The 72,089-nt window shown below is 39.1% G+C and overlaps 1 protein-coding gene and 2 non-coding genes across 6 annotated transcripts; 1 reads left to right on the forward strand and 2 right to left on the reverse strand.

Annotated features, from left to right (window-relative positions):
* Positions 1 to 15,955: 15,955 nt before the first annotated feature.
* Positions 15,956 to 16,063, forward strand: LOC112767481 (small nucleolar RNA R71). The gene has a single exon (XR_003184926.1). It is a non-coding gene; the product is annotated as a small nucleolar RNA R71 (small nucleolar RNA).
* Positions 16,064 to 41,087: 25,024 nt separating this feature from the next.
* On the reverse strand, positions 41,088 to 41,195 carry LOC112767538 (small nucleolar RNA R71). The gene has a single exon (XR_003184981.1). It is a non-coding gene; the product is annotated as a small nucleolar RNA R71 (small nucleolar RNA).
* Positions 41,196 to 67,794: 26,599 nt separating this feature from the next.
* LOC112764784 (josephin-like protein) lies at positions 67,795 to 71,090 on the reverse strand. 4 transcript variants are annotated; one of them, XM_025810556.3, is made up of 3 exons: positions 70,610 to 71,090; positions 68,843 to 68,964; positions 67,795 to 68,534 (listed from the first exon to the last, which is right to left on the reverse strand). In XM_025810556.3, exons 2-3 carry the CDS (start codon positions 68,924 to 68,926, stop codon positions 68,061 to 68,063), a joined length of 558 nt encoding a protein of 185 aa, XP_025666341.1. In that variant the 5' UTR covers positions 68,927 to 68,964; positions 70,610 to 71,090; the 3' UTR covers positions 67,795 to 68,060. The 4 variants fall into 4 exon arrangements, with proteins under 4 accessions (XP_025666341.1, XP_025666343.1, XP_025666344.1 ...); XM_025810558.3 differs by having other exon boundaries at positions 68,843 to 68,979; positions 70,610 to 71,078; XM_025810559.3 differs by having other exon boundaries at positions 68,843 to 68,960; positions 70,610 to 71,070.
* Positions 71,091 to 72,089: the final 999 nt, after the last annotated feature.

Below are 72,089 nucleotides of genomic sequence, written 5' to 3' on the forward strand. Positions count from 1 at the left end.
AATTTATCCATCAAACTTACAAATATTAAAGATAAATTAATCACTTTTAAATCCTAATGAGTGGTTTTAACAGTTTTGATTGGCGACAAGGTTTGAGATCCATTCTCAAAATAAAATAAGATTTGTAGGATCTTTTCTATAAATTAAAAGAAAGAAAAGAATGTTATCTAGCATCCTAAAAAGCTTGATGCTTTGAAGTTTCTATAGAATTTTCTATGCACTGAGATGAAGGTGAGTCCATGTAATCATATATGTCTTGGCAAAAGGGTAATGGTCAGCTTCGTGTGAAAACTATGAATCCACGATAGAGTTTCCTCATCATTTATCAAAACACATGATTAGCAAATATTCTCTAGTGAGGACCACATGTATAAAGAAATAAGTCACATCCATGGCTTTGAATCTTTGGTCATCATTACTGAGATGTTGAATTACTTAAGTATGGAATGGAGGGAGGAAACACATGGTTCAGCAACAATCAGAGAAGTATATCTATCTTGAAGATTTCCAACATAAAAATTAAGAGACTTGTTACACATACAAGTCTTTTTTGGCATACAAGTTTATACAAGTTAATTCTAACTTAATAAAATTCACTTTTATAATGCAAGAAAGAAGAAGAAGAATTTTGAATTATACAAAATTTATCAATACACATACACCAAAAATTTTTAAATAATATAATATAAATGACTTGTATAAACTTGTATCTGTAAATAACTTGTATGTGAAGAATAATTCAAAAATTAAATAAACAGTTCAACTAACGGATAATTGACAAGTAGCGAACATTTCTTCCTTTTATGCCAAGTCTGAGTTAAAATTCTAGGATTTAAATGGATTTAGTCAGCAGACTTTATGATAGAGTTTAAATGGATTGATTGATTTTATAAAATTTTTAATAGATCAAACGATTTTACGATTTAAATTTTATTATAATTTTATATTTTATATTTTATATATGTGATTTACTTTTTTAATTTTACGTAAATCTCGATTTTATTTTACTGATTTCGGGTCTAAATACATTGATAAAAGAATAAATCTCATTTCGTCAAAATATCGAGAATAAAATCGTATTTTATTTATAAATATCACATTCATTCTAGTCAAAATAAAATAAAATAATCTTTTTGTATAAACTTTATATGTATATGACATGAAAGGAGTCCACATTTTTTAAATGATTAGTATTTCCAGACGTATCTGAAATGGATTTTTTGTGATTTGGGTTTGGAGAAAATGTCATAGATGGAACAAAAATACTTTAGAGTACCTGCGTATCAATTTTGAAATAGTGGTAGAAAGTATCTGTAATGAACTCTGATGTTTAAGTCAATAAGATTCATATGCAAAGTTTATAAAAATTGAGATGAAAAATATTTAAATTTAACCGAATATTTATAAAAAAAAAGTGATTTTCAGAATCTTATGAAAATTTATTTTATGTTAAGGTAGTTATTAATTTATAGGTGACATTAGTAGTGGGAGAGCATTGACTTGCTCTTCAAATTGAGTTGAGCACAAATTATAATGTTCGTGTTCCATTTAAGTCAGATAAGACGACCCGAATTTACCTTAAACGCTTCTTATTATTAGATATTTGAATCCATTATCTAAATCTATATAGATCCATAAGGGAAAGATCTATTTATTTTAAACTATCGTTTTATTCTCTTAAATCATGGTATAAACAATTAAAAATAAAATTATTTAATAAATAGGTACGATTATTTCAGTACTAACACACTAGATTTTATCAAAATTTCGCAGTTAAGTATATTTGGTCAAAAATAATATTGAAATAAGTGACCTACTGAAAAATCTTTGCGTTACACCTCTTTTAAAATCTTACCAAAAAAATATTTGATAAAATAACGATGAGAGAATTTGTTCGATAGAAAAATTATTTTCAAATTATTTTGTTCCAGTGTTTTTAACGAGATACACAAACTTTTTTTTTTTTTTTACTCTGAAAAAACATCAGCTCAGAGTAATCTTCTTAGATGTATGGATGGATTTATTTGCTTTCAATATTTGTTAAAATAAAAATTAAAAGAGCATTGGTAACAGACAGAATACAGAAGCCAGGTTGTATCACTCCACCCAATGAATTCTCTTATATCAATTATAACCGAACAATAGAAATGCAACAATTTAAAACCACCGTCTGGCAGATTCAGGAAATGAAGTTTCCCAACGTGTGGAGACAAATTTAAAATTGTTGGGAATAAGACACAATTCCCCCTTGAGAAAACACCTTTGACAGAGAAATAAAATAGACACAATCACAACACAAGAATTTAACGTGGAAACTCCAATTACCGGAGAAAAAACCACGGCCGTTGTCAAATGACAACCAGAGAATATCACTATGTGAAAATTGTTACAACACATAGACTTCTTTCTCTCACCGGCACCCCAGTACACCCACACTCTTTCAAAGCAAATATCTAACTACACCTCACAACACTCTCTAATCAAAGAGTACAGAGGAAAAGAAAAATCAGATACAAGCTTAAAGTGTTTCTGACTGGTGCAAAAACAAATGGAGAACTTAGCCTCATATTTATAGCCTAGGCCACCCACTCCATTTGCTATCCTAAGCAATGTGGGACTAATTCAACCAAATCCTAACAATCTCCACCTTGATTGAAATAGTCACACATCTTCAGCTTCCATTGTCAACACCGACAATTCTTTGCTGCCATTGTCTATACCGACAATCATAGTTCAGAGAACTATCATACTCCACCATGAAAGTATACTCACTTGGAATTAGACCACTCCAAGAATTTCGCCTTGGTACAGATCGAAACCTTGCTGAAAATTCATGGTGCAACTTCCAAATTGGCTTTTCCTGGAAGTTCTTCAGCCATCGACCTAACTCCGCCACACACCTTGCATCTCAACGCCAACCAATGCCCGTGTGCAATTGTGGACCTGATTGCCACAACTCATCCTTATCCATGGCAGTGCGGTAATACCATGAGGATACTTCTTGTCTTCTAGAGAACATCATCTTCTCTCATAGAGAGAGCAACCAGAGATCTTCTCCTTCAACGCCTTGTGCAAACCTGATTGTATCAACACATCCTTGACTTGTACTTGCCACAAGCCAAAATTGATTCTTCCATCAAATTTCTCTATTTCAAGCTTCACAGCACTTGAATATCCTGACATTGTTGCAACCGTATACTGGAATATTATAACTCAACTGTAGACCGTGCACTAGGAAGGGTCCCCAGGAAAGAGAGGTGGGTCACAATGGACACACTTAAATACCAAGTCTTTCCTTAGCCAGAACCTTTTCCAAACTGCACTCTCACAGAGTCACACTGCCTTCCAGCAACAACAACAGCAACCAAAGAGATTAGACTAGGCTGCAACCACAGAGCATACTAAGAATAAATCCCACCGAACCGAAGCTCTGATACCACTTGTTGGGAATAAGACACAATTCCCCCTTGAGAAAACACCTTTGACAGAGAAATAAAATAGACACAATCACAACACAAGAATTTAACGTGGAAACTCCAATTACCGGAGAAAAAACCACGGCCGTTGTCAAATGACAACCAGAGAATATCACTATGTGAAAATTGTTACAACACATAGACTTCTTTCTCTCACCGGCACCCCAGTACACCCACACTCTTTCAAAGCAAATATCTAACTACACCTCACAACACTCTCTAATCAAAGAGTACAGAGGAAAAGAAAAATCAGATACAAGCTTAAAGTGTTTCTGACTGGTGCAAAAACAAATGGAGAACTTAGCCTCATATTTATAGCCTAGGCCACCCACTCCATTTGCTATCCTAAGCAATGTGGGACTAATTCAACCAAATCCTAACAAAAATATAGTCCTCATCTTTAGCGATAATGAATTTTCTGTTCTGCCCATTTCATGCATAACCTAAAATGGCTTTTTTGCTAAACATGGCTATTACATTACTCGTGCTATTTAATGAGCACAACTGCGCAAGAAGAGATAGAACTTCCATTAAGTTATCAATATAAGTGGCAGATTCACTATAAACATATAAGCATAAAATCATCTAATAATCAATATTTATCAATAATACCACTATTTAATGGAATTATACACATCCAATCTAATGGTAAATGAATAATACGTCGACATAGAGTATGATAATAAGTTAAAATCCATGTTCAAATAGCACTACTTTATGTAAATATATAAATTCAAGATTCTTGTATGCATTCCACATCGACTATTCAAATGAATGAATTTTATCTGATCATTTTCTTATTACTTCTAAGCTTTCAAAAACCAAATGGTTCATCTTTCTAACTATTGATTTATTGGCGTAGATATTCAACCGATTCAATCGTAATTTAATTGAAATAATTGAATTATAATAAAATAATATATAAAATTATAAATAAAAACATAAAAATATAAATATATTCTAATGTAAATTTTAAAAATATACAAATTTAAAATACAATACCAACTAAAATATTAAGAGGTTAGAAGGTGTTAAAAAATTAAGCATGATAAAAAATTTTAGAAAAAATATAAATTGAATATACTAAATTTGATAGAGACAAAATATAAAAAAAAATAGTGACAAAATTTGATGTGATATAAAAATGGGGAAGTAATACGGTAGGTTAGGAATTTGTGGAGTCGAAAAGTATTTTTAATAGTTTGTTATTAATGTGGGATGAGACGGTTTTTTATAAAGGAGTGAGATAGCTGTACATTGAGAGAAAGTTGTTAAAAAATAGTTATAGATGTGTTTTTTGTCTAGTATATCGTACGCATGCAAAGGAAGACAAGCATGTTGTATGGAAAGAATTGAGCTTTTTGTCAGGATTATGCCAGATATCGTTCTGCTATATGGGTGATTTTAATGAGATTGTACATATAGATGAGAGAAAAGGAGCTACCACGTGGCCTGCATCAGCGGAAGAGTTTAGAACCTTGATTCAGGATGGAGCTGGTGGATCTATTGTTAAACGATCATATATTTACATGGTTTAGGAGCCAGTCATGTAGTCGCATTGATCGAGTTCTAGTCAGCATGGAGTGGGTTGGTGCGGAATTTAAAGTCCACAATCTAACCGGCAAGTGCACCGGGTAGTACCAAGTAATACCTCAGGTGAGTGAGGGTCGGTCCCACGAGAATTGATGGATCAAGCAACAATGATTGAGTGATTTACTTAGTTAGACAAGCAGAAAATTGTGTTTGAGATTTTAATTGCATTAAACAGTAAATTTAGAGAATTAGAAAAGTAAACAGTAAACGGGTTGTGAAGAATATGTGAGAAAACAGTTAAGGTTTGAGAGTTGTTTATCTTCCGGATTAACTTTTCTTACCAACTATTTTAATCACGCAAGATTCAATTCATGGCAAACTATATGTGACTAAACCCTAATTCCTTAGTAATTTAGTCTCCTCTAACCTAGTTAACCGCTAATTCATTGGTCACTTAATTTTAATTAGAGGTTTAAATCCAACTCTAGTTTATTAGCCACAAAACCCTAATTATCCAAATATGAGAGGATTATATGTCACGTATCCTGTTAAGTCCAGATAATTAAAAATTTAGGAGGAGAAATTATTTTCAAGCTGTTGTTTAGGTAAATTGCTTTTTCAAGGTTTACAGGAACTCAAATAGAATAAGAGTTATTCTTTTGATCTACCCAAATCCTTAAGATGAAGAACGAAAACAAATTCTTGAAATTGAAATCGAAATATTAATTAAAACAGAAGAGTAATAGTATCAATCCATACAATAAACAGAGCTCCTAACCTTAACAGTGGAGGTTTAGTTGCTCATGACTCAGAGAGAAAACTAGGATTCAGAAAAACTGTAAAGTGCCGAATGAAGTGCGTAAGAGAGAAGAGATCCCGAAAGGTTGAATCTTTTTCCTTTTATGTCTAATCCTAATTAATGTAAAATATATTTTCTAAAACTAAATAATATCTTTTTCTATTGTAAAATAAAATAAAGTTTAATAAAAAATAATAAAATCATCTCGTGCTGCTCCTCCTGGGACAAATGGGGACCACTTTGTTTTCTAAGGTTGGCGCCAAACTTGGAGAATCCCATGTTTGGCGCCATTTGATGCAGTAAGTTCATGGAAGCGAGTGAATGTGGCGCCAAACTTGGAATTTAATTCCAAGTTTGGTGCCACTAAGGCCGAATGCAATGAAGGCTTTTAGTGCTCCTGGCGCTAAACTTGGAGAATCCAAGTTTGGCACCACTTCCTGCGTTAGTCGTGACTTCGTTTCTTCATCTAAACTCTGTCGAATCCGTCCAAACGCTACCTGAAATAAACCAAATTGCACCGAGCTCAAAGTAGCATCCATAGTGGCTTAAAGTACTTAAATCTTGATTAAACTTAACAAATTCAAATGCAAATTCACTAGAAAAAGATAGGAAAGATGCTCATGCATCATGGATAGAGGAGTTTCCGGAGACGCAACTCAAAGGTGGGCCGAGAGGGTTATCAAATCATTGCCCGTTAGTTGTGGAATGTAACACCCTACCATACGGAGTCTTATGCTTAAGTCATAATTTAGAGATGGCAAGGTATTACGGCTTCTAAAAATTAAAATTTAGTATATATAGTAGTGTGAATTAGGATTATAACTAGGAGCCTTTGAAGAAAAATGGGGTAAAACAAAATCGCAACTCAAAAACGCAACACTCCGATCGAAAATGTGACTAACAAGGATAAACCAACGCGAGATATATATATATATATACAAGGAGTGTCAAAAACATGAATATCAAAACTCATAATCCGGTTGCGAAGATAACCGGTCCGAGCATAGTAATATATACAAGTAAATAAATAGGAAACCCCAAAGGAAACCCAAAGGGACATAAATACAAAAAAAAAACCTATTCTCCAAAATCCCCTCTAAGAGGAGTCATCACAGTTTGTATTATTCAGTAGAGATAAAAATATTCTAAGAAAAATATATAAACCAAAATAGAGACCCAAGAACAAAGGATCTTCGCTAATCCAGAAGTCTCCAGCACGTCTCAGCGAGAAGCCTCACGTCCTGCATCTGAAAACCACAAAATCCGCATGGGTGAGAACCGGAGCATGGTAACAGTTCTCACATATTTAAGATGTAATATCAAATGAAAGTCGAAGGCAATCCTAGAACTTCCACCAGACTAATTCAAAGCTTATAAACAAGCTAAACCATAATTGGCAACTGACTAAAGATTCTTCAGTCTAACTAATACTTCCCTTTCCAAATCCTTCAAACCTCCCAACCGCCAGCAGGAGTATAATATGGTAAACATAGTTATATCAGACAAGAGATATAAAAATTGGAACAGATAAGACATTTAGACAATTAGCAAGTAATATGCAGTCAATTAGACAATCTCAAACAAATTACGTAGTATGCAATATGATGAATGTCTGTCTCTAATGGCTGATGATATCATCTGTCAGTTATATAGCCAACCCGACAAGTCCTGGTAGTTAACCATTGGACTGTCCCTCTGTCGCGCATCCCCAACTCGAGTTATACTCAACATAATCGTGATCATAATCATGATCCATATCCAACACCCTCATTGATGTATATTCACGAGGGCGAGCTCATCCGGAACTTTCACAGTGTCCGACCACACTTACGACATAGGATCAACAGAGTCTCGAGTCTCCACCTGGAGCACGTGGTGGCTAGTGGTGCATGAAATTGTGATCCCCGGCAATGGCGCCAAAAACTCTGTACGCACGTCTTAATAAATCGTTTTTCATTCACAACTTCGATACAACTAACCAGCAAGTGCACTGGGTCGTCCAAGTAATAAACCTTACGTGAGTAAGGGTCGATCCCACGGAGATTGTTGGTATGAAGCAAGCTATGGTCACCTTGTAAATCTCAGTCAGGCGGATATCAAAAGGTTATGGAGTTTTCGAAATTAAATAATAAGTAAACATAAAATAAGGATAGAAACACTTATGTAATTCATTGGTGAGAATTTCAGATAAGCGTATAGAGATGCTTTCGTTCCTCTGAATCTCTGCTTTCCCGCTGTCTTCCTCCAATCAGTCTTACTTCTTTCCATGGCTGGCTTTATGTAAGGACATTACCGTTGTCAATGGCTACTTTTAATCCTCTCTGGAAAATGGTCTGATGCGCTGTCACTGCATGGCTAATCGTCTGGAGGCATTGGTGCACGAATTGTGAATCACACTTTTCACAACGCGTACCACTAACCAGCAAGTGCACTGGGTCGTCCAAGTAATACCTTACGTGAGTAAGGGTCGAATCCCACGGAGATTGTTGGTTTGAAGCAATCTATGGTTATCTTGTAAATCTTAGTCAGGAAGTCAATTATGTTTATCAGTTGAATTGTGAATAACCAAGAGAGCATAAATTAAAGGTTACTTGTTGTGCAGTAATGGAGAATATGTTGGAGTTTTGGAGATGCTTTGTCTTCTGAATCTCTGCTTTCCTCTGTCTTCTGATTCACGCACGCACGTCCTCCTATGGCAAGCTGTGTGTTGGTGGATCACCGTTGTCAATGGCTACCTTCCATCCTTCCAGTGAAAACTACGCTCACGCGCTCTGTCACAGCACGGCTAATCACTGGTTGGTTCTCGATCCGGTTGGAATAGGATTTAATATCCTTTTGCATCTGTCACTAACGCCCAGCCTTCAGGAGTTTGAAGCTCGTCACAGTCATTCAATCCTTGAATCCTACTTGGAATACCACAGACAAGGTTTAGACTTTCCGGATTCTCATGAATGCCGCCATCAGTTCTAGCTTATACCACGGAGATTCTGATTAAGAGATCTCAGAGATACTCATTCAATCGGATATAGAATGGAGGTGGTTGTCAGGCACACGTTCATGGTTTGAGGAAGGTGATGAATGTCACTGATCATCACCTTCATCACAGTTAAGTGCGAATGAACATCTTAGATAGGAACAAGCGTGTTTGAATAGAAAACAGAAATACTTGCATTAATTCATCGAGACACAGCAGAGCTCCTCACCCCCAACAATGGGGTTTAGAGACTCATGCCGTCAGAGAATACAAAGTTTAGATCTGAAATGTCATGAGATACAAAATAAGTCTCTAAAAGTTGTTTAAATATTAAACTAGTAGCCTAGGTTTACAAAAATTGGATAAACTATGATGGATGATGCAGAGATCCACTTCTGGGGCCTACTTGGCGTGTGCTGGGGACCACTTGGTGTGTGCTGGGGCCCACTTGGTGTGTGCTGGGGCTGAGACTTAAGCAATTCACGTGCAGAGGCCATTTGTGGAGTTGAACGCCAGTTTTTATGCCAGTTTGGGCGTTCAACTCCAGCTTTTGATCCTTTTCTGGCGCTGGACGCCAGAATTGGGCAGAGGACTGGCGTTGAACGCCAGTTTACGTCATCTATCCTTGTGCAAAGTATGGACTATTATATATTGCTGGAAAGCCCTGGATGTCTACTTTCCAACGCAATTGGAAGCACGCCATTTTGAGTTCTGTAGCTCCAGAAAATCCACTTTGAGTGCAGGAAGGTCAGAATCCAACAGCATCAGCAGTCCTTTTTCAGCCTGAATCAGATTTTTGCTCAGCTCCTTTAATTTCAGCCAGAAAAATACCTGAAATTACAGAAAAACACAAAACTCATAGTAAAGTCCAGAAATATGAATTTTTCCTAAAAACTAATGGAAATAAACTAAAAACTAACTAACACATACTCAAAACTACATGAAATTAACCCCCAAAAGCGTATAAAATATCCGCTCATCAGGCATCACCCTTGTCAATGGCTGCATCCTATCCTCTTGTGAAAATGGTCCAAATGCTCTGTCACAGCACGGCTAATCATCTGAGGTTCTCGATCATACTGGAATAGGATTCACCCTCCTTTTACGTCTGTCACTACGCCCAGCACTCGCGAGTTTGAAGTTCGTCACAGTCATTCAATCCCAGAGTCCTACTCGGAATACCACAGACAAGGTTTAGACTTTCCGGACTCTCATGAATGCCGCCATCAATCTAGCTTACACCACGAAGATTCTGATTAAGAGATCCAAGAGATACCATTAAATCTAAGGTGGAATGGAAGTGGTTGTCAGGCACGCGTTCGTGGGGGAATGATGATGATTGTCACGTTCATCACATTCAGGTTGAAGTGCGAATGAATATCTTAAAAGTGGAATAAGTTGAATTGAATAGAAAAACAGTAGTACTTTGCATAAATCTTTGAGGAACAGCAGAGCTCCACACCTTAATCTATAGAGTGTAAAAACTCTACCGTTAAAAATACATAAGTGAAAGGTTCAGGCATGGCCGAATGGCCAGCCCCCATGATCTAAGAACCACACATCCCAAGATGATCTAAAGATCTAATACAATAGTAAAAAGTCCTATTTATACTAAACTAGTTACTAGGGTTTACAGAAGTAAGTAATTGATGCATAAATCCGCTTCCGGTGCCCACTTGGTGTGTGCTTGGGCTGAGCTTGAATGTTACACGTGTAGAGGTCAATCTTGGAGTTGAACGCCAATTTGTAACGTATTTTTGGCGTTTAACTCTGGCTTGTGACGTGTTTCTGGCGTTTAACTCCAGACAGCAGCGTAGAACTGGCGTTCAACGCCCTTTTACGTCGTCTAAAATCGGCCAAAGTATGGACTATTATATATTGCTGGAAAGCCCTATATGTCTAATTTCCAACGCAATTGGAAGTGCGCCATTTTGAGTTCTGTAGCTCCAGAAAATCCACTTTGAGTGCAGGAAGGTCAGAATCCAACAGCATCAGCAGTCCTTCTTCAACCTCTGAATCTGATTTTTGCTCAAGTCCCTCAATTTCAGCCAGAAAATACCTGAAATCATAGAAAAATACACAAACTCATAGTAAAGTCCAGAAATGTGAGTTTAACATAAAAACTAATGAAAACATCCCTAAAAGTAACTAGATTCTACTAAAAACATACTAAAAATAATGCCAAAAAGCGTATAAATTATCCGCTCATCACAACACCAAACTTAAATTGTTGCTTGTCCCCAAGCAACCGAAAATCAAATAGGATAAAAAGAAGAGAATATACTATAAATTCCAAACTATCAATGAAACATAGCTCCAATTAAATGAGCGGGACTTGTAGCTTTTTGCCTCTTGAATAGTTTTGGCATCTCACTTTATCCATTGAAGTTCAGAATGATTGGCATCTATAGGAACTCAGAGTTCAGATAGTGTTATTGATTCTCCTAGTTCAGTTTGATGATTCTTGAACACAGCTATTTTATGAGTCTTGGCCGTGGCCCTAAGCACTTTGTTTTCCAGTATTACCACCGGATATATAAATGCCACAGACACATAATTGGGTGAACCTTTTCAGATTGTGACTCAGCTTTGCTAAAGTCCCCAATTAGAGGTGTCCAGGGTTCTTAAGCACACTCTTCTTTTGCTTTGGACCTTGACTTTAACCGCTCAGTCTCAAGTTTTCACTTGACACCTTCACGCCACAAGCACATGATTAGGGACAGCTTGGTTTAGCCGCTTAGGCCAGGATTTTATTCCTTTAGGCCCTCCTATCCACTGATGCTCAAAGCCTTGGGATCCTTTTTATTTACCCTTGCCTTTTGGTTTTAAGGGTTATTGGCTTTTTGCTCTTGCCTCTTGGTTTTAAGAGCTTTTGGCTTTTTCTGCTTGCTTTTTATTTTTATTTTTTTGCCTATATTTTTTTTCTTTTTTTTTTCTGCAAGCTTTGTTCTTTGCTGCTTTTTCTTGCTTCAAGAATCATTTTTATGATTTTTCAGATTATCAAATAACATGTCTCCTTATCATCATTCTTTCAAGAGCCAACATATTTAACATTCTTAAACAACAACTTCAAAAGACATATGCACTGTTCAAGCATTCATTCAGAAAACAAGAAGCATTGTCACCACATCAATATAATTAAACTAAGTTCAAGGATAAATTCGAAACTCATGTACTTCTTGTTCTTTTGAATTAAAACAGTTTTCATTTGAGAGAGGTGATGGATTCATAGGACATTCATAACTTTAGGACAAAGTTACTAAATACTAATGATCATGTAATGAAGACACAAACATGGATAAGCACTTAACATAGAGAAAACGAAAAACAGAGAATGTAAGAACAAGGAATGAGTCCACCTTAGTGATGGTGGCGTTTCCTTCTTGAGGAACCAATGATGTCCTTGAGCTCTTCTATGTCTCTTCCTTGTCTTTGTTGCTCCTCCCTCATTGCTTTTTGATCTTCTCTTATTTCATGAAGGATGATGGAGTGCTCTTGATGTTCCACCCTTAATTGTCCCATGTTGGAACTTAATTCTCCTAGGGAGGTGTTGATTTTCTCCCAATAGTTTTGTGGAGGAAAATGCATTTGAGGCATCTCCGGGATCTCATGGTGATGAGCTTCATGCGTCTCTTGAGATTCATGAATGTGCTCTCTTGCTTGCTCCATCCTTTTCTTAGTGATGGGCTTCTCTTCCTCAATGGGAATGTCTCCTTCTATGAAAGCTCCAGCTGAGTAACATAGATGGCCAATAAGATGAGGAAAAGCTAGCCTTGCCCCAGGAGAGGGCTTTTCGGCTATTTTGTAGAATTCAAGGGAGATGACTTTATGAACTTCTACTTCCTCTTCAATCATGATGCTATGAATCATGATGGCCCGATCCACAGTAACTTCAGATCGGTTGCTAGTGGGGATGATGGAGCGTTGGATGAACTCCAACCATCCTCTAGCCACAGGCTTGAGGTCCAGTCTTCTTAATTGAACCGGCTTGCCTTTGGAGTCAATCTTCCATTGAGCTCCTTCCACACATATGTCCCTGAGGACTTGGTCCAACCTTTGATTAAAGTTAACCCTTCTAGTGTAGGGGCGTGCATCTCCTTGCATCATAGGCAAGTTAAACACCAACCTCACATTTTCCGGACTAAAATCTAAGTATTTCCCCCGAACCATTGTAATATAATTCTTTGGGTTTGGGTTCTTACTTTGATCATGGTTCCTAGTGATCCATGCATTGGTATAGAACTCTTGAACCATTAGGATGCCGACTTGTTGGATGGGGTTTGTTAGAACTTCCCAACCTCTTCTTTGGATTTCATGTCGGATCTCCGGATACTCATTCTTCTTGAGCTTGAAAGGGACCTCGGGGATCACCTTCTTCTTGACCACAACATCATAGAAGTGGTCTTGATGAGCTTTAGATATGAATCTTTCCATCTTCCATGACTCGGAGGTGGAAGCTTTTGTCTTCCCTTTCCCTTTTCTAGAGGATTCTCCGGTCTTGGGTGCCATCAATGGTAATGGAAAAACAAAAAGCTTATGCTTTTACCACACTAAACTTAGAATATTGCTCGCCCTCGAGCAAGAGAAGAAAGAATAGAGGAAGAAGAAGAAGAAAATATGGAGGAGAGGGGGGATGGTGTATTCGGCCAAGAAGGGGAAGAGAGGGTTGTGTTGTGTGAAAATGAAGAAGAATGGAGGGCTTTATATAGGGAAGGGATGGGGGGTAAGGTTCGGCCATAAGGGTGGGTTTTGGGTGGGAAATTGATTTTGAATTTTGAAGGTAGGTGGGGTTTATGAAGTAGGTTTATGGGGAAGAGTGGATGGATGTGAGTGGTGAAGTGGTGATAGGGAAGAGAGATTGAGGTGATTGGTGAAGAGTTTTGGGAAAGAGTGTTTATGGGATTGTGTGAAAGAGGGGTGAGAAGAAGTGAATGGAGGTAGGTGGGGATCCTGTGGGGTCCACAGATCCTGAGGTGTTCAAGGATTTACAACCTTGCACCAAATTAGGCTTGCAAAATGCCCTTGCACACAACTCTGGGCATTCAGCGCCAGATTGGTGCTTGTTCTGGGCGTTGAACGCCCATTTGTTGCCCATTTCTGGCGTTGAACGCCAGAACCATGCTTGTTCTGGGCATTCAGCGCCAGCTTTTCTCCAGGGTGCAATTCTGGCATTCAAACGCCCAGATGCTGCCCATTTTGGGCGTTCAGCGCCAGAACCATGCTCTGTTCTGGCGTTGAATGCCAGCCAGATGCTTCTTACTGGCGTTTAAACGCCAGTAAGGTCTTCCTCCAGGGTGTGATTTTTCTTTTGCTGTTTTTGATTCCATTTTCAGTTTTTATATTTATTTTGTGACTCCACATGATCATGAACCTAATAAAACATGAAAGAACAAGAAAAATAAAATTAGATAAATAAAAATTGGGTTGCCTCCCAACAAGCGCTTCTTTAATGTCAATAGCTTGACAGTGGGCTCTCATGGAGCCTCACAGATGTTCAGAGCATTGTTGAGACTTCCCAACACCAAACTTAGAGTTTGGATATGGGAGTTCAACACCAAACTTAGAGTTTGGTTGTGGCCTCCCAACACCAAACTTAGAGTTTGACTGTGGGGGCTCTGGTTGACTCTGTTTTGAGAGAAGCTTACTGTGCCTCTTTTCCATGTTTACAGAAGGATGTCCTTGAGTTTTAAACTCAAGGGAGTCCTCATTCAATTGAAGAACTAGTTCACCTCTGTTAACATCAATCACAGCTCTTGCTGTGGCTAGGAAGGGTCTTCCAAGGATGATGGATTCATCCTCATCCTTCCCAGTATCTAGGATTATGAAATCAGCAGGGATGTAAAGGCCTACAACCTTTACTAATATGTCCTCTACTTGTCCATAAGCCTGTTTTCTGGAATTGTCTGCCATCTCTAATGAGATTTTAGCAGCTTGTACCTCAAAGATTCCCAATTTCTCCATTACAGAGAGTGGCATGAGGTTTATTTCTGACCCCAGGTCACATAGAGCCTTCTCAAAGGTCATGGTGCCTATGGTACAAGGTATCAGGAACTTTCTAGGATCCTGTTTCTTCTGAGGCAATGTCAGTTGATCCAGATCACTTAGTTCATTGGTGAACAAGGGAGGTTCATCTTCCCAAGTCTCAATACCAAATAATTTGGCATTCAGCTTCATGATTGCACCAAGGTACTTGGTAACTTGCTCCTTAGTAACATCCTCATTCTCTTCAGAAGAGGAATACTCATCAAAGCTCATGAATGGCATAAGTAGGTTTAATGGAATCTCTATGGTCTCTAGTTGAGCCTCAAATTCCTTTGGTTCCTCAAAGGGAAACTCCTTATTGATCACTGGACGTCCCAGGAGGTCTTCCTCCTTGGGATTCACGTCCTCCTCCTCTTTTGTGGTTTCGGCCATGATGGTCATTTCAATGGCCTTGCACTCTCCTTTTGGATTTTCTTCTGTATTGCTTGGGAGAGTACTAGGAGGGATTTCAGTGACTCTTTTACTCAGTTGGCCCACTTGTGCTTCCAGATTTCTAATGGAGGACCTTGTTTCATTCATGAAACTCACAGTGGCCTTAGATAGATCAGAGACTAAGTTTGCTAAATTAGAAGTATTTTGTTCAGAGTTCTCTGTCTGTTACTGAGTGGATGATGGAAAAGGCTTGCTATTGCTAAACCTGTTTCTTCCATCATTATTAAAGCCTTGTTGAGGCTTTTGATCCTTCCATGAGAGATTTGGGTGATTTCTCCATGAGGGGTTATAGGTGTTTCCATATGGTTCACCCATGTAATTCACCTCTGCTATTGCAGGGTTTTCAGGATCATAGGCCTCTTCTTTAGAAGATGCCTCTTGAGTACTGTTGGATGCAGCTTGCATTCCATGCAGACTCTGAGAAATCATATTGACTTGCTGAGTCAATATTTTATTCTGAGCCAATATAGCATTCAGAGTATCAATTTCAAGAACTCCCTTCTTCATAGGCATCCCATTATTCACAGGATTCCTTTCAGAAGTGTACATGAAATGGTTATTAGCAACCATGTCAATGAGTTCTTGAGCTTCTGTAGGCATTTTCTTTAGGTGAATGGATCCACCTGCAGAAGTATCTAATGACATTTTAGCTAATTCAGACAGACCATCATATAATATATCCAGGATGGTCCATTCTGAAAGCATGTCAGAAGGACACTTTTTGGTCAGTTCCTTGTATCTCTCCCAAGCTTCATAGAGGGACTCACATTCTTTCTGTCTGAAGGTTTGAACATCCACTCTAAGCTTACTCAGCTTTTGAGGAGGAAAGAACTTGGCTAAGAAAGCCTTGACCAGCTTATCCCAAGAGTTCAGGCTATCTTTGGGTTGAGAGTCCAACCACACTCTAGCTCTGTCTCTTACAGCAAAAGGGAAAAGCATAAGCCTGTAGACTTCAGGATCTACTCCATTAGTCTTAATAGTATCACATATCTGCAAGAATTCAGTTAAGAACTGAAAAGGATCTTCAGATGGAAGTCCATGAAACTTGCAGTTCTGCTGCATCAGAGAAACTAATTGAGGTTTCAGCTCAAAATTGTTTGCTCCAATGGCAGGAATGGAGATGCTTCTTCCATGTAAATTGGAATTAGGTGCAGTAAAATCACCAAGTATCCTTCTTGCATTATTATTATTTTCGGCTGCCATCTCCTCTTCCTGTTCGAAAATTTCTGAAAGGTGCTTGCTGGATTGTTGTAATTTAGCTTCTCTTAGTTTCCTCTTCAGAGTCCTTTCAGGTTCTGGATCTGCTTCAACAAGAATGTTCTTGTCCTTGCTCCTGCTCATATGAAAAAGAGGGACAGAAAAATAATAATAATAGGGGTCCTTTTTACCACAGTATAGAGGTCCCTGTGTGAGTAGAAGAAATGAAGAAGAAAAAATTCGAACACAGATGGAAGAGGGGGTTTGAATTTGGGTGAGATGAAGTGTTAGTAGATGAATAAATAAATAGAAGGAGATAAGAGAGAGAATTTTCGAAAATAATTTTTTGAAAAAGAGTTAGTGATTTTCGAAAATAGTTTTTGAAAAAGGTTAGTAATTTTTTCGAAAATTAAAATAAAAAATTAAAATAATTAATTAATTAAAAAGAAATTTTGAAAAAGAGGGAAGATATTTTCGAAAATTAGAGAGAGAGAGAGTTAGTTAGGTAGTTTTGAAAAAGATAAGAAACAAACAAAAAGTTAGTTAGTTAGTTGAAACAAATTTGAAAATCAATTTTGAAAAGATAAGAAGATAAGAAGTTAGAAAGGATATTTTAAAATCAAATTTTGAAAAAGATAAGATAAAGAGATATTTTTGAAAAGATATGATTGAAATTAGTTTTGAAAAAGATTTAATTTTTAAAATCACAATTAATGACTTGATTCACAAGAAATCACAAGATATGATTCTAGAACTCAAAGTTTGAATCTTTCTTAACAAGCAAGTAACAAACTTGAAATTTTTGAATCAAAACATTAATTGATGATGATATTTTCGAAAATATGATGTAAAATTAAGAAAAATATTTTTGGGATTTTCGAAAATAGATAAGAAAAATGAAAAAGATTTGATTTTTGAAAAAGATTTTGAAAAGATAAGATTTTTAAATTGAAAATTTGATTTGACTCATAAAAACAACTAGATTTTAAAAAGTTTTGAAAAAGTCAACTCAAATTTTCGAAATTTATGAGTGAAAAAGGGAAAGATATTTTTTTTTATTTTTGAATTTTTTTAATGATGAGAGGGAAAAACATGAAAAAGACTCAATGCATGAAAATTTTGGATCAAAACAATGAATGCATGCAAGAATGCTATGAATGTCAAGATGAACACCAAGAACACTTTGAATGTCCAGATGAACATCAAGAACTTATTTTTGAAAAATTTTTAATGCAAAGAAAACATGCAAGACACCAAACTTAAAAATTTTTCATGTATAGACACTATGAATGCAAGAATGCATATGAAAAATAAGAAAAGACACAAAACATAAAAACATCAAGATCAAATAAGAAGACTTACCAAGAACAAGTTGAAGATCATGAAGAACACTATGAATGCATGAATTTTTTGAAAAATGCAAGATGAATATGCAATTGACACCAAACTTTCAACTTGACTCAAGACTCAAACAAGAAACATGAAATATTTTTTATTTTTATGATTTTTTTATTTTTTTGCATTTTTGTATTTTTTTTTTGAAAAAAACATATAGGAAAAAGAAAATAAGGATTTCAAAATTTTTTTATATGAATTCCAGGAATCTTGTATTCTTAGTCTAAAGCTCCAATCCGAGGGTTAGGCATGGCTTAATAGCCAGCCAAGCTTTAGTATGTAACTCAGACATGCCACGGCTGATATTCCAATTAACTTGCCTCTATGCTGATGGTTGGAAGCCCCTATCCAAAAGAATTAGACATGGCTTTACAGCCAGCCAGGCTTCAACATGCTTCATGAAACTCTAGAATTCATTCTTAAAAATTCTGAAGAAAAATATTTTTTTGAAAAGATTTATTTTTTTTTTCGAAAACAGATGAGAAATTTTTTGAAAGATTTTTGAAAATTTTTTTTTGAAAATAAAACAAAAAGAAAATTACCTAATCTGAGCAACAAGATGAACCATCAGTTGTCCAAACTCGAACAATCCCCGGCAACGGCACCAAAAACTTGGTGCACGAAATTGTGATCCCCGGCAACGGTGCCAAAAACTCTGTACACACGTCTTAATAAATCGTTTTTCATTCACAACTTCGATACAACTAACCAGCAAGTGCACTGGGTCGTCCAAGTAATAAACCTTACGTGAGTAAGGGTCGATCCCACGGAGATTGTTGGTATGAAGCAAGCTATGGTCACCTTGTAAATCTCAGTCAGGCGGATATCAAAAGGTTATGGAGTTTTTGAAATTAAATAATAAGTAAACATAAAATAAGGATAGAAACACTTATGTAATTCATTGGTGAGAATTTCAGATAAGCGTATAGAGATGCTTTCGTTCCTCTGAATCTCTGCTTTCCCGCTGTCTTCCTCCAATCAGTCTTACTCCTTTCCATGGCTGGCTTTATGTAAGGACATCACCGTTGTCAATGGCTACTTTTAATTCTCTCTGGAAAATGGTCCGATGCGCTGTCACTGCATGGCTAATCGTCTGGAGGCATCACCCTTGTCAATGGCTGCATCCTATCCTCTTGTGAAAATGGTCCAAATGCTCTGTCACAGCACGGCTAATCATCTGAGGTTCTCGATCATACTGGAATAGGATTCACCCTCCTTTTGCGTCTGTCACTACGCCCAGCACTCGCGAGTTTGAAGTTCGTCACAGTCATTCAATCCCAGAGTCCTACTCGGAATACCACAGACAAGGTTTAGACTTTCCGGACTCTCATGAATGCCGCCATCAATCTAGCTTATACCACGATGATTCTGATTAAGAGATCCAAGAGATACTCATTAAATCTAAGGTGGAACGGAAGTGGTTGTCAGGCACGCGTTCGTGGGGGAATGATGATGATTGTCACGTTCATCACATTCAGGTTGAAGTGCGAATGAATATCTTAGAAGCGGAATAAGTTGAATTGAATAGAAAAACAGTAGTACTTTGCATAAATCTTTGAGGAACAGCAGAGCTCCACACCTTAATCTATGGAGTGTAGAAACTCTACCATTAAAAATACATAAGTGAAAAGTTCAGGTATGGCCGAATGGCCAGCCCCCATGATCTAAGAACCAGACGTCCCAAGATGATCTAAAGATCTAATACAATAGTAAAAAGTCCTATTTATACTAAACTAGTTACTAGGGTTTACAAAAGTAAGTAATTGATGCATAAATCCGCTTCCGGGGCCCACTTGGTGTGTGCTTGGGCTGAGCTTGAATGTTACACGTGTAGAGATCAATCTTGGAGTTGAACGCCAGTTTGTAACGTATTTCTGGCGTTCAACTCTGGCTTGTGACGTGTTTCTGGCGTTTAACTCTAGACAGCAGCGTAGAACTTGTGTTCAATGCCCTTTTACATCATCTAAACTCGGCCAAAGTATAGACTATTATATATTGCAGGAAAGCTCTGGATGTCTACTTTCCAACGCAATTGGAAGCGCGTCAGTTTGAGTTCTGTAGCTCCAGAAAATCCACTTTGAGTGCAGGGAGGTCAGAATCCAACAGCATCAGCAGTCCTTCTTCAACCTCTGAATCTGATTTTTGCTCAAGTCCCTCAATTTCAGCCAGAAAATACCTGAAATCACAGAAAAACACACAAACTCATAGTAAAGTCTAGAAATGTAAATTTAACATAAAAACTAATGAAAATATCCCTAAAAGTAACTAGATTCTACTAAAAACATACTAAAAACAATGCCAAAAAGCGTATAAATTATCCGTTCATCAGCTAGCCATTGCTTTCTTCCAGGGAAACTCATGTCTCAGATAGTGGAAGTGCAACATTCACATTCCATTCAATAGCATATATGCATTTATACTCGGCCATAATCAATAATGGCACCACCCTAACATGGAAATAACTCAGCCATCCGACTCATGGTTAAATCCATAACCAGCCAATTTATAACAATTACAGCCCTTAGGCTCATGGCATATACAGCACTTCCACCGCCATCCTCCGCATCTCATATAGTCATCTTTGATCCTCATTGATCATTCATTTTTCCCTTGCTTAACTCGCAAGTTACCACATCCCCTAGCTCCTTTTCTCATTGCTAGGCATATCATAATGATTTAAGACATAAGTGGTGAGATCGGAGGCTTAGAAGTATGAAATTTGGCTTTTAAAACTCAAAAAATCAACTTTGGGATGAAAACAAGGCCACGCGTAAGCGTGGGAGACGCATACGCGTCGATGAACTTTTGGCCATCCACGCGTGCGCGTCCTCCACGCGCACGCGTGGATGGCCAAAAGTTCATCGACGCGTATGCGTCTCCCACGCGCACGTGTGGATGGCAGAGAAGCAGAGCGACGCGTACGTGTATGCGTGGGTGCGTTTTGTGCTCCACGCACAGAACTTGCACAGTACTCGCGCAACTCTCAAAAATTTTGGCTGGGCAACCATTTTAGCTCATCCACAAATTGCCATTTTCAAAACAAGCCATTTGCAACCCTTTTCAAAATCAACCAAAACATGCCAATTTCATCCCTTTTTGAAATCAATCAAAATATACCAAAATCAACATCAAGCCATCCTCAACTCACACATTGACACTTTACCAAAATTCCCAAAATCACCATCCAACCATTTTAACATTTCTCAATCAAATGGCTAAAGGACAAACACAATAACATGTCATACATTCTTCCTTATCCCAATTTCTAATAATACCATTTCTAATCAACCATCATTATACATAATCATGATCATACTCACCATCAACATGGTTCCACCCACCAATTCAACCTCAATCATTCATCAAGCATATATCACAACATGCATTTTCTCACATATCACACAATCAAGGCATCAATATTCATAATCACATATATGACCACATCATATATCTCAACCATTCCACAACATCAACAATTCAATGCCTATCTTAGGACCTTTAGCCTAAGTATTTCCTACCGCATTACATTTTAGATACGAGAAACCGAGACCATACCTTAGCCGATTTCCTAAGCTCAACCGGAGCACTTCCAAACCACTTTTCCACAAGCTCTCAAAGTCTCAACACCTCCAAGAACAGATTTTTGCACACAAAGCCCTCTTTCAAACTTTCCAAAATCACCAATCAAGCTCCAATATACATATATAAAATGTCTAAGCCACAATATCACACCAAGACACAAAAGCTCAATACCCAAAACCACAAATTCAACATTCTCACTAGGGTTTGAGATATCTTACCTTACCCAAGGTCCAAGGAGACAAGATTAACCTTCTTCTTCAAGAGAGTTGGGTCCTATAACATTAAAGAGCCAAAAATCTCAATATTTTTGTCCATGAAACTCGAAAACAAGGGCTGGAATTCGAAGAATAAAACGTGGCTTACCTCAAGATTGATTGTATGAGTTTTGTAGATCTCTCCGCGGTGAACGCGTGACCATAAACGATGCAGCAATCGGAGCTCTAGATCAAAAGTTATGGTGGTTTGAAGATCAAATGAGAGAAAGAACTTGAGAGATTGTTTCTTCCCTCCATGGCCTCCATTTCAGCGTGTAAGAGTGTGTTGTGAGGAGAGAGAGTGCTGAAATGAGGGTTTTAGGGTTATGTTGGGCCAAGGGCCCACTATGGGTCCGATTGGACCGGTTTGGCCTGTTCGGTCCAATCTTGGTCCGATTTCTATAAAATTGGTATCGAAATTCTCGTCTCAATCTCCTCTATCATATTAAGCCATGAAAATCACATTTTTGGCTTTCTAGACTAAATTCTCATTTATGGGTTAATTAGCCGTTAATTAACCGATTTTTACATTCTACCCACCTAATTAGGAATTTTTCCCACAAAATTCAAATTCAATTACCTGAGAATAAGTGCGGATAATCCGTTCGCATCTCCGACTCAAGTTCCCAAGTGTGTTCCTCAACGCCACCTCGACTCCATGCCACTTTGACTAATGAAACCTCTTTTCCACACAACTGTTTGATACTAGTATCATCGATTCTAACTGGAGCCACTGGAAGCGTCAAATCCTCTTTTAACTGAACCAATTCAGGTTCCAACACATGGCTAGCATCTGGAGTGTACTTCCAAAGCTGCGACACGTGAAACACGTCATGTAGGTTCGAAAGATGAGGAGGTAGAGCCATCCGATACGTTACCGGTCCAACCCTCTCCAGGATCTGAAACAGACCGATGTATCGAGGATTCAACTTCTTCGCTTTAATCGCCCTACCTACTCCCGTGGTTGAAGTAACTTTAAGGAAAACATGGTCTCCTTCCTCAAATTCCAAGGGCTTCCGCCTCTGATCGACATAACTCTTCTGGCGACTCTGCGTCGTAAGCATCCTATCTCGGATTTTCTTGACTTGTTCAGTAGTCTCAGCTATCATCTCCAGTCCCAACAAGCCTTTCTCTCTTGCTTCATACCAGCATAGCGGAGATTGACATTTTCTCCCATACAAAGCCTCATACGGAGCCATTCTGATGCTCGCATGGTAGCTATTATTGTATGCAAACTCCACTAACGGCATATATCGATCCCAACTCGCCGGTTGGTCCAAAACACAAGCTCTCAACATATCCTCTATTATTTGTATCGTCCTCTCGGATTGACCATCTGTTTGAGGATGGTAAGCCGTACTCAAGCTTAGTCGGGTTCCGAAAGCTTTCTGAAATGCACCCCAAAACCTCGAAGTGAAATGAGGATCTCTATCAGAGATTATAGTAGCCGATACACCATGAAGTCTCACAATCTCTTTTATGTATAACCGTGCTAGCTCCTCAAGGGTGTAAGTCATTCGAATGGGTAAAAAGTGAGCTGACTTCGTCAGTCAGTCCACAATCACCCAGACAGCATCAAAACCGGCCCTAGTCCTTAGCAATCCCGACACAAAGTCCATTGCAATGCTTTCCCACTTCCATTGTAGAACCTCTAAAGGTTGCAACGTCTCGGAAGGTCTTTGATGTTCAATCTTTACCTTTTGACAAGTTAAGCACTTCGAGACATACTCCGTCACATCATTCTTCATACCCGGCCACCAAAACATCACTTTTAGTTCATGGTACATCTTAGTACTCCCCGGGTGAATGGAGAATCCACTTTTGTGTGCCTCTTTTAAGATATCTTGCCACAAAGTACCAACATTCGGTACAATGATCCTATCCTTAAATCTCCATAGCCCATCCTTATCCTCCGACACTCTCCACCATTTCCCTTGCTCAATAGCTGGTAACACCTTCCATAACGCATCATCATTTTCATGAGCCTTTAGGAGTTCGGATTTAAAGTCACTTGAGATCTCTAATCGACTCAAACACAGGGTTCCAGATACTTCCTAAGCACCAATATTTAGGCCCTCGAATTCCTTGAGTAGCTTCTCTTCTTGAAGCATCATCCAAGCCACAAACAACGAATTCTGACTTAACGTATCCGCCACTACATTCGCCTTTCTCGAATGGTAATTCAACTCAAAGTTGTAGTCCTTCAGTAATTCCATCCATCTTCTCTGCCGCATATTGAGCTCTTTCTGATCAAAGAGGTACTTCAAGCTCTTGTGATCGGAGAAAACTTAGAACTTAACCCCATAGAGATAATGCCTCCACACCTTCAAGGAAAATACAACCGCAGCATGTTCCAAATCATGCGTAGGGTAGTTAACTTCATGTGGTCTCAACTGCCGTGAGGCATACGCCACCACATTATGGTGTTGCATCAGCATGCACCCTAGACCCTTTAGTGAGGCATCACAGTACACCTCAAACGGTTCATTCGGCTCAGGTAACACCAACACAGGTGAGGTGGTCAACTTTTTCTTCAACACCTGAAAGCTTTCCTCACACTCAGGAGTCCAAACAAATTGTGTGTCCTTGTGGGTTAACTTTGTCAATGGCAAAGCTAATTGCGAAAAACCTTTGATAAATCTTCGGTAATAGCCGGCTAAGCCCAGAAAACTCCTTATCTCAGTTACTGTGGTTGGTTGCTTCCATTCCATCACTGCCTCCACCTTGGATGGATCAACTGCTATCCCTTTCTTACTCACCACATGATCCAAACACTTCACCTCACTCTTCCAGAATTCACATTTAGACAGCATCGCGTAGAGTTTCTTTTCCTTCAGTATTTGAAACACAGTCCACAAGTGTTCTGTATGCTCCTCTTCGGTCTTGGAATAAATTAGTATGTCGTCAATGAAGACAACAACGAATTTATCCAGAAATGGTTGGAAAACTCTATTCATAAATCCATAAACACTGCAGGAGTGTTTGTCAACCCAAAAGACATTACAGTATACTCGTAATGACCATAACAAGTCCTGAAAGCGGTCTTAGGGATGTCCTCTCCCCTCACCCTTATCTGGTGATAACCGGATCGTAAATCGATTTTGGAAAAAACCCCAGCTCCTTGTAACTGATCCATGAGATCGTCGATTCTCGGCAACGGGTACTTATTCTTTATTGTGACCTTGTTCAGCTGCCTATAATCCACACATAGCCGCATACTTCCGTCCTTCTTCTTTACCAGCAGCACCGGCGCACCCCACGGGAAAACACTTGGTCGGATAAAATTCTTACTCAACAGATCCTCTAATTGAGACTTTAGCTCGGCCATTTCCAATGGTGACATCCTATAAGGAGTACTCAAAATTGGTCCAGCCCCAGGCACCAACTCGATAGCAAACTCAACCTCCCTGTTAGGTAGAAATTCATCAATATCATCGAGAAACACTTCCGGAAACTCACACACAACCGAAATTTGTTACAATCTTTGATCATCACCCAAAACACCCGCGGTTAATAACAAGATACCCTGACATTCGATCCCAGAGCAATTCACCTTCATAGAATTCAAGTAGTAACTATTCACCACAACCGGTCCTTTTATATCTTCCGGCAAAAAGCACACTGTTTTTGTAGAACAGTCGAGCAGGACATGGTTCTCAGACAACCAATCCAATCCCAAGATAAGATCAAGACCGATCGTTGACAAGCAGATTAAATTATGGACAAAATCACGCTGCTTGAACCTAAAGAAAACTTGTGGGCATCCTAGCCTAGTTACCATGGCTTCATGGGTAGCATTATACACCTTTAGGTCATAACCTAAAACTACAATCTTTAATCCTAACTCATGAGCTTTTTCGAATGAAATGAATGAATGTGATGCTCCTGAATCAAATAAAGCATTTAAAGTTTGACCAGCCATTTCACAGTTACCTCGGATAAGTGTCTCGGATCCCTTGGCACCTATAACTGAGGTGGTGAACACTCGACCAGTCAGCTGTGCCTTTCCGGCACCTTGTTTCTGCTTCTCCGGAAAGTTTGCGGCCCTATGTCCCGCCTTACCACAAGAATAGCACAAGCCCCACCCAGCCTTGCACGGGTCTCCCGGATGGTGACTTCCGCACCTAGCACATGCTTGCTCACTCTGAGGCTGCTTCCCAAATTTCTTTTCTTGGGAGTTGTTGTTGTTGTTGGACTTTCTGAAGGAGCCTCCCCACTTGAAAGGCGGACCTCTAGGTGCAAAGTTCTTCCCTCAGTTCTGTGGGAATGATCCCTTGTGACTTTCCCTCTCAGCAGCTACCTTCTTCACACACTCTTCCGCAACCCTCGTCTTATTCACTAACTCGGAGAAGGTCCTAATCTCCATTGGTCCCACTGAACTGAATATGTCACTTCGAAGTCCTCCTTCATACTTAATGCACTTCCATTCCACATAGTCCCCCGGAGTCCCTTGACACATACGGGAGAACCTGAACAACTCCTCAAACTTGTCTGTATACTCAGATACGGACATAGTACCCTGCTTCAGCTGCAGCAACTTAAGTTCCTTGGCCGTCCTGGAAGAAGTTGGAAAGTACTTCGTATAGAACTCCTCCCGAAAGACATACCAGGTGATATAGTCATCTCCCTACTGCAGGAGACGTTGGACTCCTTGCCACCAATGCGATGCTTCCCCAGTGAGCAAATAGGTAGCAAACTCAACACGTTGCCCTTCAGGCACCACCTGCGCCTGCAGTGCTCGCTCCATAGCCTGGAACCAGGTGTCGGCTTCAGTCAGGCTAGTAGTTCCCTTGAACTTAGGTGGATTAACCTTCAAAAAGTTTGCTAGTGTCATCGGGCCCTGAGCTCCACCTCCATCATTGCCATGGTTGTTCATCTGTTGTCCAAGGGCCACCGCCGTGGCTTGCATAGCAGCAGCCATGTTCTCTAATACCGTCATAAAGTTCACCGGGTCATTAGGGTTAACCTCCAGTGCACAAGTATTAGTACGACCTCTCCCACGGCCTCTACCGCGTCCACGAGTCGCCATCTGGTTCCTATACACACCAAACAATCGATATTAAGTTAATCAGTCTCAATATCAGAAGTCTAGTGCTTCAAAGTCCCAAATGCATGCTCATGAACGTTTATGCCAGTTATATCAAGCAGATATACTAATAGCACATAACACACATACAGAGAATGCACAGAAGCATAGTCAGTCCGTCCCTCAGGCTCTATAGGAACGAACTGCTCTGATACCATAATGTAACACCCTACCATACGGAGTCTTATGCTTAAGTCATAATTCAGAGATGGCAAGGTATTACGACCTCTAAAAATTAAAATTTAGTACATATAGTAGTGTGAATAAGGATTATAACTAGGAGCCTTTAAACAAAAAGGGGTAAAACAAAATCGCAACTTGAAAGCACAACACTCCGATCGAAAACGTGACTAACAAGGATAAACCAACACGAGATTAAATATATATATATATATACAAGGAGTGTCAAAAACATGAATATCAAAACTCATAATATGGTTGCGAAGATAACTGGTACGAGCATAGCAATATATACAAGTAAATAAAATAGGAAACCCCAAAGGAAACCCAAAGGGACATAAATACAAAAAACCTATTCTCCAAAATCCCCTCTAAGAGGAGTCATCACAGTTTGTATTATTCAGTGGAGATAAAAGTATTCTAAGCAAAAAACATATAAACCAAAATAGAGACCCAAGAACAAAGGATCTTCGCTAATCCAGAAGTCTCTAGCACGTCCCAGCGAGAAGCCTCACGTCCTGCATCTGAAAATCACAAAATTCGCATGGGTGAGAACCGGAGGTTCCCAGCATGGTATTAGTTCCCACATAATTAACATGCAATTCTAGAACTTCCACCAGACCAATTCAAAGCTTATAAACAAGCTAAACCATAATTGGCAACTGACTAAAGATTCTTCAGTCTAACTAATACTTCCCTTTCTAAATCCTTCTAACCTCCTAACCGCCAGCAGGAGTATAATATGGCAAACACAGTTATATCAGACAAGAGATATACAAATAGGAACAGATAAGGCATTTAGACAATAGCAAGTAATATGTAGTCAATTAGACAATCTCAAACAAATCACGTAGTATGCAATATGATGAATGCATGTCCCTAATGGCTGATGATATCATCTGTCGGTTATATAGCCAACCCGACAAGTCCTAGTAGCTAACCATTGGACTGTCCCTCTGTCGCGCATCCCTAACTCGAGTTATACTCAACATAATCGTGATCATAATCATGATCCATATCCAACACCCTCATTGGCGTATATTCACGGGGGCGAGCTCATTCGGAACTTTCACAGTGTCTGGCCACACTTACGACATAGGGTCAACAGAGTCTCGAGTCTCCACCTGGAGCACGTGGTGGCTAGCCACTACTTTCTTCCAGGGAAACTCGTGTCTCAGATAGTGGAAGTGCAACATTCACATTTCGTTCAATAGCATATATGCATTTATACTCGGCCATAATTAATAATGGCACCGCTGTAACACGGCAATAACTCAGCCATCCGACTTATGGTTAAATCCATAACCAGCCAATTCATAATAATTACAGCCCTTAGGCTCATGGCATATACAGCACTTTCACCGCCATCCTCCGCATCTCATATAGTCATCTTTGATCCTCATTGATCATTCATTTTTCCTTGCTTAACTCGTAAGTTACCACATTTCCTAGCTCATTTTCTCATTGTTAGACATATCATAATGATTTAAGACATAAGTGGTGAGATCGGAGGCTTAGAAGTATGAAATTTGGCTTTTAAAACTCAAAATTCAACTTTGGGATGAAAACAGGGCCACGCGTACGCGTCCTCCACGCGCACGCGTGGATGGCCAAAAGTTCATCGATGCGTATGTGGCATTCACGCGCACGCGTGGATGGTAGAGAAGCAGAGCGACGTGTACGCGTCAACCACGCGTACGCGTGGGTGCGTTTTGTGCTCCACGCACAGAACTCACACAGTGCTCGTGCAACTCTCGGGAATTTTGGCTGGACAACCATTTTAGCACATCGACGCATACGCGTGAGCCACGCGCACACGTGGATGGAATTTTTCCAAAAACGACGCGCACGCGTCAAGCACGCCTACGCATGGGGTATTCTGCTAAAAATTTTTCTAAGTTAAAAGCTGCAGAATTCACAGATTAAATCCCCAATCTTCCAACGGACATAACTTCATCGTTTTAAAACGTTTTTCACCCGTTCTTGGAACGGCATAACCACCCCGGATCCAATTTCAGTTTTAAACAGATTTGGGACAAAACAAAGATCCGAATTTCAAGTTACGTCCTATCAAAGTATGCCCAAAAATCACATTTTCATTCAAAACCACAAATTGCCATTTTCAAAACAAGCCATTTGCAACCCTTTTCAAAATCAACCAAAACATGCCAATTTCATCCCTTTTTGAAATCAATCAAAATATACCAAAATCAACATCAAGCCATCCTCAACTCACACATTGACACTTTACCAAAATTCCCAAAACCACCATCCAACCATTTTAAAATTTCTCAATTAAATGGCTAAAGGACAAACACAATAACATGTCATACATCCTTCCTCATCCCAATTTCCAATAATACAATTTCCAATCAACCATCATTATACATAATCATTATCATACTCACCATCAACATGGTTCCACCCACCAATTCAACCTCAATCATTCATCAAGCATATATCACAACATGCATTTTCTCACATATCACACAATCAAGGCATCAATATTCATAATCACATATATGACCACATCATATATCTCAACCATTTCACAACATCAACAATTCAATGCCTATCTTAGGGCCTCTAGCCTAAGTTTTTCCTACCACATTACATTTTAGATACGAGAAACCGAGACCATACCTTAGCCGATTTCCCAAGCTCAACCGGAGCACTTCCAAACCACCTTTCCACAAGCTCTCAAGGTTTCAACACCTCCAAGAACAAATTTTTGCACACAAAGCCCTCGTTCAAGCTTTCCAAAATCACCAATCAAGCTCCAATATACATATATAAAATGCCTAAGCCACAATATCACACCAAGACACAAAAGCTCAATACTTAAAACCACAAATTCAATATTCTCACTAGGGTTTGAGATATCTTACCTTACCCAAGGTCCAAGGAGACAAGATTAACCTTCTCCTTCAAGAGAGTTGGGTCCTATAACATCAAAGAGCCCAAAATCTCAACATTTTTGTCCATGACTCGAAAATAAGGGCTGGAATTCGAAGAACTAAACGTGGCTTACCTCAAGATTGATTTATGGGTTTTGTAGAGCTCTCCGCGGTGAACACGTGGCTGCAAACGGTACGGCAGTCGGAGCTCTAGATCAAAAGTTATGGTAGTTTGAAGATCAAATGAGAGAAAGAACTTGAGAGATTGTTCTTCCCTCCATGGCCTCCATTTCAGCGTGTAAGAGTGTGTTGTAAGGAGAGAGAGTGCTGAAATGAGGGTTTTAGGGGTTAGTTATGTTGGGCCCATTATGGGTTCGGTTGGCCCGGTTTGGCCCGTTTGGTCCAATCTTGGTCCGATTTCTATAAAATTGGTATCGAAATTCTTGTCTTAATCTCTTCTATCATATTAAGCCATAAAAATCACATTTTTTGCTTTCTAGAATAAATTCTCATTTATGGGTTAATTAGCCGTTAATTAACTGATTTTTACATGGAAGATACAAGTATGTGAGGGGGCCTGCGACTTTTTCGAAGTCTTGATTCTTAGTTCACACATGAACGCTTTCTGGAAATGGTTAAGGAGGAATGGAGAGGTTTAGAAGATGTGTAGTTTACTGATAAGCTGAAAGTTCTGACAATTCCGTTGGGTAAATGGCACAAGGAGAGTTTTAGTGACATGGATATGCGAATAAAGAAGCTTGAGGATGAGATCAGGAATATAGATGATATGGTTAGCAATGGGAAATATGATGGTACTATGAAAGCAAGAAGGGAGTCACTGGTTAATTTTTTTGAGAAGTGGTTTGTCAAGAAAGAGATTCATTGAAAACAAATGTCTCGATCTCGACACGCGAAGAAAATGGATAAGAATACTAGGTATTTTCATAGATAGCCTCGGCGAGATGGAGGAATAATCAGATTGAAGCCGTGATAATCAATGGGAGAGTTGTGAGGAATCATGTAAGAATTAAGATTGCAATCAGGGACTTTTACATAAATTTATATCATTAGGAAGCTTCTCCTCTGATAGGCTTCTGTGAAGGACTAGTGAAGTGAATCACTGAGGATGAGTCTGTAGATTTGGAACGACTACCTTCCCTTGAAGAAATAACAAAGGCTGTATGGAAGTGTGAGTCGACAAAGCCTCTGGATAGTGATGGGTACAATACGAATTTCATCAAGAAGTGTTGGGACGAAATCGGGGTAGAGTTTACTACAGCTGTTATAAGTTTCTTTTAGTCAGCCAAGCTACCAAGAGACTCTAATATTACCTGGGTAGCTCTAGCACCAAAGTTCGTTGGAGCTAAGGAGATTAAAGCCCTTCACCCAATTAGCATACTAGGTTATGTGTATAAGGTTGTATTTAAGGTGTTGGCTAGGAGGATGCGGAGGGTAATGCCAGGATTAGTAGGGGAGATATAGAGTGCATTTGTAAAGAATAAACAAAAACATGATAGGACGTTAATTGCTTGTGAGACTGTACAGTGGCTTAAGTTGCAAAAGATGAGTTCCGCAATGATTAAGTTGGATTTTCAGAAAGCTTATGACAGGGTCAAGTGGAACTTTATGGATATTATTTTACATGAGATGGGGTTTAGCCATAGATGGAGGGAGTGGGTTAAAGAATGTGTTGGTACAGCATCTATGTCGATTCTGATAAATGGGTCTCCGTTCAAGCTTTTTAAGATGGAACGGGATTTGAGGCAAGGTGATCCTATCTCTCTGTTTCTTTTTGTTCTGATTGTGAATGTTTTACATCAAATGGTTGATAAACGGAATTTTGTCGGTATAGAATTTCACAAATAAATTCTCGTTGCAAGTATAGTTCTAAACCAACAAACAATCCTCAATAAAAAATTTGTTTGTCACAAGTACAAACCCCAATAAAAATAACTGAAGTATTTAAACCTCGGGTCGTCTCTCAAGGAATTGCAGGGAAGTGTTCATGTTATTGGTTATGGCAAAGTATATTTTGGGGTTTCGGATAAGGGACAAGAAATGTAAATAGCAAAAGAAATAAACTAATAACTACGAAAGCTCTTGGCAAGGAATGAGAATTAGAAGTTCTATCCTCGTTATCATCATCAATTGTGACAAGAATTATCCATTGCTCCACTTAGTTAACCTCTAACTATGAAGGAAAATCAGGTGGATATAATCAACTTGAATCCACAAGTCCTAGTCAAATCCTAAGGAAAGACTAGCTTTAGTGACATTCTAGTCAACTAGCAACTTCCAATTATCAATCAACAAAAGAGTTTAATAACTCAAGAGTATCCAATTACTCAACTCAAGCCAAGAGGAAAAAAATCTACTCTAACATCCTTCCAAGCATTTTGTCAAACACTTGGAAGGCATAAAAGGAAAACAAAATAAGATTGCTAGAAATTTAAATCTATAACTACCAAAAACAAGGAATTAACAACAACAAAGCAAATCAACAATAAAAGAAACATGAAACATAAATTTCATTAAAGGAAAATAAAAGGAACAAGAGTGCATCAACAACAAAGTAAATAAATACAAGGATTAAAATACTAAACTAGGAAAGCAAAGGTAAAGGAACAAGAAATTAGAAAGAAAAAGTAAATCAAAGCATGAATTAAACCTAGATCTAAGAAATCCTAATCTATATCTAACCTAATTCTAGAGAAAAGAGAGAGCTTCTCTCTCTAGAAACTAACTAAAGCATCATCAAAACTAAACTATGTGCTCCCCCTTTGACTCCTCTTGAATTCTGCATGTAATAGGCTCAAAAAATGAGTTGGATCTGGGCCTGGGAAGCTCAGAAATTGCCCCCAGCGTTTTCACTTTAATGAGATTACATGCAAGCTGCGATGCGTACGCGTGGGTCACGCGCACGCGTCGTTTGGCATTTTACTTCCCACGCGTACGCGTCTGATAAACTATTATTTTATGGTTTATATTATGTTTAATTATATGGTTTTATCATGATCTTTACCCACTTATTCATTAAATAAGCATGCATTTATAATTCCTTCCTAAAGTTATTGCATGATTGAAAACTTGCTTCCTAGAGACTTTTAATTATGTATTTTATTTCTCTTTTATTCCATTCGATGCCGTGATCTGTGTGTTAAGTGTTTCAGACTTTATAGGGCATGAATGAGTCAGAGATTGGAAAGGAAGCTTGCAAAAATGGAAGGAACACAAGAAATTGAAGAGATGACCAGCGAGAAGCGACGCGGCCGCATGGATGACGCGACCGCGCGGCATGGAATAGCACGAGTGACGCGGCCGCATGGATGACGTGTCCGCGTGACATGCGCGATCTGTATAATCTGCAGAATCGCTGGGGGCGATTTCGAGCCTTATTTTGACCCAATTTTCGGCCTAGAAAAGCAGACTAGAGCCAGAGAACATGCAGAAACCAACAACATTCATTCTGCATAATTTTTGTTTTTAGATCTAGTTTTTCTCTCCTCTAGGTTTTCTCTCTACACATTCATAGTTTTTAGGATTCGTTATTTTTCATTGATTTTGCATTGGGATATTGAGAAAAGTTATTGCCTCATCAAGACTTCGACATTCTAGTTCGTTCTCTTTACTTGTCTCTTACTCTTCCATGTTCCTTAATTTACTTAATTTTACTATTGGGTTATTTTAGCATTTATTAATACAAGAATCACTTTTATTTTTTAATTAATCTTTTGATTATTATTTATCATGTCTTTCTTTAATTCCCTTTCTTATGTTATGAATTTTACATTTACAATGAGTGAGTAGTTCCCTAACTTGATGGGGGAGTTGATTGAAAGGAACCCTTGAGTTAGGATGCTCAAGAGAAAGATTGAAATTGGGTTTATTGTTGGACTGCTCTCTAGTCACTAACACCAATCCTCCCAAGAGCGGATTGGAACTTGTGGATAGAAACAGCATTCCAACTTGTTTGACTTTTCCTTACTTAGTGAGGGACAACTAAACATAATAACCCCCAATTGTCAATTGATCTTGAGAGTACCCCAACAAGAATAGGGCTTTCAGCTAATCAACTCCTAGTCAAGGCTTTTATTTAAATTTATATAAATTCTCTAATTTAATTTTCTGCCATTCAACTCAAACCTTTTTGAAAACATCTGATTAATAAAATAGCACACTTTTCTGCAACTCGTTGGGAGACGACCTGGGATCCATACTCCCAGTATTTTAATTTTAATTTCTGTGACACCCTTCTAAATTTGATAAGTGGATTTCTGGTTGGTTGAGAACTATACTTGTAACACATATTTTATGATCATTCTTAACTTGCCAATTTCTGCTGCCATCAATTTTTGGCACCGTTGCCGGGGAGTTGCAATAGAGTGCTAAAGTTATTAATTGGAATTTATTTATTTGCATTTTGTTTTATTTTGCTACTATGAGCTGCTTGTTTCTTTCGTTAGATGACACGTTCGCTTCCTAACCCAAGCTTGCTAGTATTCGATCCTGAGATTGAAAGAACTATTTCACGAATAAGGCAAGCTCGGCGTCGGTTAGTCCTCCCTGAGGGTGGATCTGAAACGTCACTTGAGAAAGAAACCAGCCCCCGTTCTACTGATTTGGTTGTTTTACGTGCAGGTAACATGGCAGCAGCCAGGAGAGTTACTATCCAGGAGGCTGGAGCCCCTAATTTTACAATGCAACCATTTCAAGCGCATCATCCAGCGGTGGCTACAGACTTTGAAATAAAGACCGCACTGCTCAATTTGATGCCCAAGTTTCATGGCTTACCTGCTCAAGAGCCTATCAAGCACCTGAGAGATTTTCAGGCAGCCTGTTCTACTGTCAGGCGTGATGGTGCAGATGAAACTTTGATTTTGCTGAAAGCTTTCCCATTTTCTCTTGAGGGGAAGGCAAGAGAGTGGTACTACACTCAATCAGCAGCAATTGTATCCAACTGGGATACACTGAGAAGAGAATTCTTGGAAAAGTTCTTTCCAGCTGAAGTTACTGATAAACTGAGGAAAGATATTTTCATGATTGTTCAGGATGAATCCGAGACGCTTTATGAATACTGGGAGCACTTCAATAATCTTCTGGAAGCATGCCCCCACCATATGATTGACAAGATAGTGTTACTCGGTTATGTCACACAGGGAATGAGGCCCCAAGATAAGACCACATTGGAAAGTGCTAGTAATGGGTCTATGAAAAAGTACAAGACCACTGATGAGGCATGGCAATTGATCAGCGACTTAGCTGAATCTACTAGGAATCACAGGCAGAAACAAGGCCGTTCAAAAGCCGTTGCAGAAGTATCCTCTAGCAGAGAGACTGCTGCTTTAACTCAGAGTATCTGTGAAATGACCAACTTGCTGAAGCAGATGCAATTGAATCAACAACAAGTTCAGCAAGCTCAACCTTCTCCAGCATAGCAAAACCAACAGTTAGTCCCACAGAGAGTTTGCGGAATCTGTGCTGATTATAGCCACTATACTGATGAATGTCCGCAGCTCCAGCAGGAAGACAACACCGTGGCAGCCACACATAACTTCTATGACCGCCCCAACCAAGGGTACAATCAAGGTGGCAACTACAGCCATGGATAGCAAGACAATTCTAACCAGAATTGGAGGGACAATAACAACAACAATAGAGGAGGCAGAGATAATCAGAGAAATCAGAGGTGGAATAATAACAACAACAGGCAGCAGAATCAGAATCAGCCTTACAGAGCACCTCACCTAAGGCAATCCCAAGGACCACAGAATACCCTACAGCAGACCTCTCAAATTACCTATCCTTCTTCATCTGCCAATGATGACTTACTACAATCTATTGATCGGAGATAGCAGACCATGGAAAATAACATTAATGCCACTCTAAATGGTCTGACTTTGCAGGCTCTTGTCTCCCAGATAGGATCAATGAATAACTCCAATAACCAACCTTTGAGCTCCAGTGGAATTCCCTCTCAACCATTACCCAATCCCAAGAGTGGTATTAATGCCATCACCCTAAGGTCCGGAACCACACTGCAGGAGAGGAACCAGGAGGAGCCAAGATCACCAGAACACACCTCAACTGAAGAGGTAGTGGAAATAGAAGATGTTGAAGAAGAAGAGGACATACAGGACGTGGCTGAAGAAGAAGAAGTGCAACCACAAGAGGAAGCATCAAAAGGCGCAGACACTGCAAAAGACACCACTCCTATTCCATTTCTACAACTTGCAAGGAAGCCCAGGAAGCAGCTGGAACCTGATCCAAAAATGGTAGAGATATTCAAAAAGGTTGAGGTAACTGTTCCCCTTTTTGATGTTATTCAACAGGTACCTAAATATGCTAAGTTTCTAAAAGATTTATGTATAAATAAAGACAAAATTAATGAATTAGAAACTATTCCTTTAGGAAGTTCCATATCTGCTTTAATGGGAGGTTTACCTGAAAAGTGTAGTGACCCAGGTCCTTGTATAATTAATTGTACTATTGGTGGTGTGATAATTTCTGAATGCATGTGTGATTTAGGAGCATGTGTAAGTATAATGCCTTTGTCTATATATGATGTTTTGAGGCTCCTTCCCTTAAAAAGGTCGGTAGCTCGTTTTGTGTTAGCAGATAAAAGCATTATTACAGTGGTTGGAGTTGCTGAAGATGTACTAGTAGGCATTAAGGGACTCACGTTCCCCACTGATTTTTATATCCTAGAAATGCCCCAAAATGACTCAGACAAGCCATCATCAATTCTACTCGGAAGGCCATTCCCTGAAGACCTCAAAGTTTAAATTAGATGCTTTCTCAGGAACATACTCTTTTGAAATAGATGGCCGAGTAGTGATCTTCAATCTGAATGGAGTTATGAAGCACCCACCAAAGGATTACTCTATCCTCAAGTGTGACATTATAGATGAAACCGTGGCTGAAGTCCATCAGGAGGAATTTGAAGAGAAGCACACAGGACAAGGTCCAAGTGTGGGGACATTCTCAGAGGACAATGACAGTGCCTTACCACTGTTACCAGCTCCAAACAACCCAGAGCCTGGACATGATCAGAAGTTGGAATTAAAACCCCTTCCTCCACACCTCAAATATGCTTACCTTGAAGACGGGCAGGAGTTTCCGGTTATCATTGCAAGGGAACTCACTTCTCAACAGGAAGAACAGCTACTTGGCGTGCTGAGGAAGCACAAGAAGGCAATTGGGTGGAGTTTGGCAGACATAGTAGGCATCAACCCTCAAGTCTATGAGCATAGAATATTTTTAAAAGAGGGAGCAAGACCTGTCCGTCAACCCTAGAGAAGACTGAACCCCACTATCCTAGGGGTTGTCAAAAAGGAAGTGACCTGACTACTAGAGGCAGTTATCATCTATCCCATCTCAGACAGTGAATGGGTAAGCCCAGTACAAGTATGATGAGCGGATAATTTATACGCTTTTTGGCATTGTTTTTACATAGTTTACAGTATGATTTAGTTAGTTTTTAGTATATTTTTATTAGTTTTTAATTAAAATTCATATTTCTGGACTTTACTATGAGTTTGTGTGTTTTTCTGTGATTTTAGGTATTTTCTGGCTGAAATTGAGGGACCTGAGCAAAAATCAGATTCAGAGGTTGAAGAAGGACTGCAGATGCTGTTGGATTCTAACCTCCCTGCACTCAAAGTGGATTTTCTGGAGCTACAGAACTCCAAATGGCGCGCTTCCAATTGCGTTGGAAATTAGACATCCAGAGCTTTCCAGCAATATATAATAGTCCATACTTTGACCGATTTTAGATGACGCAAACTGGCGTTGAACGCCAGTTCTATGTTACAGTCTGGCGTTCAGCGCCAGAAACAAGTTGCAAAGTGGAGTTCAACGCCAGAAACACATTACAAACTGGCATTCAACTCCAAGAATGACCTCTCCACGTGTAAACTTCAAGCTCAGCCCAAGCACACACCAAGTGGGCCCCGGAAGTGGATTTTTGCATCATTTACTCATTTTTGTAAACCCTAGTAACTAGTTTAGTATAAATAGGACTTTTTACTATTGTATTTACATCTTTGGATCATCTTGGGATGTTTAGTTCTTAGATCATGGGGGCTGGCTATTCGGCCATGCCTGAACCTTTCACTTATGTATTTTTCAACGGTAGAGTTTCTACACACTATAGATTAAGGTGTGGAGCTCTGCTGTTCCTCAAAGATTAATGCAAAGTATTACTATTTTTCTATTCAATTCAACTTATTTCGCTTCTAAGATATTCATTCGCACTTCAATATGATGGACGTGATGATCATGACAGTCATCATCATTCTCAACTTATGAACGCGTGCCTGACAACCACTTCCGTTCTACCTTAGATTGAATGGATATCTCTTGGATATCTAATACAGGGGACCGAGTCCGAGATATTAGTGTCTTCGTGGTATAAGTTAGAACCCATGGATGGCCATTCCTGAGATCCGGAAAGTCTAAACCTTGTCTATGGTATTTCGAGTAGGATCTGGGAAGGGATGGCTGTGACGAGCTTCAAACTCGCGAGTGCTGGGCATAGTGACAAATGCAAAAGGATAGTAAATCCTATTCCAGTATGATCGAGAACCGACAGATGATTAGCCATGCAGTGACAGCGCATTGGACCATTTTCACAGGAGGATGGGATGTAGCCATTGACAACGGTGATGCCCTACATAAAGCTTGCCATGGAAAGGAGTAGGATTGATTGGATGAAGACAGCAGGAAAGCAGAGATCAGAGGAACGAAAGCATCTCTATACGCTTATCTGAAATTCTCACCAATGAATTACATAAGTATCCCTATCCTATTTTAATTTTCGTTCACTATAATCTCTTTATACATTTGAATCCGCCTAACTGAGATTTACAAAGTGACCATAGCTTGCTTCAAGCCGACAATCTCCGTGGGATCGACCCTTACTCACGTAAGGTTTATTACTTGGACGACCCAGTGCACTTGCTGGTTAGTTGTACAAAGTTGTGAAACAGATATAAGATCATGAACGTGCATATTGAGTTTTTAGCGCCGTTACCAAAGGAAGCAAAGATCACGATTTCGCACACCAAGTTTTTGGCGCCGTTGCCGGGGATTGTTCGAGTTTGGACAACTGACGGTTCATCTTGTTGCTCAGATTAGGTAATTTTCTTTTTCGTTTTATTTTTTAAAAAAAATTCCTTTTGTTTTCATTTTTCTCAATTAATTTTCGAAAATCACAAAAAAATTTTAAAAATCATAAAATCAAAAAATAATTTTTGTGTTTCTTGTTTGAGTCTAGAGTCAGTTTTAAGTTTGGTGTCAAATGCATCTTTTTAATTTTCCAAAAATTATTTTCGAAAATCTCATGCATTGCATTCTTCATGATCTTCAAGTTGTTCCTGGCCAGTCTTCTTGTTTGATCTTCATATTTTCTTGTTTTGTGTCTTTTCTTGTTTTTTATATGCATTTTTAATTTGTTAGTGTCTAATTATTGAAAATTTCTAAATTTGGTGTCTTGCATGTTTTTCTTTTCTTAAAAATTTTCAAAAATAAGTCTTGATGTTCATCTTGATCTTCAAAGTGTTCTTGGTGTTCATCTTGACATTCATAGTGTTCTTGCATGCATTGTGTGTTTTGATTCATAATTTTTATGTTACGAGTCTTTTTCATGTTTTTCTTTTTCTTCATTAAAAAAATTCAAAAATAAAAAAAATATCTTTTCCTGTTTCTCTCTTAAAATTTCGAAAATTTGGATTGACTTTTTCAAAAATTTTTAAAATCAAGTTGTTTCTTATGAGTCAAATCAAATTTTTAATTTAAAAATTCTATCTTTTGCAAATCTTTTTCAAAAATCAAATCTTTTTCAAAATTTCTTTCTAATATTTTCGAAAATTTTTCAAATTAATTTTCAAAAATCTTTTTCTTAATTTTAGTTCATGATTTTCGAATTAGTTACTAACATTTAATGTGATTGATTCAAAAATATTAAGTTGTTACTTGCCTAGTAAGAAAGGTTCAATCTTTAAACTCAAGAATCGTATCTTTTTAGTTTCTTGTTAGTCAAGTAATCAACTTTAGTTTTCAAAATCAAATCTTTTTAATTTTCTTTTCAAATCTTTTTCAAATTAAAATTTCAATCATATCTTTTTCAAATTCAATTTCAAAAATCTTTTCTAACTTCTTATCTTTTTAAAATTGATTTTCAAATCTTATCTTTTTGTTTCAATCATATCTCTTTTTAAATTTCAATCATATCTTTTTCAAAAATAAATTTTAAAACTTTTTCAATCAATCTTATCTTTTTGTTTTAATCATATCTTTTTCAAAACTACCTAACTAATCCTCTCTCTCTTATTTTCGAAAATTCCCTCTCTCCTTTTTCAAAATTTCTTTTTAATTAACTAATTATTTTAAATTTAATTTAATTTTAATTTTTAATTTTCGAATTCTAGGTTTAATTTTAAAAAATTTTTTATTTCTATTTTCGAAATTTAACTTTAAATTTTAATTTTTATTTTTCGAATTCTCTCACCTCTCATCTCTTTCTATTTATTCATCTACTAACACTTCTCTTCCATCCAAAAAAATTCGAACACCACCTCCCTCTCTGTGTTCGAGTTTTCCCTCTTTTCTTCTTTACATTACATTCTTTTCTTCTACTCACACAAAGGAATCTTTATACTGTGACATAGAGGATTCCATATTTTCTTTGTTATTCCCTTCTTTGTCATATGAGCAGGAGCAAGGACAAGAATATTCTTGTTGAAGCAGATCCTGAACCTGAAAGGACTCTGAAAAGAAAACTAAGAGAAGTTAAAATACAACAATCCAGAGACAACCTTACAGGAATTTTCAAACAAGAAGAGGAGATGGCAGCTGAAAATAATAATAATGCAAGGAGGATGCTTGGTGACTTTACTGCACCTAATTCCAATTTACATGGAAGAAGCATCTCCATTCCTGCCATTGGAGCAAACAATTTTGAGCTGAAACCTCAATTAGTTTCTCTGATGCAGCAGAACTGCAAGTTTCATGGACTTCCATCTGAAGATCCTTTTCAGTTCTTAACTGAATTCTTGCAGATCTGTGATACTGTTAAAACCAATGGGGTTGACCTTGAGGTCTACAAGCTTATGCTTTTCCCATTTGCTGTAAGAGACAGAGCTAGAGTGTGGTTAGACTCTCAACCCAAAGATAGCCTGAACTCTTGGGATAAGCTGGTCACGGCTTTCTTAGCCAAGTTCTTTCCTCCTCAAAAGCTGAGTAAGCTTAGAGTGGATGTTCAAACCTTCAAACAGAAAGAAGGTGAATCCCTCTATGAAGCTTGGGAGAGATATAAGCAACTGACCAAAAAGTGTCCTTCTGACATGCTTTCAGAATGGACCATCCTGGATATATTCTATGATGGTCTGTCTGAATTAGCTAAGATGTCATTGGATACTTCTGAGGTGGATCCATTCACCTAAAGAAAACGCCTGCAGAAGCTCAAGAACTCATTGATATGGTTGCTAATAACCAGTTCATGTACACTTCTGAGAGGAATCCTGTGAATAATGGGATGCCTCAGAAGAAGGGAGTTCTTGAAATTGATACTCTGAATGCCATATTGGCTCAAAACAAAATATTGACTCAGCAAGTCAATATAATTTCTCAGAGTCTGAATGGAATGCAAGCTGCATCCAACAGTACTCAAAAGGCATCTTTTGAGGAAGAAGCTTATGATCCTGAGAACCCTGCAATAGCAGAGGTGAATTACATGGGTGAACCCTATGGAAACACCTATAATCTCTCATGGAGAAATCACCCAAATTTCTCATGGAAGGATCAACAAAAGCCTCAAGAAGGCTTTAATAATGGTGGAAGAAACAGGTTTAGCAATAGCAAGCCTTTTCCATCATCCACTCAGCAAAAGACAGAGAGTTCTGAGCAGAATCCATCTAGCTTGGCAAATATAGTCTCTAATCTATCTAAGGCCACTCTAAGTTTCATGAATGAAACAAGGTCCTCCATTAGAAATTTGGAAGCACAAGTGGGCCAGCTGAGTAAAAGGATCACTGAAATCCCTCCTAGTACTCTCCCAAGCAATACAAAAGAAAATCCAAAAGGAGAGTGCAAGGCCATTGAAATGACCATCATGGCCGAAACCACAAAAGAGGAGGAGAACGTGAATCCCAGTGAGGAAGACCTCCTGGGACGTCCAGAGATCAATAAGGAGTTTTCCTCTGAGGAACCAAAGGAATCTGAGGCTCATCTAGAGACCATAGAGATTCCATTGAACCTACTTATGCCATTCATGAGCTCTGATGAGTATTCTTCTTCTGAAGAGAATGAAGATTTTACTGAAGAGCAAGTTGCCAAGTACCTTGGTGCTATCATGAAGCTGAATGCCAAATTATTTGGTAATGAGACTTGGGAAGATGAACCTCCCTTGCTCACCAATAAACTGAGTGATCTGGATCAACTGAGATTGCCTCAGAAGAAACAGGATCCTGGAAAGTTCTTAATACCTTGTACCATAGGTACCATGACCTTTGAGAAGGCTCTATGTGACCTTGGGTCGGGGATAAACCTCATGCCCCTCTCTGTAATGGAGAAATTGAGAATTTTTGAGGTGCAAGCTGCCAGAATCTCACTAGAGATGGCAGACAACTCAAGAAAATAGGCTTATGGACTAGTAGAGGACATGATAGTAAAGGTTGAAGGCCTTTACATCCCTGCTGATTTCATAATCCTAGACACTGGGAAGGATGAGGATGAATCCATCATCCTTGGAAGACCCTTCCTAGCCATAGCAAAAGCTGTGATTGATGTGGACAGAGGAGAATTGATCCTTCAGCTTAATGAGGACAATCTTGTGTTTGAAACTCAAGTATCTCCTTCTGTAACTATGGAGAGGAAGCATGAAAAGTTTCTCTCACTACAGAGTCAACTAAAGCCCCCACAGTCAAACTCTAAGTTTGGTGTTGGGAGGCCACAACCAAACTCTAAGTTTGGTGTTGAACTCCCATATCCAAACTCTAAGTTTGGTGTTGGGAGTCTATAAAATTGACCTAATCACCTGTGTGGCTCCATGAGAGCCCACTATCAAGCTATTGACATTAAAGAAGCGCTTGTTGGGAGGCAACCCAATTTTTATTTATCTAATTTTATTTTTATTTTTATTGTTCTTTCATGTTTTATTAGGTTCATGATCATGTGGAGTCACAAAATAAATCCAAAAATTAAAAACAGAATAAAAAATAGCAGAAGAAAAATCACACCCTGGAGGAAGGACTTACTGGCGTTTAAACGCCAGTAAGGAGCATCTGGCTGGCGTTTAACGCCAGAACAGAGCATGGAGCTGGCACTGAACGCCAGAAACAAGCATGAAGCTGGCGTTCAACGCTAGAAATATGCTGCATATGGGCGTTGGACGCCCAGAACAAGCATCACTTCGGCGTCTAAACGCCAGAAATGCATGCAAAGGCATTTTACATACCTAATTGGTGCAGGGATATAAATTCTTGACACCTCAGGATCTGTGGACCCCACAGGATCACCTCAGGATCTGTGGACCCCACAGGATCCCCACATACCTCCACTCACCTTCCCTCCTCATAATCCTATATCACCCTCTCTCTCTCCATTCACAGTCATCCCTTCTGTTTTCCATTCACTACACACATCCCTCCATCTCCTCCATATCTTCTTCTTCTTCTACAATTCTTTCTTCTTTTGCTCGAGGGCGAGCAACATTCTAAGTTTGGTGTGGTAAAAGCATAGCTTTTTTTTGTTTTTCCATAACCATTGATGGCACCTAAGGCCAGAGAAACCTCTAGAAAGAGGAAAGGAAAGACAAAAGCTTCCACCTCCGAATCATAGGAGATGGAAAGATTCATCTCAAGGGTTTATAGCTCAGTGGTAGAACATTTGACTGCAAATCAAGAGATCCCTGAGATACCTCAGGGGATACATTTTCCTCCACACAATTATTGGGAGCAACTAAAGATAGGAGCACCAAGAGCATTCCATCATCCTCCATGAAATTAGAGAAGATCAAAGAGCTATGAGGGAGGAGCAATAAAGACAAGGAAGAGACATAGAAGAGCTCAAGGACATCATTGGTTCCTCAAGAAGAAAATGGCACCATCACTAAGGTGGACTCATTCCTTGTTCTTAAAATTACTGTTTTTCGATTTTTGAGCTTTATGTTTATTTATGTTTGTGTCTTATTACATGATCATTAGTATTTAAGTGTCTATGCCTTAAAGTAGTGAATATGAATCCATCACCTTTCTTAAATGAAAACTATTCTAAAAACAAAAGAACAAGAAGTACATGGTTTCGAATTCATCCTTGAAACTAGTTTAATTATTTTGATGTGGTGACAATACTTTTTGTTTTCTGAATGAATGCTTGAACAGTGCATATGTCTTCTGAAGTTGTTGTTTATGAATGTTAAATATGTTGGCCCTTGAAGAATAAGGAAAAAGGAGACATGTTATTTGATAATCTGAAAAATCATAAAAATGATTCTTGAAGCAAGAAAAAGCAGTGAATACAAAAGCTTGCAGAAAAAAAAAGAAAAAAAAATGGCGAAAAAAAAGAGAGAGAAAAAGAAAAAGCAAGCAGAAAAAGCCAAAAGCTCTTAAAACCAAAAGGCAAGAGCAAAAAGCCAATAGCCCTTAAAACCAAAAGGCAAGGGTAATAAAAAGGATCCAAGGCTTTGAGCATCAGTGGATAGGAGGGCCTAAAGGAATAAAATCCTGGCCTAAGCGGCTAAACCAAGCTGTCCCTAACCATGTGCTTGTGGCGTGAAGGTGTCAGGTGAAAACTTGAGACTGAGCGGTTAAAGTCAAGGTCCAAAGCAAAAGAAAGAGTGTGCTTAAGAACCCTGGACACCTCTAATTGGGGACTTTAGCAAAGATGAGTCACAATCTGAAAAGGTTCACCCAGTTATGTGTCTGTGGCATTTATGTATCCGGTGGTAATACTGGAAAACAAAGTGCTTAGGGCCACGGCCAAGACTCATAAAGTAGCTGTGTTCAAGAATCAACATACTGAACTAGGAGAATCAATAACACTATCTGAATTCTAAGTTCCTATAGATGCCAATCATTCTGAACCTCAATGGATAAAGTGAGATGCCAAAACTATTCAAGAGGCAAAAAGCTACAAGTCTCGCTCATCTGATTGGAGCTAAGTTTCATTGATATTTTGGAATTTATAGTATATTCTCTTCTTTTTATCCTATTTGATTTTCAGTTGCTTGGGGACAAGCAACAATTTAAGTTTGGTGTTGTGATGAGTGGATAATTTATACGCTTTTTGGCATTGTTTTTACATAGTTTTCAGTATGATTTAGTTAGTTTTTAGTATATTTTTATTAGTTTTTAATTAAAATTCACATTTCTGGACTTTACTATGAGTTTGTGTGTTTTTCTGTGATTTCAGGTATTTTCTGGCTGAAATTGAGGGACCTGAGCAAAAATCAGATTCAGAGGTTGAAGAAGGACTCCAGATGCTGTTGGATTCTGACCGCTCTACACTCAAAGTGGATTTTCTGGAGCTACAGAACTCCAAATGGCGCGCTTCTAATTGCGTTGAAAAGTAGACATCCAGGGATATCCAGCAATATATAATAGTCCATACTTTGCCCGAGTTTAGATGACGCAAACTGGCGTTGAACGCCAGTTCCATGTTGCAGTCTGGCGTTCAGCGCCAGAAATAAGTTGCAAAGTAGAGTTCAATGCCAGAAACACGTTACAAACTAGCATTCAACTCCAAGAATGACCTCTCCACGTGTAAACTTCAAGCTCAGCCCAAGCACACACCAAGTGGGTCCCGGAAGTAGATTTCTGCATCATTTACTCATTTCTGTAAACCCTAGTAACTAGTTTAGTATAAATAGGACTTTTTACTATTGTATTTACATCTTCGGATCATCTTGGGACGTTTAGTTCTTAGATCATGGGGGCTGGCCATTCGGCCATGCCTAAACTTTTCACTTATGTATTTTTCAACGGTAGAGTTTCTACACACCATAGATTAAGGTGTGGAGCTCTGCTGTTCCTCAAAGATTAATGCAAAGTACTACTGTTTTTCTATTCAATTCAACTTATTCCGCTTCTAAGATATTCATTCGCACTTCAATATGATGGATGTGATGATCGTGACAGTCATCATCATTCTCAACTTATGAACGCGTGCCTGACAACCACTTCCGTTCTACCTTAGATTGAATGGATATCTCTTGGATATCTAATACAGGGGACCGAGTCCGAGATATTAGTGTCTTTGTGGTATAAGTTAGAACCCATGGATGGCCATTCATGAGATCCGGAAAGTCTAAACCTTGTCTGTGGTATTCCGAGTAGGATCTGGGAAGGGATGGCTGTGACGAGCTTCAAACTCACGAGTGCTGGGCGTAGTGACAAACGCAAAAGGATAGTAAATCCTATTCTAGTATGATCGAGAACCGACAGATGATTAGCCATGCAGTGACAGCGCATTGGACCATTTTCACAGGAGGATGGTATGTAGCCATTGACAACGGTGATGCCCTACATAAAGCTTGCCATGGAAAGGAGTAGGATTGATTGGATGAAGACAGCAGGAAATCAGAGATCAGAGGAACGAAAGCATCTCTATACGCTTATCTGAAATTCTCACCAATGAATTACATAAGTATCCCTATCCTATTTTAATTTTCGTTCACTATAATCTCTTTATACATTTGAATCCGCCTGACTGAGATTTATAAAGTGACCATAGCTTGCTTCAAGCCGACAATCTCTGTAGGATCGACCCTTACTCACGTAAGGTTTATTACTTGGACGACCCAGTGCACTTGTTGGTTAGTTGTACGAAGTTGTAAAACAGATATAATATCATGAACGTGCGTATTGAGTTTTTAGCGCCGTTACCAAAGGAAGCAAATATCACGATTTCGCACACCAAAGTGGTGCCAAAGAAGTTTGGAGTCACTGCAGTGAAGAATGAGCATGGAGAGCTCCTGACAACCAGAGTTCAGAACGCCTGGAGGGTCTGCATTGACTACAGACGCCTCAACCAAGCAACCCGTAAGGATCACTATCCTCTTCCATTCATTGATCAAATGCTGGATCGCCTGTCAGGTAAATCACATTATTGTTTTTTAGATGGTTACACAGGTTATTTCCAGATTCATATAGCTCCTGAGGATCAGGAAAAGACCACTTTTACATGTCCTTTTGGGACTTATGCTTACAAGAGAATGCCCTTTGGCTTGTGCAATGCACCAGCTACTTTCCAAAGGTGCATGATAAGTCTTTTCTCTGATCTTATTGAGGACTATATGAAGGTTTTTATGGATGATTTTAGTGTTTATGGCGATTCCTTTAGCCTTTGCTTAGATGGATTATCTAGAGTATTAGATAGATGTGTCAGTACAAACCTGGTATTAAATTTTGAAAAATGTCACTTTATGGTTAAACAAGGAATTGTACTAGGACATGTTGTGTCTAACACTGGCATTTCTGTAGATCCAGCAAAGGTGGATGTTATTTCTAGTTTACCTTACCCCTCTTCTGTGAGGGAGGTCCGTTCTTTCCTTGGCCATGCAGGTTTTTACAGGAGGTTTATTAAGGACTTCAGTAAGGTAGCACTTCCCTTATCCAGGCTACTGCAGAAAGATATTGAGTTCGAGTTCAGTGAAAATTGCAAACAAGCGTTTGATAAGCTGAAGACCGCACTGACTCAAGCTCCAATTGTAAGAGGACCAAACTGGAGCCAACCATTTGAAATAATGTGCGATGCTTCCAACCATGCCGTAGGAGCAGCACTGGCTCAGCGTGAAGGTAAGGATCCTTTTGTTATTGCTTACGCGTCTAAAACCTTAGATGCCGCTCAGTCGAATTACACTACTACTGAGAAAGAGCTTCTTGCTATTATTTTTGCTCTGGATAAATTTCGAGCCTATTTACTTGGTACTAAAGTAGTAGTGTATTCAGACCACGCAGCTCTAAAGTATTTATTAGCTAAAAAGGAGTCCAAACCAAGACTTATACGTTGGATACTGCTATTACAAGAATTTGATTTGGAAATTAAGGACAAGAATGGTAACCAAAATTTAGTGGCAGACCACTTGAGTCGCCTTGAACATATTACAGATGACCCCACTCCTATAGCTGATAATTTTTCATTTGATAACCTGCAAGCAGTATCTGAGATAGTCCCTTGGTATGCACCTGTAGCTAATTATCTAATTAGCCGCACTTTTCCTCCAAACTTTTCTAAGCATCAAAGAGACAAGCTGAAAAGCGAGTCTAAATATTATATATGGATGACCCATATTTATGGAAATGTGGCGCTGACCAGATAATTAGACGGTGTGTGCCTCAATCAGAATTCCAGTCCATCTTAGAGGCCTGTCACTCATCTGAGAGTGGAGGACATTTTGGCCCTCAAAGAACTGCTAGAAAAATCTTAGACTGTAGATTCTGGTGGCCTACTCTTTTTAGGGACGCTGCTGAATTTTATAAATCTTGTTTTCCATGCCAGAAATTTGGTAATATATCCAGGAGGGATGAGATGCCTCAACAGATTATACTTTTCTGTGAAATTTTTGATGTTTGGGGCATTGACTTCATGGGTCCATTTCCAAATTCTAATGGTTATTTCTATATATTGTTAGCTGTGGATTACGTTTCCAAATGGGTAGAAGCAATTCCTACCTGCACTGATGATGCTAACACTGTTGTTTTCTTTGTGAGAAACCATATTATTTGTCGCTTTGGATCACCACGAGCAATCGTGAGCGATCAAGGCACCCATTTTTGTAACAGGAGACTAACAGGACTAATGAAGAAACATGGGATAATTCATAAGGTTGCAACAGCTTACCATCCTCAGACTAATGGGCAAGTCGAGGTGTCAAATAGAGAAATAAAGCGTATCTTGCAGAAGATAGTCAAACCTCATAGAAGAGACTGGAGCACCAGGCTACAAGATGCACTCTGGGCATACAAAACAGCATACAAAACACCCATTGGGATGAGTCCTTTCCGCTTAGTTTATGGAAAAGCTTGTCATCTCCCTGTTGAAGTAGAGCACAAAGCCTTCTGGGCAGTAAAGGAATGCAACATGGGAATTGAGAGAGCCGGAGTTGAAAGGAAGTTGCAACTGCAGGAACTGGAAAGCCTTCACCTATAAGCTTATGAGAACTCAAGACTATACAAGGAGAAGATGAAGGCTGTATATGATCAGCACATCAAAAGGAAAGAGTTCCAACCTGGGGACTTAGTCCTCCTTTATAAATCTCGACTAAGGCTCATGCCAGGCAAGTTGAGATCAAGATGGGAAGGTCCATACAGAGTAGAGAAGGCCGAACCGTACGGAGTTTATCACCTAAGCCATCCTTCAAACTCTGAACTTATCAAAGTGAATGGACATCGTTTAAAGCTATACCATGGCGAGAACCTGAAGAAAAACAAGGAGCTTGAGATCTTCCTCTTGGAAGATCCCCACATAGCCGAAGACTGAGCTAGTGGAGCGTCCAACTTACGGACGTTAAAGCAAAGTTCTAGGTGGGAGACAACCCACCATGGTATGATCGTTCTTTTCTTTATTTTTAGTCTTTTTATTCAATAACTCTTCTCTTCATCAGTACATTTCATGCATCTACATTTCCACACTTTTATTTAAAAAAAATAATGCGACCGCCTCATTGACGCGTCCACGTCGCAAGGAGATGGGAGACAATAATAATATGAACAGAGAGTTACGCAGGAGCAGGGCTGGAGGCGTGCCAATGGCATAAATCACCCCACGCGATCGCGTCGCCGACGCGACCGCGTCATATGGGAATAATGGCCTCCCACGCGACCGCGTCCCCCACGCGGCCGCGTGACCAGGATTTCGACGTCAAAGTGGTGCACACCCGAAAGTTGTGCTAGAGTGGTGCTGGACTGGCGCTGGACGAGCAGTCCTTTTCACACGATCGTGTGCCCCATGCGACCGCGTCGTATCCCAATAATCGACCACTCACGCGATCGCATGCCCCATGCGATCGCGTCACCCAAAATTTGGCACTAATATGATTTTGAACAGAGAGTTGTGCGAGTGCGAGGCTACCCTCGCGCCATTAGCCTAAAACGGGTCACGCGACCATGTGACCGACGCGACCGCATCAATCAGTTTAAGCGCAAGTCGTGCGACCGCGTTGCTTGCGCCGCACAGTTTTCCTGATTTGCCAAATTATCTTATCTTTTTCTCCCCAAATCCTATTTTCTCTTTTCCCTCCTTATTTCTTCTCCCTCCCTTCCTCCCTTCTTCCCTCTTTCTCACTTTTTACTCTCTCTCACCCCCATTAACAAGGTTTTTCTTTTTTTTTCTTTCTCCTTCCCTCCTTACTTTTCTATTATTTCTCTTATTTTTATATGCCATCCTCTTTTCTTTTCTTTTTACCTTCATTATTCATATTTTTTTTCTTTCTTTTTCCTTTTTACTTGGTGTTATAAATTTATTTGAGTCATTGTTTTTCATTATATGCTTGTGGATTGTCATAAATTTGTTTGACAATTATATATTACTTTTTAAGGGATTACTTGCATGTTCAAATTCTTATTTTCAAGAGCTTCTTCTACATGCATGCTATGTGTTTGTGAAAAAGCCCATATGGCATTATGAACTTCTCTACATTTTTTCTACTCTAATATTCAATGCTTGCTTTTCACAAATTCCCTTTACTATTTTATTCATTGAATTTAATTGTCAATACAAACGTGATAGTTAGTTACGAGTGATAACATATTTCAATTGGACATTGAATGCTTGATATTTGCTACTCATGCCTTTGCCTGCATGCCAATAAACCTCTTGCATTTCATTGTCCTACATGCACTTGCTATATTTCCATTGATGAACTTTTCACATGTAATCCGGACCATGTGGTAACGTCATTCTTCTTTATTGTGCATTGATTATCACTTACATCACCCTCTTCCTTGCTCTACCCCTTTAAATTTAATTTACTTTCTCTTCCCTTTTTCAGGATGGCCACCAAGAAAGGAAAAGAGAAAGCTACTCCCAAACAACCAGCAAGAAGAGGTACAAAGAGAGCATTAGTGGCAGAACCCTCTTCAACTGCGGTAAAGCCCTCAACAAAGAAAATTAAGAGGATCATAAAGGTTGATGATAAAGAAAAAGCCTTCCCATCAAAGGACACTGCACGATTCCCCAATCGCTACTGTGAGCAGATGTTCTCCACCCTGGCTGAAAGGAGTTACAACAACGAATACCTTCTTCTCCTCCCGCCCAATATTGCTACCTTTGTTGAGCCGCAAATTGCCCGAAGACAATGGGGTTTCCTACAGAGACAGCTGATAAACCCATATTTTATGATGTATTTTGTGCTTAGTTTGAGTGATTTATTCAATCCTTCACCCACTTAGTCATGTTAATTGCATGGTTTTACTTTCCCTTCCTTATTATGTGATGTATGTGAAAAACATGTTTCCTATGCTTTTAAATTAATTATTTTAATCACCTTTAATTCCATTCGATGCCATGATCAGTGTGTTGAGTAGTTTCAGATCTTCTAAGACAGGAATGATTCAAAGGATGGAAAGGAAACATACAAAAATAGAAGGAAAGCACAAAATGGAGTCCTTGAAGAAACTGGTATCCACGCGATCGCATGGACGCGATCGCGTGCCAAGCGCGAAGAAGCAGCGATGCGGCCGCATGACTGACGCGACTGCGTGGCAAGGAAAAGCTCCGAACGACGCGACTGCGTGACCCACGCGGACGCGTGACAGAGGCCATGCACCAGAAATTGCAGAAAACGCTCATAGCGAATTCTGAAGCCCTTTTTGGCCCAAATCCAAGTCCAGAAGGCATAGACCAGAGGTTATGAAGTGAAGGAATGCATCCATTTAGAAAGAGCTCGCCAATTTCCACTTCTCATGTTTTAGATCTAGTTTTGAGAGAGGTTCTCTCCTCTCTCTCTCTCTCTCTCTCTTAGGATTTAGGACTGCTCTTAGTTTTAGGAGTAACTCTCAATCCCAGGTTCTTTATTTTTATTTATTCTTCCAATTTAGTTTATGAACTCTTCATGTTAGATTACAATTTCACTTATTAATGTTATCTGAGGTATTTTAATTCATGATTGCTTTCTTTAATTTATGTTATTGTTGCTTTACATCTGAAGGCATTTTTATTCCAGCAAATTTACTTTTTCCTCTTTTGGTCTTCGTTAAGAAAGCAGTAACTCAGGAGTTATCTTATCTCAACATAATTGATAACTGTTATCTTTGCCAATTGAATTGAACTTCAATAATCCCAATCTTTTCTTAGGAAATAAATAGGATTCGAAGATCAAACCAATTTGTCCCTTGACTTTCCTTTGCTTTAGCAAAGATTAACTAAGAGGAATTAAGATTCGACTTTCATTGTTGTTGATAAGAATAACTAAGCCTGGACTTCCAATTTCTCATACCTTGTCAAAAGTTTGCTTTACAGTATTTGTTTATTTATTTTAATTGTTATTTAAATCAATTGTCATAATTGTCCCTCAGTCTTAAAACCCCCAATTCTACAATCTCCATAACCAATAATAAGAACATACTTCTCTGCAGTTCCTTGAGAAGACGACCCGAGGTTTGAATACTTCGGTTATCAATTTTTAAGGAGTTTGTTACTTGTGACAACCAAAACGTTTGTACGAAGGGATTTCTATCGGTTTAGAGACTATATCTACAATGCGAATGTTTTTATGACATTTTTTACTGGCAAAAATCCCAACGTCAAAAATGGCGCCGTTGCCGGGGAACTGCTAACGTGTGCCTTATTATTAGTTATTGTAAATATTTTTCTTTTACTTGTTTATTTATTTCTGTTTTTCCTTTTTAATTTTATTTGCCACTATGAACTCTCACCCCTCTCGCTTTGAGTTTGGCTCTAACTTTGTTGAAGGAAATAGAAGTTACAGCAGGAATATGCATCAAGGTCAGACCAATCAAGGATGGATGGAGCCAAGAGGATCTAATCAACCCTTTAGGCAACAACACTCTCCAAGATATCATGGACAACGACCATTCTACAATGCATACCCAGCTGATAGATATGGTGGACAACCTTGTAATCACCAACAAGCCCCACCCCGCGCCTATAGACCATCCTCTCAACATAACCTCGAACCACCACACTCACAAGTTTATTTTCGCCATTCGCCACCGTATAATCCTTCCTTACCCCAGTTCCAATCCAATCACTCCCAAGCACCACCACTTTCCTATGTATCATGTCCAAATCCACCACCCCGAGAATCAGAGGTTCGCCTCAAGGCAACAGTAAATAAACTTCAAGCAACTATTCGACAACTGGAGCAAGCAGTAATTCAATTAGTTTCTAGACGCGCGAACATTCAAGGACCAACCACAACTCCATGTGGACAATCTAATGAAGAGCGTAGCATGAAGGAAACACTAGAAACTCCAGTGGACAATACAGAGCATGAATTCGTACTAGAACAAGTAGAAGACGCTGTCAGTGTACAAGAAGAAGAGTTGGTTGAAGATCTAGGAGACGCTGAACCTCCATGGGAATCCAGAGCTGAGGAGAACTTTGTCAAGGACCTTACAGTTAATGCTAAGGAGGATATTGCACAATCCCCAAGGCAAGTCGTTTATGAAAAACTAGACGGAATAACCCAGGACACAAATTCCCTTGATAATGATAGTCGCAAGTCAAGCTCTCTTAGTAATGAACTTGCATCCACAAGTGAATTCTCTGAGATCGAAGAATCTTCCCCAAATGAATACGAAGATGATGCAGAGGTAGATTTCTCTCAACCTCCCATCTATGACTCAAGTGATGAGGAAGACATAGAAGACTTTGACCAGGACTCAGATGCATTTGAAGAACCTTACAAGGAAGTGGAGGAAATCACAGAAGAACACAAGGGAGTAGAACTCACAGAACCATTGGAATCACCTATCCCAAGGCCATTACCGCCTAATACAAGCTTCAAGTGGGTACAATCCTTAACCTTTAAATTTACTTATTCACTTGAATATGGTTTACTTGAAACAGATGGCCAGCTTAGAGCTCTATGCGGCTTTAAGAGTAAGAGGGAAATGGCTCGTGTTCAGAGCTGGTGTACAAGGTTCAATAAGGTTCCACGCTTCAACTTGAAGTGCACGGATTGGTATCAAGCTCAATTGAATGGATCTCGGAAAATGTTTGGTCACTATGGTGAGAATCTACTTTCTAAATCACCCGAATGGAAAAATATAGATCAAGACGGAGGCGAATTTAGATCCAAGGCTTGGGATCCTGGAATCTCTTCTGACATTCGTCACCCCGGAAGCCTACAAATCTGTTTGAAGCTGCTCAGAAGCTTTACATGCCTAGTTTGGGACCCCGGAGGCTATTGGCATTCCAAGCACTGGTGGAGATTTCTGAATGAATTTAAACACAAGCCACCATAACAGGAAGCTCTTCAAATGTCCAACTTAAGGACTTTAACTAAAAGTGCTAGGTGGGAGACAACCCACCGTGGTATGATCGTTCCTTTTGCAATTTTAATTTTATTTAGTTTTGTTTGTTTTTGAATTTTATTTTATTTTATTTTATTGAATCTGGAATCATGCACAGCATTTACATCAAGCACTGCATTCTGCATATTGCATTCCGCATTCTGCATATATAAAAAAAAGGGGTGCGCGACGCGACCGCATGCCCCATGCGATCGCGTCGAATGGCGAACTACACTTTCCACGCAACCGCGTCATCCACGCGGCCGCGTGACCTGGAGATCGGCGTCAACATCCAACGTCCAGAAAGTTAGGCTGGAATCGTGCAGCCGTTGTGCGTCTAGCACAAAATGGCCCACGCGAACGCATGCCCCATGCGATCGTGTCACATGCACACAACCAATCCCACGCGACCGCATGAGCGATGCGATCGTGTCGCATGGATTGCAGAATTCCCAATAGGAGACAGAGAGTTGCGCTGGAACGACGCTGGATTCGTGCGTTTAGCACAATTTCCAGCGATGCGATCGCATGCCCCATGCGATCGCGTCATCCCTTCTTCTACCCCCTCCATGTGATCGCGCACCCCACGCGATCGCGTCAACCCCATTTTCACCCCAACCACGCGACCGCGTTCCCCACGTGGCCGCGTGGATTCAAAAATATAACCCCCCCAGTCACGTGAAACCCTACATTCGCGCAGCCCCCCCAATTCCTCTTCTCCCTCTCTTCTTCCCTAACCCTCAACCACCACCACCCAGCCACCACCACGCCACCACCCAGACGCCGCCGCCACCTACCCCCCTTCCTCCCTCCCCTTCTTTCTTCTTCTTTCTTCCTCCCTTTCCCCCCTCTCCGCCACTGCCCTCCGCGAACCACCACCCACCGCCGCCATCCGTACCCGCCGCTCCCACCACCACCCGCAACCCCCAACCCTCTCCCCTACTTCCCCCATTACCCTTCCCAAAGCCCCTACCCCCCCTAACAGCAGCAACCGCCGCGCCGGACGTCACCGCCACCACCCCAGCCACCTCTGCACCCAAACCTCCTTCTTTCGCCTTCCAGGTTCCGCAACACGCAATCCCTTTTATCCATTCGTAGTTTATTCTTATTTTTCCATTTTTGTTCATGTTAGGATAGTTAGATATGCATGTTATAGTGGATTTTAGGTTGTTAGGTAGCCTAAGATGTGGTTAGTGGATTTAGGTCTGTTTTTTTGCATTGTTCTTGTTTCTGTTTTATCAAATTTGCAAATCTGTTGCTGCTGTGATCTTGTTCATATGCTGTACTTTCCTGTATTTGCTACTCTTTACATTGAACTTTCTTGTTTATATTCTGTATATGTAATTGCAAGCTTTAATTTGGATTCATATGAACTGCTTGTTTGTTGTTTATTTTCCGGGAAAGTCCTATTTTAGCCGGAATGCTGCCCAAATTTCTGTGAAATATTTCTATTCATGTCTTGGTTTTGGCATTTTCAACTGAGCTTTCCTATAATTTCACCAAACCAATTCATGAATGCTTAGGCATGCATTCTTATTTTCTTTGATCTCCTGGTTCATAAATTGCACTTTTGATGTTTGATTCCTATTTTTGCCTTCTTTATCTCTATTTGAATCATCATCAAACTGTTTTACTTGTTTAAATATGAGTTACCTATAGCTTCTACCTGTGATTACTTGTTACTTGGACTATTTTCCTTATGCCTCCTACTTTAACCCATTTTTCACTAACTCACTAATTTTAACTCTAACCAACCTAACTTTTTCAAAACTTCTTTTCTTGCTTTTCTTTCACTTTCTTTTAACATTCTAACCCAGGCATGATGTTAATTTTTTTCTATTTAACTTGCATTCAATTACATTTTGGATTGTGATTTCTTCTTTTCAGACTTTTCACTGATATACAATCCTAAATGCACATTCTACTTCACTCATATTCATTATCCTATTGCTCCTTTGCCGCTTTGTGTTTTCTTTGACTATTTGCCTATTTGCTTTCCTATTTTTACTATATCCTGGTTTTCTATTTTTCAGGATGTCAGATTCCCAGAGACGGGGAAAAGGCAAGGCCACTTCTGGCAAAAAGAAACAAGGCGAAGCCTCCGTGTCTATCATCGACCTCATGCATGATGCCTCCTTGCGGGAGAAAGCCTTTACCCCGCAGGAAAAGGCCGACCAGCTACTTCCCGCCACTGACCCAGTAAAGTTTGCAAACCGATACTGTGAGCTGAAGTATCCGGTGTTTGCAAACTCCAGGAACCTATACCTGGAGCGGACTTTGAAGATCCCAGAAGAACTCCAACAATACACCTCTGATCAGATCAAACAACGAGGCTGGTTCTTTCTGGAGAGACCTCTAACTGAGGTTAATGCATCTTGGGTTAGGGAATTCTACTACAACTACTTCAAAACTTCCCTAGATGTAGTAAACCTCAGAGGGAAGCAGATATTGGTTACTGAGGAGGCAATAGAAGAGGTTCTGAAACTTCTGCCTAAGACTGATCAGACAGATGGCTATCAGAAAGCTGAGGAGGATATGCGCTTCATGAAGTTTGACTGGGATGCAGTCAAGGCCCGGATTGCCCTTGACCCGTCAGTTCCTTGGATCATGGGTCAGAACACCACCATGCCCAAAGGGATCAAGCGGATTTACCTGAACGATGAGGCTCGGCTATGGCATCAGATCTTCAGCAACTATATTATGCCGAGTACTCACGAGACTGAGATACTAGCCGCTATGATTACCCTCCTTTGGTGTGTGATGGAGGGCAAGGACCTGTACCTGCCACGCTTTATCTGGCACTACATGGCCAGGGTCCACGTCTGTGGCACTCTCCCCTTTCCCTATCTGGTTACACAGCTGGGCCGTCGAGCTGACGTGCCATGGGAGGATGCTGATGAGAGGCCACCTGCTGCAGAGTGCAAGAAGCTTATCCCGCACAGCAGGAACTTCCTGGCCTTGGGCTACAGACCTCCATTCCTGACTGCTACTGCTGATGATACTGCTACACCATCTGCCGGTCCCTCTTCCTCCACTGCTGCACCATCTACCCCTGCCACCACCACTGCACCTCCACCTGCCACAGAGCCTATCTATCATCTGGTGCACCGCTTGTTTCGACGACTTGACCAGATGGAGCATCGTAACAAGCGACGCTACGAGCACCTGAAGCTGATGATACGATCCGGTGACATCCCCTTCGAATCTGACACACCTTCTGAGGCATCTGAGGAGGAGGCGGATGAGCCCGAGGCAGAGACCCATCCCCAGGGAGAGGCGGAGCAGGCTGACACCCAGCAGGCAGCACCCCAGCAGATCCAAGCTGTAGATCCTGAGATCCCCATTCAGACAGTCCCTCCTCTCCAGCAGCCAGACATTCAGCTAGCCACCACAGAGACACCAGCTACCATCCCTCCCAGTGATGACACCCCTTCACACCCTGCTTGAGTGAGCATCAGGGACGATGCTTCATTTTAAGTGTGGGGAGGTCGCCATCTCTAGCGTATTATCTTGGTGAACCACTACAGACTCTTTTTCTTTTATTTTGGATATTTTTCTGTATTTTTCTCTTTATTTTTATTTTTATTTTCTGAGTACTTATACATTGCTTTTATGTATTTTTACTCTATTTTTGCATCTTGCACTTTAGTTCATATCTTAGTTATTTAGTTTAGTTTGCAATTCTAACTTATTAGTGGATTATTCAGTATAGTTTACCCTTTTTATCATAAGATAGCTTAGTTTAAATTGAAAATATAAAAAGGAAGTAAGCTAGGAACTTGAACATAACAGATTTAAATCCATAAACCTTGTATATATAGCATTACATCATGTAGTTAAGTTAACAACACTTCATCAAGGAGAAACACTAGAACTTTAAAGCCATTCAATATAATTTTTACATTGAGAATAATGAGAATTTTTAACTAAACCTGCATGACATACATAAGTGATAAATGATTTTTGAGCTAGAGAACACATAGCCTGTGAGTTTTGAGCTTAATTGTATGGTTACATTCAAACCATAATTTTTATTCCTGTGTGTTCCGCCCTTCTTTTATATTCTGGTATTCTTTACTTTGTTTTAATCTATATGTCCAATTATAGAATATAGAATATAGAATATAGATACATACCAAAAGAATGATTGAGGCCATCATTTGATTTTAGCTCACTTATCCCAAAATAACCTACCTTTTCACATCACCCTTGTTAGCCCCCTTGAGCCTTTAAATCCCTTTATTATTCTATTAGCCACACTACTAGCCTTAAGCAGGAAAACAAAATAAAATCCCAAGTTGAATCTTTGGTTAGCTTAAGATAGAAAAATATAAATAGTTTAAATACGGAAAACCTATTGGGAACATGGATGATAAAAACAAAAGGTAGAAGAGTTGAAAAGAATAAAATAACTCAAACTAAGAAATTTTTGGGAAGCATGCTCATGAGAAATCAAAGTGATTAAATTACCATGTGCATTAAAAAAAGTCATTTTTCAGTATTTAATAAAGGGGATACAAAAAGGATTCCCCAAATGCAAATTAAAAGCAATGCACATGGGATAATAAAAATTGAAACATGAGCATGTAACATCCAAAAGTGGGAAAATATGGGAAAATAGGTAGAGTAACTTTGTTTTACTAAGTATGTATGTTAGGTGAGATCTTAGTCTAATTAAGGATTCACTTATTAGCTCACTTAACCTTACACATATATCCTTACCTTTACCTTGGCCCCATTACAACCTTAATTAAAGACCTCATGATTTTTGGTATGACTGTATTCTATAATTGTTGATTGGTTAGATGAAGAACAAAGTTATAGAAAGGAAGAATAAAAAGAGGAATAGAGTGATTAACCCAATAAACACTGAGTGACTAGAGAGTAAACACAAATCCAGTGAGGGTTCAATAGCTCATTAAACATTTATCTCTGTTTGAATTATCTAATTGTCTTACAATTTCACAAAATGCTTTTTCTCCCATCTCAATTGTAAAAAAATGCTTATTGATTATCTAAAGCTTGGCTATATATACATATATGACTCCTTGAGAATGTGAATTAATTTAACTACCCGTAAGCTTTATATATGAGTGAATAAATTAGAATTGCATGATGCATCATTCATTTAGGTAGTTGCATTTAGATTAGATTGCATTGCATGACATTCCATCACTTTAACCTTACTTATTACCTTGGATTTAGCATGAGGACATGCTATTGTTTAAGTGTGGGGAGGTTGATAAACCCATATTTTATGATGTATTTTGTGCTTAGTTTGAGTGATTTATTCAATCCTTCACCCACTTAGTCATGTTAATTGCATGGTTTTACTTTCCTTTCCTTATTATGTGATGTATGTGAAAAACATGTTTCCTATACTTTTAAATTAATTATTTTAATCACCTTTAATTCCATTCGATGCCATGATCAGTGTGTTGAGTAGTTTCAGATCTTATAAGGCAGGAATGATTCAAAGGATGGAAAGGAAACATACAAAAATGGAAGGAAAGCACAAAACGGAGTCCTTGAAGAAACTGGCATCCACGCGATCGCATGGATGACGCGATCGCGTGCCAAGCGCGAAGAAGCAGCGACGCGGCCGCATGACTGACACGACCGTGCGCCTTAAGCAGAACGCACATGACGCGGTCGCATGACTAACGCGACCGCGTGGTAAGGAAAAGCTCCGAACGACGTGACCGCGTGACCCACGTGGACGCGTGACAGAGGCCACGCACCAGAAATTGCAGAAAATGCTCATAGCAAATTCTGAAGCCCTTTTTGGCCCAAATCCAAGTCCAGAAGGCATAGACCAGAGGTTATGAAGTGAAGGAATGCATCCATTTAGAAAGAGCTCGCCAATTTCCACTTCTCATGTTTTAGATCTAGTTTTGAGAGAGGTTCTCTCCTCTCTCTCTCTCTCTCTCTTAGGATTTAGGACTACTCTTAGTTTTAGGAGTAACTCTCAATCCCAGGTTCTTTATTTTTATTTATTCTTCCAATTTAGTTTATGAACTCTTCATGTTAGATTACAATTTCACTTATTAATGTTATTTGAGGTATTTCAATTCATGATTGCTTTCTTTAATTTATGTTATTGTTGCTTTACATCTGAAGGCATTTTTATTCCAGCAAATTTACTTTTTCCTCTTTTGGTCTTGGTTAAGAAAGCAATAACTCAGGAGTTATCTTATCTCAACATAATTGATAACTGTTATCTTTGCCAATTGAATTGAACTTCAATAATCCCAATCTTTTCTTAGGAAATAAATAGGGTTCGAAGATCAAACCAATTTGTCCCTTGACTTTCCTTTGCTTTAGCAAAGATTAACTAAGAGGAATTAAGATTCGACTTTCATTGTTGTTGATAAGAATAACTAAGCCTGGACTTCCAATTTCTCATACCTTGTCAAAAGTTTGCTTTACAGTATTTGTTTATTTATTTTAATTGCTATTTAAATCAATTGTCATAATTGTCCCTCTGTCTTAAAACCCCCAATTCTACAATCTCCATAACCAATAATAAGAACATACTTCTCTGCAGTTCCTTGAGAAGAAGACCCAAGGTTTGAATACTTCGGTTATCAATTTTTAAGGGGTTTGTTACTTGTGACAACCAAAACGTTTGTACGAAGGGATTTCTGACGGTTTAGAGACTATATCTACAACGCGAATGTTTTTATGACATTCTTTACTGGCAAAAATCCCAACGTCAAAAGCCAAGGCAGGTCAATCTTTCTTGGGTAGTCGAATTCTACTCCAACTTCCACCTGCCAACCCTGCAGTCTGTCTATGTCCGTCAGAAGCAAGTCCCCATTACTGAAGAAGCTATTCAAAAAGCTCTAGGTCTTCCCCTTGTTCCAGAAGGAATGGACGCCTTTCAAGAAGCTGCACTCAAGCGCCAGCTATACCAATTTGACTGGGACGCCGTTCTCAGAATTATCGCACTACCTGGCAGCCAATGGATCTACGGATACCATCGTACCCGCCCTAAGGGAATTTCGGCTTCAGCACTTACCTTGGAGGCTCGCGTATGGGCACAAATTATGTCCCATTACGTCTCTCCGAGCACTCACGAGTCCTCCTTCACTGCGAATATGGCCGTTCTACTATGGTGCATCCTTACAGACCAACCTCTGAATCTACCAAGACATATCCGGAATGCCATGGGACACGTACAAATTGCAGGCAACTTACCTTTCCCCGCCCTGGTTTCAGATCTTGTCTCAGCCGCCGGAGTCTCCTACAGAGCTGGGGACACCAAAGCCATGCTTCCACGGGATGATCAGTATGTCCCCAACGGGAAGTACCTTAGACTTCTAGCAGCCACTTTTAGCCAGTCTACTAAACCAGTTGAAGATATTCCTTCTTCAACACCACAAGCACCTACAACAGCCCAACTGCTCCATCAGATACTTGAAAAGTTGGATCGGCAGGAACAGAAAGCTAAGATAAGAGAGCGCCGTAACAAGCGCCGATTCACATACCTCAAGGAGCTGATCATGGGAAAATTCAAGGACTCAGACACCCCGGACTCCACTTCCTTTACCAGCACAGGGAGCCATGATGGTCCCGACTGTGGAGATACTGCTACCAGCCCACCTTTGTTCTTGACAGATGGCACCGAGGACGGTGCACAGCCTTAAGTGTGGGGAAGTCGGTCAGTACCTGACTTTCGGAGGTAATTTCTCTTTCCTAGCACCAATAAATTAGGATATTTAGTTAGATTTTTCTTTTGTAGAATAGGATAAATTGCATAGTAATAGATTAGTTGCATGCATGTTCTGCTTGATTAAAAAGACAATAAATTTCTTCTAAGACCCTATCTTTGGAACAAATTTTCACTAATTTTAATTAAAGCTTTTATGTTAAATTTGCTTGAAGTTGTATTTGGAACATGATTTTTGAGCTAAAGAACACACAACCTGTGAGAGTTGAGCCTTTATGAATGGTTATATTATTTAACCATAATTATTTTATTCTTGTGTGTTTACTTCTCTATGATTGTAATCTGTATTTTGTTTCATCCTATATGTCCAATGTTTATTATATTTATATGTTTGCATATGATTGAGGCCATTATTTGTTTAGCTCACTTATCCAAATAAAGCCTACCCTTCCAATTACCTTTGTTAGCCACTTTGAGCTTTTAAATCCCATTTGTTCTATATTTTACCACATTACTAGCCTTAAGCGAAAAAATAATTATATATCCCAAATTGAATCTTTAGTTAGCTTAAGATAGAATTGTGTGTGTTATTTAAGTATGGGAAATTGTGGGAACAAAGGATAATAAGGGAATGAATCATGATAATATAATGGGAATTTGGATACCTACTCATGTGAAACTGTAAGAATTAAAAATCTATGTGCATTGATAAGCTATGTTATTTTTATGTTTCTATGTTTATGAAAAAAAATCCAAAAATACTCAATAAATAAATAAATAAGGGGACAAAATTACCCCAATGCTGAGTCAAGCATTCAAAGATCAATGCATGTATGATAAAATTAAAACAAAAGGTTGAAACATGAGTATGGATGTGAAAGAGATTTCTGGGTAGCTAGGTATGAATTCTAAAGTTATATAGAATATATAGGTTATGTTAAAGCTTGGGTTAATTAAAGATTCAATTTATAAGCTTACTTAGCCATATATATATCCTCACCCTTACCTTGGCCCTATTACAACCTTGAAAAGACCTCATGATGTTTGCATTGGTATATTAAATGTTGTTGATTGGTTAGGAGAAGAAAAAAAATTAGAGAGCATGATTAGAGAAGGATAGAGTGATGACCCTATACACTAGAGAGACTAGAGTGTACATACATCATCAGTGAGGGTTCCATACTTGAATTTCTATGTTCCCTGCTTTCATGAGCTATCTTCTTGCATTTTTATCCGTTCTTATTGTATAAGAATTGAGTTAGTGGAATTTGATTTGTAATTGTTTTGAAGAGCTTACTTACTTTTGATCAAGTGGACAAAAATCATATAGGTTGCATTGCATTGCATAGGTTTTACGTGTTCTTACTCATTCATTTTATCTCCTTCAACTAAGCATGAGGTTTATTTATCATTTTACATGTTCTTACTCATTCATTCATTTATTTATCATGCCTTTCTTTAATTCCCTTTCTTATGTTATGAATTTTATATTTACAATGAGCGAGTACTTCCCTAACTTGATGGGGAGTTGATTGAAAGGAACCCTTGAGTTAGGATGCTCAAGAGAAAGATTGTAATTGGGTTTATTGTTGGACTGCTCTCTAGTCACAAACACCAATCCTCCCAAGAGCTGATTGGAACCTGTGGATAGAAACAGCATTCCAACTTGTTTGACTTTCCCTTACTTATTGAGGGACAACTAAACATAATAACCCCCAATTGTCAAGTGATCTTGAGAGTACCCCAACAAGAATAGGGCTTCCAGCTAATCAACTCCCAGTCAAGGCTTTTATTTAAATTTATATAAATTCTCTAATTTAATTTTCTGCCATTCAACTCAAACCTTTTTGAAAACATCTGATTAATAAAATAGCACACTTTTCTGCAACTCGTTGGGAGACGACCTGGGATCCATACTCCCAGTATTTTAATTTTAATTTCTGTGATACCCTTCTAAATTGATAAGCGGATTTCTGGTTGGTTGAGAACTATACTTGCAACGCATATTTTATGATCATTCTTAACTTGCCAATTTCCGCTGCCATCAATTTTTGGCGCCGTTGCCGGGGAGTTGCAATAGAGTGCTAAAGTTATTAATTGGAATTTATTTATTTGCATTTTGTTTTATTTTGCTACTATGAGCTGCTTGTTTCTTTCGTTAGATGACACGTTCGCTTCCTGACCCAAGCTTGCTAGTATTCGATCCTGAGATTGAAAGAACTATTTCACGAATAAGGCAAGCTCGGCGTCGGTTAGTCCTCCCTGAGGGCGGATCTGAAACGTCACTTGAGAAAGAAACCAGCCCCCGTTCTACTGATTTGGTTGTTTTACGTGCAGGTAACATGGCAGCAGCCAGGAGAGTTACTATCCAGGAGGCTGGAGCCCCTGATTTTACAATGCAACCATTTCAAGCGCATCACCCAGCGGTGGCTACAGACTTTGAAATAAAGACCGCACTGCTCAATTTGATGCCCAAGTTTCATGGCTTACCTGCTCAAGAGCCTATCAGGCACCTGAGAGATTTTCAAGCAGCCTGTTCTACTGTCAGGCGTGATGGTGCAGATGAAACTTCGATTTTGCTGAAAGCTTTCCCATTTTCTCTTGAGGGAAAGGCAAGAGAGTGGTACTACACTCAACCAGCAGCAATTGTATCCAACTGGGATACACTGAGAAGAGAATTCTTGGAAAAGTTCTTTCCAGTTGAAGTTACTGATAAACTGAGGAAAGATATTTCCATGATTGTTTAGGATGAATCCAAGACGCTTTATGAATACTGGGAGCGCTTCAATAATCTTCTGGAAGCATGCCCCCACCATATGATTGACAAGATAGTGTTACTCGGTTATGTCACACAGGGAATGAGGCCCCAAGATAAGACCACATTGGAAAGTGCTAGCAATGGGTCTATGAAAAAGTACAAGACCACTGATGAGGCATGGCAATTGATCAGCGACTTAGCTGAATCTACTAGGAATCACAGGCAGAAACAAGGCCGTTCAAAAGCCGTTGCAGAAGTATCCTCTAGCAGAGAGACTGCTGCTTTAACTCAGAGTATCTGTGAAATGACCAACTTGCTGAAGCAGATGCAATTGAATCAACAACAAGTTCAGCAAGCTCAACCTTCTCCAGCACAGCAAAACCAACAGTTAGTCCCACAGAGAGTTTGCAGAATCTGTGCTGATTATAGCCACTATACTGATGAATGTTCGCAACTCCAGGAGGAAGACAACACCGTGGCAGTCACACATAACTTCTATGACCGCCCCAACCAAGGGTACAATCAAGGTGGCAACTATAAGATGCCTAAGTCTGTGGCGGAGAAGTTGATTTCACTATAAAGGAGATTCTTGTGGAGCAAGGAGGATGAAAAAAATGGGATGCCATTAATAAAATGGAAACTAGTGCAGGCTCCGAAAAAACTAGGTGGATTGAGAGCTAGAAATGCAGTGGTTCGAAATACAGGTCTCTTGTTTAAGTGGTAGTGGTAGTTTTTAAAAAAGATTGTCCGTTATGAAAAAAGATTGTGTGTTTGTGTAATGACTTGAATCCTTTAGTGATGCTTGCTAGTCAGCCTGTACCTAAATGGGAGATCCATAGAAAGATATTTATCAATTACAGATTATAAACCCACATGTAAGGGAGAAATTGATTCGAGGCTTGCAAATGGGGGATAGGAAATGGAAGAAAGGTGTGTTTTTAGGAGGACATATGGTTACAAAGCGGGGGTTTGAAATATACTTTTCCAAAACTTTTCACAGTTTCAAACCAAAGAGGTTCCTTTATAAGGTATTGTAGATTCTGGATTGCGTTAGAATGAATATGGAACTTCCAATGCAGAAGAAAGTTGTTCCAATGGGAGTTGGGGCTACTTAACCAACTCCATGGAACCTTACAGTCGGTCACGTTATCTTTTGAGAGAAAGGATCGAGTTGTATGGAAATTTGATTAAATTAAAAAAAAAAAAAAAAAGAGGCGTTTATTCTACTAACTCTTTTGTGCAGGTTATGCAGACAGAACTACTTCTGAAGAATATAACAAGTTATAGTTTCACTAGCACTATATGGAGAGGCATTGTCCCACCGAGAGTAGAATTATTTGCTTGGTTTGTCTTGGTTGGACGGGTTAACACTAAAGAAAGATTGTGTCGACTAGATGTTGTTGGTCATAATGATACTGTCTGTGTACTATGTAAAAAAGAGGTTGAAAATATATTTCACATGTTCCTTGGTTGTTAGTTTGGTGGAGAGAAAGAAAAGTGAAACCAATAGTTGATTAGTTTCTTTGCTGTTATTTAAAATATTTGGTTTAAAAGAAATAATAGGATATTCAAGAACAAGCACTCAGAGATAGAAGATGTTATCAATAGAACGGTTATAAGTTACAAAAAATGGAAAGGTATTGACTCTTATGATTATTGATGGCAATTATCAATAGAACGGTTATAAGTTACAAAAAATGGAAAGGTATTGACTCTTATGATTATTGATGGCAATGCCGGAAATAACTGCAGATTATATTGTTATTTTTTGTTTTCTTTATAATTTCTGTTGGCCCACCATGTTGTGTTTAACTCTTTGCTTTCAAAAAAAAAACACCAACTAGAATCTCAAAATCCCATACAAATATACAAACAGATAGCACAACAACAAAATTAAATAAATTAACAATTTATTCTATTCACAATCACGATATTAACCATTACAATTTAGTAAATTTATTACAGGAGCAGCAACAAGGTAAATCCAACATGCAACAACAATAACTAATTAACGGCTAAATATCTAAACCAACACAACATTAACTTCAAAAAACTCAACAACAGTTTGGAACGAGAGAGGGATCAGAATCGTTCAAAAAATGGCAATGAAGCAACAATAACAAAGAATTGCTCATATTTTGTTGGTTTCCTAACATCCCCCCCCCCCCCCTTTCTTTTTTTTTTTACTGAAACGACTTAACTAAAAAAGGTCTCCCCCCTTCTTTTTTTTTTTTACTGAAACGACTTAACTAAAAAAGGTCTATTCTCGATTCAGTTCAACTCACCAACTTCCAAACTTTTATTTCCTTTTGGAACAAGGCGGTTTTGCTTAAGAACCAAACCAACTTGCCCTTCGATTCCAATTCGGTTCAGTTTTTAAAACTATGATTACTTCTAACACATCTCACGAGTGTCTACACAGTGCGGCCGATTCAAGCTGTTTACACAAGTCATTTCTCTTATTTTACGGGTTGTATCCGCAAGGATGGATTGGAGTCACATATACATATTGCAGCATATGTAGCTGTTAAGATCTTCCTAAGAGGATAAAATTAATCAAATAATAAAATGTGCATGGTATGTTTTGTAAGAACAACATTTTAAGTGGTCTCCACAACCACAAAGCTACAACATTACCGAAAATCCTTAGCACATAATACTGAAACTGCAAAGAACGATTCATGTATCATTCAGAAAACCATTCCAACAAATGTTTATAGTCAGTTTCCATTATAATCTCTACCTAATGCTGATGTACACAATGGTTAAGGGCTTAAGCAGTTAAGTCAGTACTTAAACTCCTATCTAGTAAACGAAACCTTATTTCTGCCAGCAGAGTTTGACTGTTTCTTGAATTTGAATCCGTATCCTACAGGTTACAGCAATTGGTTTGTGAATTGTATTGTAAGATACAAAGTCATAACGAAAATACATTTTATATATAACAAAACATAATTAATCAGTCAATACCTTATATTCTATAAGTCAATCAAGAATCAAAATTCAGGGCATGCAGTACCCAACCCTAACAGTTCAAAGGATGCTTTACAGATCCAAATGAAGCATGGATTTCATAAGTGAACCACATACAGAGCACATTATTTCACATTATTAACATCCTTCAAAATCAGTATTCTACTGTTATACACAAAACAAAGACACAAGGAGACATCACAGGTCCAAGTATAAGCTCCATTCTCTCAAAATTGCATAAATCTTGTACTATACATGGATATACACAAAAATTCAACTCAACTAACAAGAACACATTTTTAAAAAATTAAGAAAAAAAGAAAAATTCTAAAAAGTGTCAAGACTGTTTTCCATTCATGACAAGCAAAACCTCCCCACCATGACCAATGGTAAAATCCAAGAACTCCCTTACTTCTTGTGCGTCTCGAAAACGTTGAGGGGCAGCAAGGTCACTGTCCAAGTTGTACCAAACCCCATCAATCTTCCTCAAAGCAATCCAGTGCCTACTTTTCCAAATCCCTGCAAACCTTCTCACTGAGACATTGATCACAATCCCCATCAAGATATCTTCAGGTACGTCAAGATCAATGGAGGATGCGGTGTTTCGACGGTCATGCCACACGACACTCTTTCCTTTCTCTTCCAATGCACCAATCAGAACATTTATGTCATAGTTTCCAGTAAGTGAATTGTGATGGGGCTTGAAAAGCACAGAAAGTGGTGTCCATGTTGTTGTTCCACTATTGGAACCATCAAGTGCAAGCCTTTCAGAAATTGCATTCAAGCTTGCTCTACTAAAAGCATCCTTTTGCTGATTATTATATAAAAGATTAAGGGAAAACAAAAACAACTATGAATAATGAGTTGAAATAAAAATCACATTTTTATTGAAAGAACAACCAATCTATCAATTTCAAGTGATCGATATGAATCAGATTGGGTTGAAACTGAAGATTCAATGATTGAACTCACAGTTATCAATCTCTAGAATTCACCTAAACTAGCGAAGCTCAGATTAACTTGAACAGTAAAGCTCTACTATAAATTCGTAAAATGGATTTGCAAACCTAAATTATGAATAAATTAATAAAATTGAGAGAGTAGGGTTTAGAGGAGCACCTGAAAGAGGGAGTTGAGAGAGTGCAATAGACAAAACTGAAGCCTCTGCCTTTCGTGGTAGACTTGTGACTTCTCCGTCGCCATAAATGGGCACGTCAAAACAGGAAGTGGAGTGAGACTGTCTGAAAGGGCAGAAACTAGAAAGGGATCACTCTCTCGAGTGCACAAGTGCTTTTAACGAAGCGGTACGAAATGGGTTTGTCGGGGTCATTTTATCATTTTATGTATATAAACCAAGGTTCAGAAAACCGGACCGGTCATCGAACTGCTCTAGTTATTGGTTCACTAGTTTATTGGTTCAACTAGTTCAACCAGAAAAACCGTTTTATAATAAACACCTGATTCTATAAAAATTCAATGAATAAAGCTACTGGTTCTAAACACTCTTCTACTGCATTTTTTTACTTCAAAAGGGGATCATAAAAACTAGTTCTATGAATAAACAAACTACAATGATATGCAATGCCAAAAATAGGCCAATGATAAAATAATAAAGGGTTTCTCTCTTCAATTCTATGTTCAAGCTTGTAGCATACCAGAATCAATAGAATAATACCGTTAAAATAGTCTTCCTTCTTAATTCTTATATACCTCAGAATTTCCAACAAAATGAAAATTGAACACAACACACAGCTTTAAAACAAAAACAAAACAACACTCAGAAATCAATCACCTCTTCTAAACACAGCCTTAAAACAAAACAGAACAACATTCAGAGTATGAGCATTAATCACAAAAAATTGATTTCTGAAACAACAAAAACAGAAGAACAACATTCAGAGTTTGAGCATTGATCACAAAATATTGATTTATGAAACAAAACAAAAACAGAAGAACAACATTCAGAGTTTGAGCATTGATAACAAAAAATTGATTTCTGAAACAAAACAAACACTGCAAAACCAACAGAACAGCATTTAGAGTTTGAGCATTGATCACAGAAAATTAATTTCTGAAACAAAAACAAACAATCAACAAAACAATGAAAACGGAATTTTTTTTCCTTCAGAAGAAGAAAACAATGAAAACATGAAGCACATAATAAATCAATGATCACCAATATCCAGCAAGAATCTCAAAGACAACAATAAATACACAACAACAATTTAGCAAATAAACAAGAACAAGACCTAAATAGAAAATCCAACAAATTAAATCACAGAAACCTAACAATTTAGCAAATTAAAACAACAGCAGCCCAACAATTTAGCAAATTATCAACTTAAAAAGTTCAAGAAGAGAAAATCACAACAAAAAAAAAATAAAAATAACAGAAGAACAACAGAACAACAACACAAGAACAATTAGCAAATTAACAAGTTCACACTAACAGTTAAAATTTACCAGAAGAACACTAATGCAAGTGGAATCATCATGCTAATATGTTTTCTACAAAGATGCTATTTGTGCAGCTAAAATTTCCTAATTACTAAGATCCAATTATTCTAATTTCACATGCAATCAACTTACTAAGTTTCTAAAAGCTAGAAATGACAAAACCAACCCGAAATATGGTTAAAGCATTTCATCAAACATGTTGAGTGCGGTAAACTTGAAACTAAATAAGAGAATTCAAAACTTAGTATCAATGTGATAGAGAAGAGAACATAACTATTGTATACTTTTAATTCAGTCTATAAAAAAAATCTAAACCACTGCCAAATCAAATAGTTACTTATTGTAATAGAAATAAGAAGTTGCAGAGTTTGAAGCAGAGTATTGGTGTTGTTTGAGTGTATTGTCTGGTGGTGGGTTTAGGGAACTCACAGCGGCGACAAAAGAGATCACTTCGACGGCTAGGTGGAGCGCGCGGGTTGGTCGCAGAGTTTGAAGCAGGGCAACGTGGCTTCCAGACGAACGCGAACCCGAACGGTGAACGGCGAGTGAACGCGAACGGCGAACCCCGAGCAAACTTGAACGGCGAAGAAACGAAGACGACGGCTGAACGAAGACGCGAACGTTAACGGCAACCAACGGCGGCGGAAGCGCGGCTGAGCAGACAAAGACGACGGACGCCGAGCTCGAGGAAGCAGCTGCGATCGGTGACAGCAAACGGGGGGTTGAAGACTTGGAGCACGAGGGAAGCTAGATAGACGGACGGACGGCGGCAGTATGCCACTCCTTGCGGCGGCGGTGGTGTAGGCTTACAGTGCTAGGGTTTTTTGGCTGAGCTTCTGTGAATGAAAGAAAGGGAGGAAGGGAGAAAGGGAGAAAGAAACGAAGGAGCTTCAGAACCAAGAGTGAAAGTAAGCAAATTTAGCAAAAACGACGCCGTTTTAAACCGGTCGGTTCCCTGTCCGGTTCAACCAGCCAAAAACCGGCCGGTTCATAATTAGACCAGTCGAACCGGCCGGTCCAATCCGGTTTTCAGAAATTATAAACCCTGATTCATTGTACTATAGTTTTAACCAAGGTTCTAAAAAGCGGACCGAACCGATCGGTTCGACCAGTTTAACCGCAAATCGGCGATGCAAACGGTCCGGTCCTCCTTTAATAACCGCTGGAGAGAAAACCACGAGAAAACCGATGAAGCGGCTGAAAACCGGCCGATTGGGCCAGACCGGTCTTCTAAAACAGTAAAACGACGCCGTTTTTAATTGTTTAAAAAAAATAATAAATGAAACCCGACCCGGTTACCACTCAAGAACCACCCCCCTTTCTTCCCCCATTCATTCATCTCAGTCTCACACTCTCACTAACGGTGAACCCTAGCAATCCCAAATCCCAGCCCAGTAGCCACCGTCGTCGCCGGGGTTCTCAGGTCGTCAGCGCCATCGCCGTCGCCTGGTCTCTTCCCCCATTCATTCATCTCAGTCTCACTCCACACGTGAACGGTGAACCACTGAACCCTAGCCCTCTGAAGCATTCCCAGCCCAGTAGCCCTCTATCGTCCCCGCGGTGTTGGAAGTTTATTGTAATTTAAACTTCTATTGTGGCCTAATTGTAATTATTTATAAATCATTAATGGCTTAATCTCATCCATTAATGCTAATGTTTGATGGACGCATTAGATTTAAAGATTATAACACATATAAAAATGGTCCTCTCTCTGCCTCAACACACACGACGTTTTACAGTTTCCACTCACTGAAAAGAGCGTGAAACTGCCATCCTGATGAACGTCTGAAGGAAAGGAAGGGGAGAGAAACCAGTGTTGGAGATCAACTCTATCGTAACTAAAACTCAACAAAATCAGTCTTAAAGTTCAACTCTACCGTAATCAGGACTTGTTATGGCAACCAATCCA

This window comes from Arachis hypogaea, chromosome 17 (genome assembly GCF_003086295.3).
Source record: "Arachis hypogaea cultivar Tifrunner chromosome 17, arahy.Tifrunner.gnm2.J5K5, whole genome shotgun sequence".
Taxonomy (NCBI): domain Eukaryota; kingdom Viridiplantae; phylum Streptophyta; class Magnoliopsida; order Fabales; family Fabaceae; genus Arachis; species Arachis hypogaea.

Coding starts and splice junctions, on each gene's coding strand:
- LOC112764784 (XM_025810556.3), bottom strand. CDS start 68,926: ATGGCGACGGAGAAGTCACAAGTCTACCACGAAAGGCAGAGGCTTCAG. Junction 68,535..68,842: donor CTCTCAACTCCCTCTTTCAG/GTGCTCCTCTAA, acceptor TATAATAATCAG/CAAAAGGATGCTTTTAGTAG.